Genomic DNA, 71,789 nt, shown 5'->3' with positions numbered 1-71,789 from the left:
CACACACACACACACCATTGGACCATTGGACGCCCATCGCCGGAGGTGATGATAGCGATGCTACAGCAGAAGCCATAGCAACTTGTGCTGGGATTGCACCATTCAACAGCTTGCAAGGCTGAAGAATTGGCCGCCACTATTCAGCCTGGTCTAGACCACACAGCTATGAAGTGGCTTTTTCTGGCCAGTGAATCCCTACTTTTGGTCTTTTTTTACACACACACACACGTGCACGCATACACACACACACACACACACACACACACACACACACGCACACACACACACACACACACACAAACACACACGCGTGCACGCATACACACACACACACACATGCACGCACACACGCACACACACACCTTGACCTCGACCTTGATCTTGCCCATTGCGTACGCAATGATAGCGAATGTCGGAAAGTTCAAGTGAGAACACGAGCGCAGAACTTGGCATGTCGTGTCAGGTCTCCTGGTCGACGAAACGGGCGTCCATAGACACATAGAAGAGGATCAGGAGCGGGCCGTGGCGGTGGAGTGCTACTCGCAACTCGTCTCCAGCCGGGACGACCTTGGCAACTCTCAAGCCAGGTGGTCACGCCGAGGTCCGCCAGGTCAGTCGACACCACATCTCGCCACCTCTTCTTCGGGCCGTGACGAGGACGGGGGGCAGGCAGCTCGCCGAACAGCAATTGCTTCGGTGCGCGCGAGTCGTCCATTCTGCCGACGTACAAACGCACACACACACACACACACACACCCTCCGCCCCTCCACGCACACACAGACTAATACAACCCCATCATGTCACTGAACTACTTTGCCAACCAGTATTCAAATCCATTTTCTTCTCACTTTCCTCACCCGTTCACCTTATCTTCTCCAGGTTGGAGTGAAACGTGACAACTTTGCACGACAGTGGTGGACAGTGGATTTGATACGGCGTTTCATCATCATCATCATCTACATGAACAACTTCAGCGAGTGGGTCAAACACTGCCTCATCGGCGTCGTGCTGCTCGCCTGCCTGCTCTTCCATATATGGGTGCAGCCGTATACGGCCGCGGACGGCGAGGACGCGGACACGACGGCGTTCGTCAGCATGCCGCCGCCGCTCCGCCGCAGACACTGGTGTAACTACCTGGAGGCGGCCGTGCTTACCAACATGCTGCTGATCACGTTCACCACCTGCGTCACCACCACCGAGGACAGCGTGTTGGACAGTCCTGAACGCAAGTACGTGCTCCGCGTCCTGATGACCTGGCCCACGCTGCTCTTCTACTGTCTTCTTCTCTGGAAGATCGTAGTACTCTTATACTACAAGCTTCGTCCGCGGCAGCAGATGGCCAGGCAAGGCGATAACCATGACGATGTGGTAGACGACACCAGCGACCTCATCCGCATGTTGGGGTCGGACGGCGACCGACTGGACGGCGTCAGCGAGCGGCGACGCCGTCAGATCCAGAACCACGAGGCCGTTCTGGAGCACGGTCACATGACCCCACCACCGCCTGACGAGCACAGCCGGCTGCTGGAGTCGTCAGTCGGTGCTGCCTAGAGTTTCCGAACTCGCCGTTCAATGCTGCCTGGATGCTTGGTCAGCCGGTGCAATCTGCCGCGTCCCATCCCAGGCTAGTGTTTCTAGCTGTGAACAGTGAACGGAGAGTGTTTGCTCGTGTCTTTGTACACCTAAATAAGTGCAGTAAAGCACCATCTTGATTCACTTGACCAAACCACACTCATGCTACACACATTATAATGACATGTGCAGTCAACATTGCGTATAACGACACTCGGCCGGGCATCAGCAAAGTGTCCTTATTCGCAAAGTGTTGTTATACCTAAAGCCTCATTGTATGTTTACAGATAGAATGGACTTTGCTCTGGGCATGGAAATTCTGTCGTTATTCGCGAATAGTCATTATACCGGCAGTAGTTATTAGCGAAGTTGACATGTATGAGGATTTTCACTTGAGGTTTCAATAGACTAGCACCTACTACCCGCAGGTATGCTCCCCGCTGCGATCCTTCCCCTTCCCCACCCCCTTCCTTCCCCTTCCCCACCCCCTTCCTTCCCCTTCCCCACCCCCTTCCTACCCCTTCCCCCCCCTTCCCCACCCCCTTCCCCACCCCCTTCCTACCCCTTCCCCCCACCCCCTTCCACACACCCTTCCCTCCCCCTTCCTACCCCTCCCCCCCCCCCCTCCACACCCCACCCGCTCTCGATAAGGTACCGATGCAAGCTGCAATGGATGTTTGACCTCCTTGTATTCCCTGCTCTTCTGAACGCCTGCTTCATTGTAATGTTAAACCTCTCGTAAGAGGCCCGGTTCTCTGTATACCATGGCGTGAGCTCAACAGCATTTGGAAATGTATTAGCTGACAGGGGTGTCGGAAGGCATTCTAGTGCGGTACGGTCAGCCATCTGAAGTGCAAGTTAGTACTCATGGGGGAGGTTTGGCTGAGACAAAAATTTTGAAAATTTAGAGCCGAGATAAATGCATTTTATTGATTCACGGGGTATCTAGGGCAACGAGTGGTACGGTCAATACCGTAGTAACCGTACCGTGTCCGATGCCCCTGGCTTATTCTATTGGCTCCAGGCCATCAGGTACCACAAACCACATAAGTGTAGGGACAGTGCAAGGGTGTGTGTTGTGAACATGACCATTTTAGTGCACATGCCACAGCGGAGCATGACCCGCTGCATTGAGCACATTTTGGGAACGTACATGTCGTAATGTAGAAAATTGTCGCTATCGTTATCACTGCCGTCGCTGCTGCTGCTGCTGCTCCTTCTGTTGCTTTTGTATGATTTTAATATAATATGCACGGTGCTATGTTATCTGAGCAAGGTCCGAAGAATGATGATTGTCTGCATGGGATTGTGTGTAAACTGGCCATCACTGTCGCTGCCTGTGCACCGCTAACATGCTAACTAACTTATTGAGGTCAGTCTGGCTGATTCCAGAACGAGCACTGATGTCAGTCTGGCTGATTCCGGGACGAGCACTGATGTCAGTATGGCTGATTCCGGGACGAGCACTGATGTCAGCTTGGCTGATTCCGGAACGAGTGACTGATGTCAGTCTGGCTGATTCCGGAAAGAGCACTGATGTTGCCACTGTACTCATACATACCAACCAGCCCGACTTCACCAAGACCGCCGCCCCGATATCGAGGGTGGTGAAAGGGCAGACAGGCACCCAAAAGTGCATAAAATATTGTAGCACGCATCACAGTTACATTTGTATAGTACTTCGAAGCTCATTTTAATACCGACCGTATGTCATTATCCCTATCTTCTCTACGGTATGTCATTATTCCTATCTTCTCTACCGTATGTCATTATTCCTATCTTCTCTACCGTATGTCATTATCATGTTACCCTTATCCCTATCTTCTCTACCGTATGTCATTATCCCTATCTTCTCTACCGTATGTCATTATCCCTATCTTCTCTACCGTATGTCATTATCCCTATCTTCTCTATCGTATGTCATTATCCCTATCTTCTCTACCGTATGTCATTATCCCTATCTTCTCTAAGTAGACCGTATGTCATTATCCCTATGTCATTATCCCTATCTTCTCTGGTTTGCAAAGGTTGGCAGGTACAGTCAAACCTGTCAAGGCGACCACTCGGATAAGGCGACCACCTGTCCTAGAAGACCACTGAAACCGGGTCCGGACCAAGGGATGCTGTTTCCAGTCAAATGACCCTGTATAAGGAGACCACCTGGTAACTAACAGAGACCACGTTTTGACCGGGTCCCATAAGCGGTCGTCTTAGACAGGTTCCACTTTATATGACTGTTTACTATCATGTAGTCTAGTTGCATGGCTATCACGTGATTGTTTTGTCTTGCCTCTTGGTAGGGTAGACACGAATAGGGAAGACATGGCATTACCTGAGCGGCTGGTCTCAGTGCTGAGGACAATCTCCAGACCAGCATGCATGGTCAAACTGGATGGAGTTATGTGACCAATACACGTAGTAGTCATGGTTACATGCAGAGCACACCTTTAACATACTCGGATGGAGAGCCAAGGAGGATTTATAAAAAGTAAAAATGTTGGTTTGCGTTGCGCAAACCGTAGTTAACCTATATGTCACAGAGCCGCATCTCCCGCATGGAGATGCCGTCCGCAGACACGCCAAAGCCGGCTAAGTCTCATACGAGCTCCGCTAAAGTCGTACGCACTGCCAGGCTCCCACGCGGGGCCCCACGCAAGCATTCGCAACCGCGATGCGCGTATGGCATGCCGTAAGCCACCTATCCGCCTTGGGTGCAAGCTCACCCAAGGCCACCCTCGCAAGGCAGGAACAAGTAAAGACATTCACCAGTTGTTTGTTGTGCCTGCCCGCCGCAGAAATTGTTTGAAATTGTCTCTTCTAAGCTTCCGCTCTCAGAGATAGTCTAGCACCCTCCATGGCTTTCTCGCAGGCACAAAGGGAGTCTATCCAGCAGATAGTGGCAGCCAGCGTGGCAGCAGCCCTCAGCGGCAACGCACCGGAGAACGCCACGGAGCAAGAAGACGGTATGTGTGCTGATGAATTCATGCACTGTACGCACATGGGTTACCCCTCCTGTATTTTGCACGTCTCGTTGGAGACAGTCGATCGGATAAGACGAATCGAGTACATAGATCTGGCAATACTGCTCCCGCCCAAACCTATTTCTGCCGGGGAGCCAGCCCCTAAGAGGTTCCGTATAGACGAGGAAGGGGCACTTTCTGTGACAAGCGCACCGAAAGGAAGAATTGTGAACCTTGCCACATGGACCGAGGCATGGTCTATTTTTAGCCTGATCGCCATCCGCGATCACCCTCGCTGCGCCGCTGCACTGATGCAGCATCAAATACGTATGGTACAGGCAGCCGGGAAGTACCGCTTCTCGGCAGTCGTGGACCATGACACGCGGGCACGCCAGGCCCTGTCAAAGGACCCAAGCCGATCCCTGGCAGAGGTCGACACGGAGCTTTTCGCGACGTGTTTCACGGGACAGGCCCTCCCCAATTGCAACATTTGCAAGAAGGTGGGGCACTTGGCCGGAGCGTGCACCTCGGCCTTTCGTGGCAAGCAGGCGAATGAGAGTGCAAGCACTAAATCAACCGAAATCTGCCGCCGCTACAATCACGGCGCCTGCAGCAGCCCATGTCGCTTTTGACACGCCTGCCTCTTCTGCTAAGGCTCGCACGCTGTGTCAGCCTGTCCAGCCAAGAAATAAGAGTGAACAGCAATCAGCCCCGGCACCACTTTCTTGCATTCACCCGCCCCCTAACACCCCTATGAACAATGCTGCATTACACCCCAGCACCCCTATCAATATTGATGCATTACACACTGAATTGCTGGCGCACCCTAATCCTGCATTCGTTCTTTCCCTTATTAGCAATTTACGTGCCGGCTGTCGTATCGGGTTCACTGGACCCCGTGACGTGTCCGTACGCAGCCCGAACTTGTCTTCAGCGGCAGCACACCCCGAGGTCGTCAACCAGTACCTGGCCACGGAATGCAGTCGCGGCCACACCGCTGGCCCCTTCAACGCGCCGCCACTCGTCCATCTGCGCACCCCTGCGTAGGTGTGGTCGCCAAGAAGTCGGGCGGCCACCGGCTCATCATGCACCTGTCCGCCCTCGAGGGGAACAGCGTCAATTCGTTCATTGACAAGCAGGCCTACCGTTTCTCTCTAATCACGATTGACACGATAGCAGACCATGTGCGCAAGACTGGACCTCTTGCACTGCGATAATTCAGCAGGGTGCACCGCCTGGGAGTCCGGCATTATGCCGACACGCCGGGGTCATGGTCCTGATACGCAGCACCATGCAACTTGCCGCTCGCCACAACTTCTGCCGGCTCGTCCGTCACATCGCCGGCGTCGGGCTTATCCAGCCCCTTAGAACCCCCTTTTTTTCTTTTTTGGGAGGAATGGTGGCCGACACCCCGCAGGCCCCGGACCGGCGACCGCTGTACTCGGGGGCGCTCCATATGTACGCGACATGCGTGGCCCGTATGGCGCAAACAAATAAGGGCCAGGCACCGCATTGCCGTGCTACCGAGGCAAATTGTAGAGGGCGTTAAGCCTACCTAGCAGGTTGTATGTTTGCACGTATACTAGGGGCACGGCTCTGCGAGCCTGACCTGCTCGCTGTCTTGTGCTCTGCGTGTATATCCAGGATCGCAAGCCGCATGCATAACATCCCGCCGGATGTCCACCTCCCGCCGGAGGATCGCCTGCAGACACCACCGCCGCAAGCAACGGCTCCGCGAGCCAACGCTTCGCCGCCCGCTGTCTATTGTTCTGTGTGTCTATCCAGGGTCGCTAGCCCCGCTCGCATAACATCCCGCCAGATGTCCACCTCCCGCCAGATGTCCACCTCCCGCCGGAGAATCGCTTACAGACACTACCGCTGCAAGCTACGGCTCCGCCCAGCCAAGGCTTCGCCGCCCGCTGTCTGTTGTTCTGTGTGTCTATCCAGGGTCGCTAGCCCCGCTCGCATAACATCCCGCCGGAGGTCCACCTCCCGCTGGAGAATCGCTTGCAGACACTACCGCTGCAAGCTACGGCTCCGCCGAGCCAATGCTTCGCCGCCCGCTGTCTATTGTTCTGTGTGTCTGTCCAGGGTCGCCAGCCCCGCTCGCATAACATCCCGCCGGATGTCCACCTCCTGCCGGAGGATCGCTTACAGACACTACCGCTGCAAGCTACGGCTCCGCCCAGCCAAGGCTTCGCCGCCCGCTGTCTATTGTTCTGTGTGTCTATCCAGGGTCGCTAGCCCCGCTCGCATAACATCCCGCCAGATGTCCACCTCCCGCTGGAGATTCGCTTACAGACACTACCGCTGCAAGCTTCGGCTCCGCCGAGCCAAGGCTTCGCCGCCCGCTGTCTATTGTTCTGTGTGTCTGTCCAGGGTCGCCAGCCCTGCTTGCATAACATCCCGCCGGATGTCCACCTCCCGCCGGAGGATCGCTTACCACCGCAAGCCACGGCTACGCAAGGCAACGCTTACGTGCCCCTCCATGCGTCCACCCGCAAGGCTAAGTATCTATGGATTAGGCCAATAGCAGAGGCTCCCAGCCCGCGGGGCTAGGGAGGAGGGGGCTCTCGGGTCGTATTTGCATTAGCCCCACGGGACAAGGGCGAACCTCGGCCAAACCCGTACAGGAACGCCCCGCTGAGGTCAGGGGGGAGATCTCCCACTAGCATAACCCACGGGTCCCCTGCTTACAATCCGCAGCCACGCCGCCGGGCCAGTGTGTTCCGGGAAGCGGGCCGCCGCTCGGCGACTCGACGCAGCATGCATACACCGCAGCTTGGCCGCTGTGCCATGCTGCCTGTTTAGGGAATGTGCACGTGTGTGCATTTGTGTTGCATGCGCTTGTGCCTGTGTCCTCCTAGGCTCGCTAGCCGCCGCTCTCTCAGCGCGAGCAGAGCACCTGATTGCCAACTCAGTAGCCACTGGCACACAGCGCACGTACGCCCCAGGCTGGCGTGCATTCCTGGAGTTCATGGGTCGCATGCGCCGCGACGCACATCACCCAGATCAGAACGACGTCATGCTGTTCGCTGCCGCAATGTCTCACTCAGTCAGCGCCAGCACTCTGAGAATCTACCTGGCCGCGGTCAAATACTACCTCCGCATGGGAGGCCCGGTCGGGGTTACATCCTCAAGCCACATCACAGCCCTGCTCAAGGGCTTAAAGAGGGAGAGACCGTCGCTCCCCAGGCATCCGTCAGCACGCCATCAGCGCCAAGCGATCACCGTCCACCAGCTGAAGGCCCTCCGCCAGTTCTTGGATCTGTCCTTGTACTCTCCGGCAGACAGACTAATGCTATGGGCTGCTCTGACGACAGCCTTCCACGGCCTGCTGCGTGCGAGTGAGTACACGTCGCTGTCACCACACGGTCTCGGCGGCTTCAAGACGCTGAGGCGCGAACACCTCCAACTAGCCCAGCAGGAGGCCTCTTTGCAGCTCCAGAGGACGAAGACGTCTCAATTAACAACAGGCGGGGAGGTAGCGCTGCATCGCTACGCTGACCCTGCACTATGTCCCGTCCAAGCCCTGCAGGCTTACATTCGGTCCAGCAAATGGAGCAATGACAAGCAACCCCTCTTCAAGTTTCAGGATGGTCGCCATCTCACGCCGAACGACATCAATGCTGTCCTACACAAAGTGCTAGGTCCAAGCATCAGCAGCCATTCCTTATGCGCCGGGGGAGCCACACACATGGCGGATCGAGGCGCCCCAGAGTATGCCTTGATGGCTGCAGGCCACTGGTCCAGCGGGGCATATCGTACGTACATTCGCAGGCCCGCAGGCATGCCACAGCACTACTAGAGCCTGCGTGTCGCAAGCCACTCGGTACCTTCATTGGAGGCACGGGTGCTGCCGATGGGCGCCGCATAGTGCACGCACATCGGCACCATTGAACTATTCATGTGTACTAAGATTTAGTGTTCCGCTGCCATAGCAACCTAGTAGTACACGTAGCTGTTCCGACGGCGCAGGACCCCGCGGGTCGCTTCTGCTGTCCTTGCCTCTCTGATGCGTGATATGTGTACATCATAATAATCATGACCTCATACTGAGCACATGTACGTCATACTTGATTACCGATCACAGGCTCATGATTATTCATGCTGGAATAAACGCTTGCGACACCCCACAGGCTCGTCTCTCTTGTGTGGCATGAGGGTTAAATGTTGGTTTGCGTTGCGCAAACCGTAGTTAACCTACATGTCACAGAGCCGCATCTCCCGCATGGAGATGCCGTCCGCGGACACGCCAAAACCGGCTAAGTCTCATACGAGCTCCGCTAAAGTCGTACGCACTGCCAGGCTCCCACGCGGGGCCCCACGCAAGCATTCGCAACCGCGATGCGCGTACGGCATGCCGTATAAGCCACCTATCCGCCTTGGGTGCAAGCTCACCCAAGGCCACCCTCGCAAGGCAGGAACAAGTAAAGACATTCACCAGTTGTTTGTTGTGCCTGCCCGCCGCAGAAATTGTTTCCCACCCTCCCACACCATTTAAAAGGCAGGAGGCACGGGTGCTGCCGATGGGCGCCGCATAGTGCACGCACATCGGCACCATTGAACTATTCATGTGTACTAAGATTTAGTGTTCCGCTGCCACAGCAACCTAGTAGTACACGTAGCCGTTCCGACGGCGCAGGACCCCGCGGGTCGCTTCTGCTGTCCTTGCCTCTCTGATGCGTGATATGTGTACATCATAATAATCATGACCTCATACTGAGTACATGTACGTCATACTTGATTACCGATCACAGGTTCATGATTATTCATGCTGGAATAAACGCTTGCGACGCCCCACAGGCTCGTCTCTCTTGTGTGGCATGAGGGTTAAAGGATTTAGCCCTATAAAGATCAGTCTATTCTTATTATTCTTTCATTAAACATCATATGCCTCCACTGATGAGCTCAGGAGGAACGAACCAGCTGTCTGGAGCTGTCTGGAGCTGTCTGGAGGGTCATTTTAAATATCAATCTACTGTAAACCGTGAAATTATTGCGATGGTCTAATTTCGGCGAAATTCGCGACCGCGTGGAAATCGCGAAATTTAGACAGCGCGAAAAGGAGATCCATGAAAGGTTTAGCAAGAATGCCACAGGTTTAGCAAGAATGCCATTCAGCAATTGCAAAATTAAAACCTCGCAAACCTGTCCGGATTCTGAAAACGCGAACTAAAAACGCCACGAAAATTTCACGCTTTACAGTATATCCCGGAGTTGTCCTTGCTGTGGTGATGGTGATGTGAGTGCAGAGTTGGATCGGCCAAGAGCGCAATGTGGTGGTGTGGTGTATATGACCAAGGAACTACATGTTACACTAAAGTAGAATGTCCACTAACACCATCAGCTACTAAACAATAAGCTCATGCGATAACTAGTTCCGTATGGAGCTACACCCTAAGTCCCTAACGATAGCCCAGCTCGCCGACCTTGATGTGCTCCAAGCCAGAGTCATTAGAAGATATCTACAAAAGAAAAGAATATCTTTTCCCCGGACTGAACACAAATCACAATTAAATGCCATGGCAATGCTGGAATCGCTACACTTTCGGAGACAATTCATGGGCTTCATCACTTTGTTTAATAAGTACATAGATAAATAATATCCCGAATATCTAACCCAGTTTAACTTAACGCTCAGCAGCAGCCCAAGACGTCCCAACAAGTCCTACATGATCATGGCGGACATAGTCCTAAACTCTTCCTGTATAAAATATGCATACTGAGGAACTGGCTCCCACCCGATAACTTCACTCACGTCTCTTCCTCTGTTCCGTCAAACTCTTCGCAAACCGTGACTTGCAAAAATATGCTTTTCATACTGCGGGAATCCCTCTTCCTTAACTTCTATAACTAATTCTTACAAGGAGGAAAACTTCCTTCTGCCAGCGGAGAGGTCTTGACACAATAATGTGGAGCACTATTACACACAAAGGCACAATGGAGGTTTACAGAGTTTTGGTGTTTCGTTCCTGCTGCAGTTGCTTACGGCTTGAGATATCCTGCACACTGTTGATGTCCATCCGAATTTTTTTCTGTAGCTTTGACAGTGCCTCCACCTCGCCAGTTGCATATGGCAGTCTGGACTTCGGTTTGTTGCCGAGTACAGTCCCGGCAACACCCCGCAGAGCATTGTTCAGGGAGTTAATGTTGAGGTTTGGCCCCGATCCACAGCAGAGCTCAGTTGCTGCTTCCTCCGTTTTCATTCCAAACTTGCGTCTTGTTTCACTGCTGGAAAACTTGACAAGATTTAGGGGTTTGGCTGATAGATGTTGACCATGGGCTTTCCATACGCAACTGCCAAGGCAGTATTTTTCGTGAGAAACGCATATGCATTACATACTATGATCACGCTGGCTCCATCCCTTATTTCCTAAGCTACGCCCCGGTGCGTCTGCCCAGTGTTGACTCCGAGACCCACGGTCGGACGAGCTGCCCAGTCCTCACCACCACTGCCGTTTCTGTGCTGCCTTCTCGATACATATGTATGTACAGTGACACACTGTATTATCATGTGCACATTCACATGTCTGAAGGTTTGTGGTTTTTCAATAAAAAAAATAAAATTAAAAAATTAAAATAAATGGTAAAGGGCTCTGAGGTCACGCAGACACTGAGACAGTGTTTTCAGTGAAAAGCAAGGTAGAGTACAATCATTATCGTATGCTCGAACTCATCTTCTTCAAAGTTCTTTCTCGCACTGATATGATGCAGTACTGTAGCAGGAGATGCGAGTGAATCAGCCTTTCTGAGGTATCCCAGGGTGGACGAGATAGTGACGGGTAGTCCGCAAACTGACTCTGCGTACATGTACATTATTCATCGATACGAAGTCGTGACCACTGGATTTTAGCAGCCGTGACTGTGCAGGCTATGGATAATTATTGCTCTATTATAAACAAAATTGAAGTATAGTTGATGATGGAAGGATAGGTGGAGCTAAGGGAGAGATAAGCTGTATTCGCACTGGGTGAAGTAATTAGTTGACCTATCCGTTGGACGAGTATGACGATTAGGAAGACAGGTGAACATTGTGGTATTATGATGTAATGCATTACGTAGCCATGCAAGAGCATGCGCGAGATACGCATCTCGCAGCTGCCTACTTTCATGCAGGATCCTTTAGATGTTGGCGTTCTTATGATTTGCCTACAATGGCCAAGTGAGAATATAATCCTATCGTAAATAACTAACTTGTTTACCCCGAAACATGGTGTCAGAAGTAAACTAAATAAACGCCCTAGAATTGTCGCAGTAGCGCCACCGGTGCAAGAGGTAAAATGGCAGAAGCAGCCGGATTTACCCCGCCGTCGATGGATTGGCAAGCCGCAGATTTACCTGACGAATTCGAGCGGTTCCAACAATACTGCGTTCTAGTTTTCCAAAGGCGCTTTTCCGACAAGTCCGACAAGGAAAAGGTCGCCTATGTCATTCTATGGATCGGGAGAACTGGTGTTGATGCTTTCAATAGTTTCGAGTGGGATAATGCAAGCGACAAATCCAAAGTAGCTGCCGTCTTCAAGAAATTTAATAAGCATTTGCAGCCACGGGTAAATGCACGACTGGCTCGATTTGAGCTTCAGAAATACCGCCAGCAACCCGACGAGTCTGTAGATGATTTCTTTGCGAGGTGTAAGAAGAAGACGTCCAAGTGCAAGTTCAGGGACGCTCGAAGACTAACGATCGCCTGATAAAACAGCTAATCGTGGGGACGAAGCACTCGAAAGTGCAAGAACGCCTGCTGGAGGGTGGTAGTGATTTTACTGTGGACGAAGCGCTTGACAAGTCCCGTACTTATGAAGCAACACAGCGCCACATGGAGCAGCTGCCCACCGCCACCAGCAGCAGCCGTCTACCTGAAACGGTTCACACCATTTCCAAATCTGTGGGACACGCAGACTGCGGCAAATGTGGACGAACCCACCACCCAAGCAAATGCCCAGCGCACGGCTCCACCTGCAACAAATGCAGGAAGGCGAATCACTGGGCAAACGTATGCCGTTCGCAGGGGAGAGACGAGGCACATGGAAGGGGCCAGCAACGCGGACGCTGGCACCAGAGGAGCCCCAGCCCGCGGGAGCGCTACCCCCAGAGGATACCAGCCCATGGAGACGCTTCGACGCACTGCATTTCGACGCCGTCATCATCGACAGTAGGGACCTTTCGCACCCCGCGTACGGATACGAAACGAATGCTGATTCGTCACCTGGGTTCGAGGATTCGTCAGAGTCCCTGCGGAGAACTCGTTTTCACGAATGGAAGCCTCTTCATTCGTAGCACGCTCCGAATCCGTCAGGTACACATTTATTTGGATAGGTACACATGTTTTGCAAGGTACACATTTTCCCTTGATTCCATGATCCATGCACGTGTGCGTGTAAAAACCCGTACGCCAAACTACCGGCGCCCGCGGCCGTATTCGTAGTTGCCATGCACATTTGCATGACGACTCGCGAAACCTGAAATCTGTTTTCAACGAAACGATTACGAGCCGAATCAAACTTTCGTTTCGCATTCGTTTCATAGCAAATGCGAAAGGTCCCTAGTGTCGAGCGTCACCAACCGCCACTAGAGCGAGAGGTGTTTGCGACCCTCAATGTCAGCCTGGACAACACCAACAGACCGGCCACCTTGAGAGCCAAGGTGGATACGGGCGCCCAGGGCAATATATTGCCGCTGAGAGTGTTCTGCCAAATGTTCCCCCAGCACGTCAGACCAAACGGATACCCAAAGCCGAAGTCCGTGAAGCCGTCAAGTACCACCCTCACAGCGTACGGCGGATCCAAGATAAAGCAATGCGGAACCCGTCCTATTCCGTGCTCTTACGATGGCAAGAGTCAACTCGCTGACTTCTACATCACGGACTGCCCTGGCACTGCTATCATCGGTCTCCCGACAGCGACAGCCCTGCAGTTAGTCACGCTGAACTGCGCTGTCCAGGAGAAGCCAGCGAGCATCCGAGACAAGGACGACCTGATGAAGCAATACCCGAAGTGCTTCGATGGCATTGGGAAATTCCCAGGCAAGTACCACATCACGGTGGACCCGAACGTCGTCCCAGTTGTACACCCTCCACGCCAGCTCCACGCCATCGCACTGAGAGACGAGGTCAAGACGGAGCTGGAGGACATGATCCAGAACGGCATCATCACCAAGATCCAGGAAGGCGAACCAACAGCGTGGGTGAACAGCCTCGTGTTCCGCCTCAAAGACAATGGCAAGCTACGCCTGTGCCTAGACCCCAAGGACCTCAATCACGCCATCCTGCGAGAGCACCACGTGGTCTCCACCATTGAGGAGATCACCCCGAAGTTGAGAGGTGCCAAAGTGTTCTCGATCGTCGACGTCAAATGTGGGTACTGGAATGTGGAGCTCGATGACGAATCCAGTTACCTCACCACCTTCAACACACCATTTGGGCGCTACAGATTCCTTCGCATGCCATTCGGCCTCAAGATGTCGCAAGATGTCTTCCAAGCAAGGATCGACCAGACGTTCGAAGGGTGCTCAGGCGTCACCGGCATCGCAGACGACATCGTCACATACGGGACGTCAGACGAGGACCATGATCTCAACATGCACCAGATGATGATTCGCTGCGAACAATCTGGTCTCAAGTTGAACCTAGACAAATGCCGCATCAAAGAGGACAAGATCAAGTTCTTCGGCATCATCTGCAGCGCTGACGGAATACAGCCCGACCCCAAGAAGGTCTCAACGCTGAAGCAGATGGAGCACCCCGAGAACGAGGACGAGCTCCAGACGTTCCTCGGGCTAGTCACGTACATGAGCCCGTTCATACCGAATGCCAGTACGCTGACCGCGCACCTGCGTGAGCTGACCAAGCCAGATACACCGTTCGCCTGGACAGACAGCCACCAGCGCACCTTCGACAAGGTCAAGGCCGCCATTTCGACAGAAGTAACGCTCAGTTACTTTGACCCAGGCAAGGCAACGACACTACAAGTCGACGCTTCCATGAAAGGTCTCGGCGCCACTCTGCTGCAGGACGACAAGCCTGTTGCATTCGTCAGCAAGAAGCTTACCGAGACGGAGTCTCGCTACGCCAATATTGAGCGTGAGCTCTTAGCTGTCATATACGGGTGTGAAAGATTCCACACCTACCTATTCGGTCAGTCATTCACAGTAGAATCCGACCACAAGCCACTGGAGTCAATCAAGCTCAAGCACCTCCGCGCAGCCCCGCCGCGTCTACAGCGCATGCTGCTGAAGCTGCAGCCGTACGACCGGACCATCAAGTACCGCCCCGGAAAGGACATTCCGATCGCAGACGCGCTATCCTGACTGTCGCCAGAGGAAACAGAGCCAATTGAGGACCTCAACGTCAGTGTACACGCCGTGTTCCCGCAATTCGGCGATGCGGCGATGACGAGGATCCGCGAGGAGTCGGCTAAAGACGCCGAGATGTCAGCACTGAAGGAGATGATCTTCAGTGGCTGGCCATCAGAGAGGAGCGTGGTGCCGGCAATTCTGCTCCCGTACTGGAATTTCCGCGACGAGATGAGCACCGAGGACGGTCTCATCCTGAAGAGCAGTCGCGTCCTGATTCCCCCACCAATGAGGGGGGAAATCCTCAGCAAGCTGCACGCCAGCCACCAAGGCATAGAGAAGACCAAGCTGCGAGCCAGAATGTCCGTCTTCTGGAAGGACATCAACAAGGATATCGAAGCAACTGTCTCATCTTGCACGAAGTGCCAGCGCCACCAGAGCAGTCAAGCCAAGGAACCACTGGTGCAGCCCGATATTCCGCCAAGGGCATGGCACACCTTAGGCACGGACCTGTTCTACCTCGGCAGGTCAGAATACCTCATTGCCGCCGACTACTACTCCAAGTACTTTATCACCCGGAAGCTGCCTGCCGGACAAGCGACCAGCAGGGCCATCATCCAGCACCTCAAGGAGATTTTCGGCGAGCACGGCATCCCAGCCGTGCTGAAGTCGGACAACGGCCCGCAATACAGCAGCCATCTGTTCGCGGAGTTTGCTGCCGAATATGGATTCCGCCACAGTACGTCGTCGCCACATCACCCGCAGAGTAACGGGTTTATCGAATCACAAGTCAAGATCGCTAAGAGAGCTCTCGAGAAGGCAAGGGAGAGCGGGACCGACCCGCACTTAGCACTGCTGTGCATTCGCGCCACCCCAGTGTGCCAGGGCTTACCGTCGCCGGCCGAGATGCTGTTCGGTCGTCAGGTACAGGACAACCTGCCTCGCAAACACCAGCGCGACACTCGGGACGAGGCCATCCGACAGAAGCTCGAGGAACGGCAGGACCAGCAGAAAGTACACCATGACCAGCGAGCGCTGTCTCTCCGCCCCCTAGTTCCTGGTCAGCACGTCGGCATCCGCAGCCCGACCACGCACCTATGGGAACCTGGTATTGTAACCCGGTCTGCCAACGGGCCACGGTCATACATGGTGCAGCCTGACCATGGGACAGAAGTGCGGCGCAACCGTACCCACCTCAGAGAGAGGCGGGTCCACTTCCCGCCGGATGCCAGTCCCGCAGGCCCTCAGCCGTCGACGCGCAGCGACATTGGCGAGCCCCAGCCGCCGAGTGACGTGCCGTCGCCGTGGAGCGACGTTAGCCAGTCTCAGCCGCCGTCACCGTGTGACGTCAGCCAGCCTGCTGAACCTGCCACCCAGCTGTATCGAACACGGTCTGGCCGCGCAGTCGCACCCAGGTCAATCCTGGATGTGTAGGGCCAGAGAGGCCTCATGGACCTGTTCGCTTATGTCACAGTAGCTGAGGTGCCATTGTTATATTGTACATAGAGCTATTGTTGGATACTATGTCTCTGTATTGTTAGCACGCCGTCGTGTGCCATTCATGATTGTTACCTTGTACTTAGAGCTATTGTTGGATGTTATGTTCTATATTGTGAACACGCCGTCGTGTACGTACGGTATGTTATGTAGGTTGTTTAACTCCTTATGACGAAGGGGATGTTGTATTATGATGTAATGCATTACGTAGCCATGCAAGAGCATGCGCGAGATACGCTTCTCGCAGCTGCCTACTTTCATGCAGGATCCTTTAGATGTTGGCGTTCTTATGATTTGCCTACAATGGCCAAGTGAGAATATAATCCTATCGTAAACAACTAACTTGTTTGCCCCGAAACAAACATGATAATTTTCAAAGGTACAGTTAGACCTCGCATAACCGCACACATCCGTTTTCCACAAAATATCCTGATAGGCGAGGGAACCGGATAATCGAACACACATACTGTATGTATGCATGGCATATGCTGTAAATCGGTAACTAACGATTTTCTACCGGATGGCGAGGGATCCGGATAAACGAGGACCGGATAAGCGAGGTCTGACTGTAACTCAAACTAATTTGGCAATGAAAACTTGTTTTACGAAAGAAGTCAACTGATGAGAAGAAGTAGTGTTTTCTCTTTTCTAAGTTGATCTATAGCATGCATGGACACCGTCTCTAGCTTGTTTTGGGGATACAGTACTCATGTATTTTGTTGCACTTATGCCGTATGGCCAATTGCACCTGGAGGTACAGTTACACCTCGCATAACCGCACACATCCGTTTTCCACAAAATATCCTGATAGGCGAGGGAACCGGATAATCGAACACACATACTGTATGTATGCATGGCATATGCTGTAAATCGGTAACTAACGATTTTCTACCGGATGGTAGGCTCCGGCGGATTATGCTCGGAAATCATGGAATTGTGCTTTCATGGATTCTCGCATTATGCTGGCACAATCCTCATAATGCTTTGGCACTTTTTGTACTTATGGAGCCTCAATGTTCGGGAAATTGTGCGTTTTTCGTACTTGCAATTGGCCATACGGCATAAGTGCAACAAAATACATGAGTACTGTATCCCCAAAACAAGCTAGAGACGGTGTCCATGCATGCTATAGATCAACTTAGAAAAGAGAAAACACTACTTCTTCTCATCAGTTGACTTCTTTCGTAAAACAAGTTTTCATTGCCAAATTAGTTTGAGTTACAGTCAGACCTCGCTTATCCGGTCCTCGTTTATCCGGATCCCTCGCCATCCGGTAGGCTCCGGCGGATTATGCTCGCGAAATCATGGAATTAAATTGTGCTTTCATGGATTCTCGCATTATGCTGGCACAATCCTCATATTATGCTTTTGCACTCAGTTTTGTACTTATGGAGCCTCAATGTTGGGGAAATTGTGCGTTTTTCGTACTTTAGTACAATACCGGGTATTGTACTACTCCCTGCTTGCAATTGGCTATAAGACATAGGTGCAACAAAAAACATGAGTAACCGTACCATCAAACACAGCTGGCCACAAACAGCTGCCCAGAATATTTGCTAGCTCCCGCATCTGTCCCGTACCGTACCGTACCATCAAACACAGCAGGCCACAAACAGCTGGGCACAATATTTTTTTTTTTATTCTTCGGAAAACACTGAATTGAGACAAATATATGACGCCATGCTAGACTATTGAAGGTAATACCGCAGTAATGAGAGTTCACATAATAATAGCAGCAATTCATCATGTATCGTGTTTCAAGACTGTGTTCGAAACTTCATAACAGTTTCTCCAACTGCAAGAATCGTGCAATATTGTAGGGAGAGTCGGCTACAGCTTGACTGACGGATGAAGACGACTGAAGAGCTGCAGAGTGGCGGCTTTGTGCTCTTCCTGGGCAGTCGAAAAGGAAGTGCATTGCATCCTCGACGACGAGGCGAGTCTGCAGCTCCAATGCGGTGGAGGTAGCCATTGAGAAGACTACAGTGGCCGGTCATCAGCTGGTTCAGCTTGCAGGACGCTTTCCGTGTCCGAAGGTCACCGAGCTTCTTGGTGTCGAGCAGTGGTGGCGGGTACCGTGTTGCCTTGCGGACTGCAGTCTTGGTGGCTTGCACTGGAAGACGGACGTGACCCCGGGGAACCTGGGTACCAGCCGCAGCCAGGCGATCTACTTTGTCATTGAGGAATAAGCCACAGTGACTGCTAACAATATTCGTCGTAACAAGAGTACATATTGGTATTATGTATACGACTCCCTGATGTAATAGTATAGGGAGATTTTGTGGAAAGAAATAGGGAGACGAGGAGGAAATGCATTATTACAAGTAGAATGGACGTTAGGTACCGAATAGGTGATAGGATACGTCAGCAAAAACATACTTTGGAAGAGAGATCCCGTCGTCTCCAAAATAAGCGTGAACGGGCGAGTCAGCGCCGCTCACAGGAAACGTCGGAAGAGAGATCCCGTCGACTCCAGAACGCCCGTGATCGGCAGTCAGCGCCGGTCCCAGGAAACGTCAGGACAGACATCCCGTCGACTCCAGAACGCCCGTGATCGGCAGAGTCAGCGCCGGTCCCAGGAAACGTCAGGACAGATATCCCGTCGACTCCAGAACGCCCGTGATCGGCAGAGTCAGCGCCGGTCCCGTAGCCATGCAGAAGACGTTACTTCAGTAACTCATTGAAACGTTTTTGCAATACAATGATGTAGCTAATCAAAGGAAAAAACATTTCCATCAGTTCTAACAACATGCACGATGAGCTAGGCAACAAAGCATAGCGTAGGGCCCTGAGTAGGGTCCAGCGGATAATGCCGGCATTATATTCGGCATTATACGACTATTCGAGCATCAGAGCATTATGGAGCATTAGAAAGGAACAAAACGAGCATTATGTGAGGTTTGAGCGGCATAACGAGTTTCATAGTGGATAATATCGGGAAATCCCAGGTTTTGGCAACAATCGGCTACAATAATGATCATGAGATGTCTGATGATTGGTTTTTGCCATGAAACTCTGAGTAATACTTTTCTTCTTTTCATCTTTTATTCACCATGGTTGGTTAACACCCACATCTCCCGTACTGGCTGATTTTCTTCTCATGCCATGAGGTGTTGTCTATAATAATAATAATAATTAGGGGTGAAAGGGGTGATCCGGGTAACCCGGGTACCCGTCTGTTTAGCTGCTGATCCGTGAGCAAACGAGTACCCGTTAGTCGTGCAGGATTGTAGGGTACAGTATTATAAGCTTGCTTGTACAGTTCAGTGCACAGTTTTGAGTGTGTTTTTCCTCGTTCAATCCTGCTACATGTCACGGTATCCATTGTAGCTACGACTATTTTGACTGTTTGCATGTAGCGCAGTGATTGTGCACGCTGTGCTTGTCGCGGTGTAGTGTACTTGCATGACTTCGCATATCCTCCTGGCGTGAAATCCGGAAGGCTACTGTAGCTAAATTGTTGCCCGAAAACCTCTCTCCTATGAGAATGCCTGTAAAAGACATGTTGCGCATACAATCCCAAGCAAATGCAATGTTTTTGGAAAAAGTATGGCGGATAAAGGGTACCCGATAACCCGCCCGTTAAGCCAGATACCCGTCTGTTACCTTAAAGGGTAACCGTTTCACCCCTAATAATAATAATAATAACAACGAAACACCCCTATTTTACTCCTTTTGTGTACCTCTTGCGTACTACGATCTGCCCATTCCGGGCATTTGAGCACTATGCATTGTACCGGCGCATGACTTTGTGATTGTGTAGACACATAACACCTTTAGCACTATTAAACGCTACATAACTATTGCTACATAAAAACGTTATGATTGTAGCGATGTGGTCAGGTAAATGTATACAAGCCATTTGTGAAGCATGCCCAACCGAGGCCGAGACAGTTCAAGTGACACAAATCCGGAGAAATTATTTACGAGGTTTCTTTTACAAGTAGTGAAGTACTTTTAGAATAATGGAGAGCTATGGAGGAGACATACGCGAAGTGAATATCAAACAGACGAAGAAGAGTTTTCTAGTTGTGCCAGAGGCTCTGGCGATAGCATCTCTAGCGATACTGAAGTAGACACTGATGCAATGCTAAATTTGGACCAGGATGGAGGAGCGGCTATAAACAGAAAGAGCTCGTTCCAAAAGAGCTGCCTTTGCTGAGTCCAGCTCCAGCTCAGGAGGCTCGAAAAGAACTAGAATTTCTCATGGACTCAGTACCAAGTCGATTGCTCAGCAGCGCCTGTCCTACTTTCCTGGTGAAGCACGTAAAGTTAGTTGTGGACGGTTGTAATGCCAGGCCTACAGTCAAATGCTATCAGAAAGGAAGAGTATTGTGGTGAGCCATACGTCTACACACCATCTCAAGGAGAAGATGAGAGCACAAGCAAAGGATGTGGAGTGGCAAAATAACTTCTGACCACGTGTTTTCAGGATTTCCGCAAATGGGAGGGCTCTCCATCTGAGTTCGGATCTCGGGAGCTGGCCAGGGGCGTACATAGGGCGGTTCCCGGGATGCCCGGGAACCAGTAAAATAATTTCGATGTGGGTAGATCTACGGAGAATGTTTTGATCAAGGCCCAGCGTGCATACAGTGCATGCATGCCTAGGCGGCGTAGTCGCCTGCAGTCCGCCTGACCGTCCGAGGACGGTGACAAGGCAAGGTGTAAAACTAAAAGTGCTGCTGAGGCATTTTTGTGACACAGCGTAGATCTACTGAACTAACTATTACTTACTGGGTGCAACGAAGTCTCTACATACAAGTTACAGCGATTCCTCGATCTCAGAGTCATTTCCTTTGCAGTTTGTTTCGACAAAGTTGGTTACGTTTTTGACGACGCTTTCGCTTTGTGGAAAAGAAAAATGAAGAGTCGACATCCAGAGGGCCAGCGCTCTATTCAGAGCTATTTTGAGCAGGAGGCAAAGCGTGTAGCCAGTGACGAAGGTCAAGCGATAGATGAGATTGCGGACGCACCTGACTTCCAAGTGGAGTCTGCAACGAGCAGCACAGAGGACGGAATCGTCGGCGAAGCTGTAGAGCGACCGTTGTTGGAAGCTGCTGGATCATCCAAGACTTACTTCAGTGACATTGGAGTGTGTTGGAAAGGATATTCTGAAAGTGTACCTCCACGGTGGAATCCCTGATTGACTCCGAAATTTGCCATACATGGAAAAGATTTCCGTCATTGACAATCATTGTGCGCCACTAGCTGCACTGAAGGCGAAGGATTTCGTTTCCTGTGCGTGTCCAGACGGGTGGCAAACAGCGCCGCTTTCAACTATCCTGGTTGGAGGAGTTTCCCTGGGTAGTCTTTTGACCGGCGTTCCATGGTGGCTTCTGCTTGCCCTGTGTAATGTTTGCTCCAGGTGATTCAAAGTTTGGGCAGCTTTACCGCAGTCCTCCCGAGAATATAACCCGACTCAAGACTGAGCGTGTGGATGTGCTTCAGCGACTCGTTTCACGGCATAACATGAAATCGTCCTGCTGAACAAAACATCCATAAAAAATGCCTTGGCAAAGTTCAGTCTTTTTGAATCAAATATGCGTAGCAGTGACATTATCCAGCAGTTTATGCAGAAACTCCATCGGATACGTATAAGAGCACTAGCCGTGTGGAATTATGTTGGCTGATCAGTTTGCATGGGAACCACTCCTAGAGGCGAGCGGTGTACGCCCCTGCTGGCCTCACGTCTGGTGTTTCAGATGAAGATATCATTCACAGAGTGGACGCAGTGACAGCTTGTCTGCAGGCAGGAATACTATTTGCCAAGGTTAACTTCATCCCAACAATGAATGACTACCTGCAATAATGGTTTCATCTCTCACTACATGAATAATTAGGAGAGGGATTTGATACACCGATTATTCTGCCACAAACCTGCATCAAAGTTGGAATGGAGAGCAATCAATGGAAAAGCGATCATGTCTTATAGTGCTAAGAAGTAGTGGAGCTCGTGAGAGATAAGGTGGAAACTTCAGATGCAGATCGATGATATGCATAATTTCCTGGAAGTTTGACAATGTGCAGACTTTCTTCCATTTTTGTCCCAAACCAAGAGCATTATATCCCTTGCTGAAGCATTATAATCAGCATTATAAGGCAGTTTTTGGAGCATTATGGTTAGCATTATACGAACATTTTCGGAGCATTATCCGCTGGACCCTAGCCCTGAGCTTCCAAGCTCTCTCGTTATAACATTGCACGACACTGACCGACAGTACTGACGTTCTACAACTAACTGTAACTGGCTAACAGCTCTAGCACGTCAATGATGCGCACTCCAACAGCCTTCCAACTTGGAAGGTTCTAAGTTATAGAAATAATATAAGGAGGGGAAGGTGAGCGCAACCAAGATAAGCACGAGCTGAAAGTCTCCGCTGTGAATTGAAGGACGTTGGCGGATGTTCATGCATGTCGATGACGATACCAGCATCGTCATCGACTTGCATGAATATCCGCCAACGTCCTTCACAGCTGATACTTTCAGCTCGTGCTTATCTTGGTTGCGCTCACCTTTCCCTCCTTATATTATTTCTATAACTTAGAACCTTCCAAGTTGAAAGGCTGTTGGAGTGCGCATCATTGACGTGCTAGAGCTGTTAGCCAGTTAGTTGTAGAACGTCAGTACCGTCGGTCAGTGTCGTGCAATGTTATCGCATGAGCTGATTGTTTAGTAACTGCTTGCCGTGGTTGGCTATCACCTGACCTCTCATGTTTATTGGCAGTCTTCGGACGGGCCAGGAGATGTTGAATAAATAAATAAATAAATAAATAAATAAACTGGTGGTGTCAGTGGACATTATAGTGTAATTGGTAGGTCCTTGGTCCTTTTTACTTTTTACTTATAACATAGAACGGTTTGCCAGGCAAACTGCCACACCGCCACGACCAGCCATATCAGATTCTGTCAGTGTGTGGCACTGGCAGGTTGTCAATAATCGTAACTGTGCATGGTATGAACAAAAGCATGGGTACTTTGATATGAGCTGTCACAATGCATGCCTAAGGACTTGTCATTGGCAGGTCAGGTGAAGATGATGTGGAATCAGCAAATGTAGATCTACCATGCATTGTTAACATGTAAGCGCGTAACTCGTCGGCTTGCTGCGCGCGTGCAATGCGTGGCTGTCGCGGTGCAGCGATCTTCAGGACGTTTTCTACAGACTCCGAGGAGAGTGCATGCTTGTAGAAGATTCGGTCCAATCTCGATGGGTGATTTTTTCTTTCATTTGTCACCCCGGCGAGACTGAAAAAGAAAAAGCTACGCGCCGCAAGGGTGGCAATACACGCTAGCGTGGATTACATGTATGTACCTCAGGCACATAGTACTGGCGACTATTGGGGCGAGTGGTTGTGCTTTTAAAGTTATAGCATTGCACGACATAATGATTATGTAATACTGCATTGTACTTTGTAGCCTTGGTCGCCGATGAGAATGACTGGGCGGATGCTCACGCATTAGCCGATGTGTACCGGGTGGCGATCGATTCCTCAGCGAGTTGAGCATCGATCAGGCTAAGTCTGCGTCGTAATCCCGACGGAGCTTATGCAGCGAGGCGAGACAACGGGGGCAGCAGCAGCATCAGCAGCGCCAGAGGTTACCACAGGCACCAGCCAGGAGAAGAGGAAGACGAACACCTCGGATGGCGTCCAACCGTCGTGTACGGCCCCAGGAAAGCGTAGGGTAGGTGCTAAGAACAAAGGCGTCATCCGTGATCGTCTCCTTTAGTTTATGCTTCAAATGAATGAACATTATTTCGCGTTTCATTCGGGGGCTTTCGAGTTGTTACTGCTTGACTGTTGGAGCACCGCTACCGCTACCGCTACCAACACCACATACATGTACTGGTACACGTAATTCTTGGTTTGTTTGTTTGTATACTGTATTTGAATTCGCAAATCCAAACGAGCACAAATGCTCAATGACAAGGCAGCGAGTATGTTATTATGACATAGGGAAGGAGGGTTGTGGAGAAAATAAGGAGGAAAAAAAGAGAGAATGGTAGATATCTCAATGAAGAGCGAAGCGTTATCAAACTACATGTACAAGTAAGCCGGCGAACGATAGTTCTGTAACCCGCCTAATAAACTAAGTACTTTTTTTCAGGCATGCAATGGACTGTCATTAAAACGGAAACAGAAAAATAATAATAGGTCTAAGGTGTTGCATGTTATTATTATTATTATTATTATTATTATTATCATCATGAGGTGTGTGGTTGTGTTTGAAGGAGGACTAATTGGCTGGATTTTGCCATTCAAAGACTCGCTCTAATTATGCATGACTGGGGTAAAGTACCCCCACCCCTCCACCACAACTTCAAATAACTCAACTGCAAGACCATGATTGATAGCACTGACTGTGCATTTGAAATCAGCGCACATTCACAGCAAAAGATACCCCCAATTGTTAATCATCACTGCACGCATCAAGCTGTACGAAGCCTTGGAAGGAAGCATGCCATGCAGCAGGTCCATCCGCATAGCACGGATGGGGAACGGAGAGGGGTGGAGGGTGGGGGAGGGGGCACCTGCACCCCCCAGAAATTCCAACCTAGGTTCACCATGCACATAATAATGAGAGGGAGGGAGAGACAGACAGAGAGACAGACAGACAGACAGACAGACAGACAGACAGACAGATAGACAGACAGATAGACAGACAGACAGACAAACAGACAGAGGTGGAAGAAGCTGGATCGAGAGCCGCCGGATCCCTACATCTTTACTTATAAAGAAGAGGCACCTGTGACGTGTGTCTGTGTGTCACGCTCAGGCCATCCTGCGGAGCAGCGCTGCCCTGAGCACGCGAAGCGTGCGAACAGTGTAGCTAGCGGCCGCAGAAGCACTGAGCACGCGAAGCGTGCGAATCGTGTAGCTAGCGGAAGCAGCCACAGAAGCACTGAGCACGCGAAGCGTGCGAATCGTGTGGCCACCACCACGTGCTGAGCATGCACGCGAAGCGTGCGAACAGTGTAGGTAGCAGACACGATCAGTACGCGTATACGAGTAGCAGTAGCAGCCGCGCGCAGAAGCACTGAGCACGCGAAGCGTGCGAATCATGTAGCCACCTGTACCTAGCCTAGGCCATAGCTATGGCATAGGTAGCACTAGCAGCCGCACAAGCGCTGCGGTCCGTTCTCTGCAAATAGAAACATCTGCAACAAAAGGATACAAAAGATCTGCACTGACTGCACTCTGCATCTGATCTGCAGTGAAGAGCGCATCGCACTTTTGTTCGTAAGTTTATGAATTTTTTGAGCCGCTTCATCCGCCACCATGTACCAGGTGATGGACAACCCTGACCAGCCTCCCGAAGGCGTAACAGACGTCCCTCCTTCTCCTTCCAACGATGAAGAACCTCCCGCACCAGGACTTCAGCGGTCAGGCCACCACCACGTGCTGAGCACGTGTGCTGTTCATGTACTTGCTTCACCCGCGGCCCGCATGCCACATTCGGCCAGGCAACGCTGGCCGCGGGTGCTGCTAGTGTATATATACATGGCAATCAATAGAGAGGTTGCGCACAACGAAAATTCGTTAGATTTCGACCGTCCGGGTTCGAGTAACGAAAGTTGCTCCGAAGATCCGTCCAAACGTGACCGAAACAGAGCAGATCTACGAAAATATTTTTCGTCACCTGGAGTACTAAAATATTGATATTTTACAACTCCTTGTCTTGACTCTTCGTACCCGCGCGGCCGCCGCGTCGACCCACTACGAAAACGTTCACGCGTTGTGCGCAACCTCACGGTTGACGAATATTCGTTAGCTTTTTTCGGTAAAAATATTCGTTACGGCGCTACGAATTATTTTCGTTGTGCGCAACCTCTCTAATAGGAGCAGTTTGGGAAGGCTGGACTGTACGTCACAAGACCTAAGGGGGTATTGCAATGGTTCACGCCCCGTGCGTTCATTTCGCCCCAAACCTGGCCATGCAGAGGAGGAAGACGAGCCAGCAGGCGCTAGGCCCGTAAATTACTGCCTGGAGGATATTATTTGGCCAAAGCTTGCTGTTGGCGTTTTTGATTTCTTGGATACGACAGCTCTTGGCTAAAACTGGACCTTGGACGGTCTTTCTTGGATATCAACCCAGGACGTGGTGGTCATGGACGTATCGCCATCGCTTTCAGCCAGATCCTTCTGCTGCCTGAAGCCAATGGCGAAAGTAAAAACTTTATCGCAGCAGCAGCTACTGCTCTGCTGAAAGTGCGAACACAAATTGCTTCGCCAATCCTCTTGTGCACTTGCAATTTTCAATGCGACCAAAACGATTCGCTTGCCAGTTCCTTTGTCCAGGCGTACTCCACAACGAGGAAAATAAAATTCGTGAAGGTAAGAGGCAAGATACGAATCTCGACCCGCTTGAGGCAAGCCGCCAGGAGAACGACAACTATAATAATTACTTTTGAGACGAAAGGCCTTCGTTGCGTTTGTTTTGAGTGCGACATGTTCATCTTCCTCGGACGCGAGTCACGTGTCACGATTACTATGGGAACAGCATAGTATGTATGCTGGGGCATGCTGGGTTCCGTGATGTCCTATCTAGGACATCACCAGGACTGGTGAACATGGTGAAGAAACATTCCAAAGGCAAAATATTCAAAATTAGAACCAATCGTTTCCAAAGAAGCGCCGCGTGGCTACGAGAAACCCCACATGAAATCCCCAAACGAAAACGGCCATTCGGTCGGGTATTCGATGGAGAATCGAATATACACTACCTCAATCCCCGCCGATGTCTGATATTCTCCGCCTTTTCCCTCAAACTTGACCAATTCGGAAAGAAATCCATCGCCATTACGATCCGACCGACGCTTCCATGACAACTCTGGGACAGGTAACCAATCAGACTCATTCAGAGTGCGATGTCCTAGATAGGACATCTCCCTGACTGGTATTGTGTGAGAAGCCAGTCAATAGCACTAAGGAATGACGTCAACCGAAACACAGTCAAGTGCTACAAAGAGACAGAGACAGAGGGTAAAAAAAAGGAAAAAAAGAGGTGTAAATTAAAAAAAGACCACGGTCATGTACATGTATATTGTACAAAGAACACAAACCCGGCTCGAGACAAAAATAAGAACAAGAAAGATAACAAAGTTGCATGTAGGAAGAACGAAGAAACGACTAGAACACAGAAGTTGTGGGTTGACAGAACAAACAACTATTCAGTCGGGACTGACTACTAGTATTCCCTAGCGCAGCTGTGTAGGTGGGGCGTTGTGGACTCCTCCGACCAGAGGTCTCGGTATCCTTGCACACAACGCGCACCAGCGGGGGGGGGGAAAGAAAGAAGAAAGAGTTAGGCCATCAGGTAGTATGCTACTCTGTGGTGTACACGTCGACAGCAGTCCCACAAGATTGCTTGAGGAGGTACTTGTACACTGCTACTTTGAAGCGTTGCAGCGCTGCCTTGGATGGGGAAGCGTTCAGGATGGCAGAGGGTAGAGCATTCCATGTTGTTAGTAGGCCGAACGGGAAGGATCGGTGTAGGATGTCAGGACTTGTCCCGGGGGGGGGGGGGGGGGGTTGCTGGGCTGGACCGGAAATGTAGTGCAGCTTGAACAAGTGCTGTGGGGTTGCACAATCCCGAGACTTGCCGACACTCTGACTCATAGAAAGGAAATGTACTATGAGAAGTGTTATCATGTCACCTAGCAATATGAATATGGTCAAATAACGTTCATCTCAGAGAGTCGTAAAATACCGGTATTTTACGACTCCCTAGTTCATCTAGGCTTCCATGTGACCTACATGTACCTATGTCAAACTGGTGTAGTACAGGGTTTTTTTAACAAACACAACACGTTTTATTGCGACAATCAACGCTATAGCCAGGGTCCACACAGCTTTAATTCCGCGTTTGTTTGTTTGTTTGTGCCATCGCATGCCTGGCGCTATCCCGTACCTGTCCCGTACCGTATCTTCGAATACATCAATACGGTGTTGTACGGTATAAGGATGTCATTATAGCATGTCGTACAGCAGTACGATGAAATTGTGGGAGAAACCAGCGACTGCTTGGGAACGATGAACATTACAACAGTCTTATTGACACGAATATTGTGAGCGAGAGCCAGGCCAAGTTTCTGAAGATCGGTAGCGAGTGCTATCCCGAGCATTATGTTAGCATTACAGAAGCATAGACAGGATGCGTATTATAAGAGACCCAAGTTGCTGAAGATCAGTAGTCATTGCTGATATAACGTGCAGAAAAACTAAATCAGAAAATCTAAATCCACAGCCTCTTTTGTCGTAGGACAGGATGCGTATTATAGGGGACAGTAAAGTTATGTAGTGTGCTCCACAACCAACCACGCATTCGGCCGTCAGCAACAGGTAAGCACATGTACACACTTTCAAGACAAGGACACTATTGTATCATTGTATTGTATCGTATTGTATGGAATATAATTTCATCTCGTTGGCTCAGCAGGTCAATGTACATGTATTACTGCAAAAAGGCCAGAAAATCCGAATATGAAGGGCAGTTCTGATATTTAAACATGCATGATGAAGTTAGTTGATTGCTCCAACGAGGTCATGACTAGTATTACCGCCGAAGTCGCAACTAGTTACTTCTAAGTATGCATGATGAGCTAGGCAAAAAAGCATAGCGTAGGGCCCTGAGCTTCCAAGCTCTCTGGTTATCCTGCACGTGCGTACACTGTTTTAAAACTGACTATTAGTATTATACATGTACCTTAGCCTTAGGTTAGCACTCTGACACGTCTCTTTATATACACGTCTGACAGGTTTCTTTATATACATTCGTCTGACACGTCTTACCACGCACCCACTAGCACGCCCACACATCACCAACTGCACTAAGGACAGTAAGGTAGTACCAAGAGTACATAACCCCCGGGGGGTTATGTACTCTTGGTAGTACGTATACCCTATACTGTATACAATTTACACTACTACATGTACAATATAGCTCATACATTGTACACTACCATACCAGTCGACTAGTCTCTCATATACTCGCTTTTCGCAACTCACCACCCTATTATCTATGTACCTCGCTCTTGGCCTGCATTCGTCTGTCTTCCGAGTAGATTCCACACACACACAATCATCATTCTGTCACTTTTCTTCTCGTGCACATTCAAAGGCAACTTCTTTCACCCACTCATGACACTGCCTACAAGTTGGATTCTTACTCCTCGTGACTTCTTAGACCTCTACGTTACTCGTTAGCTATAAAACCAGCGTCGTTTGTCTGCATTCACCATTGTTAACTGGGTCTTCTCCTCGGTCGTCTTGGTCTTCGGCTTTCCTGTCGTCTTGCTCCTTCTCTTGTTAGTCTTTTTCACTTCTATTACCGGTATTGCTAAAACTCAGTTCCAGTATTTAAAGTCATCGCCAGTCAATGCAGGAGTAAGTAAGTTCCAAACCATTGGCATTCATGATTGTTAGTGTTTAGTATTGTTAGAGAGAGGCAGGGCCTCCCAAGTCGGACTGTCTTGAGTCTGACCCTCGGCCACATACTGCACTGTGATTACTCGCGATTACATCCCTGGAAGCCACCATGGTCGCAGCCGAGTCGTGCGCCGTCGAGGGGAGGTTGATACGAGTGTCACCAGGGAAAGAGACAAGAAGCTGCGGCGCGGCGCTTCCAAGTAGTTCCATTGTTGTCAGCAGTGTGGCTTCTGAAAATCCATGGCCTGGTTTTATTTCAGGGATCGATCATCATCAAAGAAGCTCTAGCCGGCCCGTCTGGTCTAGAGCTATCGATACTGTAGCTACATGTAGCTAGCGCGCCCTACCGTATTGTCTAGACAGTTGTGCCTTGTGGCGCTCCGTGCAACAGGGCCCACAAGTTACACCGCAGCTGAGCTGGGCTCATTCGAGGCAAGGCAAGGCGAGATCGAGAGTAAAGCGGGATTCACAGAAGCTTTTTTGCGATGCGACACGCGATGCGACGCGATTTGCGACGGACGCGTGCGACGCGAACTCGCGAAATACCATTCACAGAAGAAGTCAGCGATACGACAAAGTCTTGCTGATTTGGTTACGTCACCATGATATTCGCGCGGTTTGGTACAAATTTATAAGCCACTCTTGAACCTTTGTACAACTTTGCTGTAGAAAAGGTCAAAATCGTACGCCAAATCGCTTGTCGCATCGCATCGCATCGCAAAAGTTGAGCCAAGCTCAACTTCTGCGATGGCCTGCGATGGCCCAGTTGCGGCAGTTGCGTGGGGTGCGATTTGGGGTTTTCCCGGTTTCGCGTCTGTCGCATCGCGTGTCGCATCGCAAAAAAGCTTCAGTGAATCCTTGAGTGTGGGAAAAGTCGTATCTTTACAAACCCATTACAAAAACAATAAAATAAAAAATCAATGACGTCATGCGCTTGGCCCTCGATTTTTAGTACTTTTAATAAAAAAATATTTTTTTAGTAATCCAGCTGACGTCATGACCCTGGCCTGATATGAGCACAGCTACACTAGTACAGTACAGGCGCGCTAGGCTGCATGCGCATGCAGGCCTGGCCGATACCACGCGTGCACGCCGTTGTAGTTGAAGCTGTACGTTTTGTAGACCAATCCACAAATCAAACCACTCTCCGATTTGTTGCTGCCTACATGATTGAAGTCTTTGTAGACTGTGCATAAAATTATTGTGTATACTCTGCGTGTACGTGTGCCGGCAGTTTCTGGTCTTTCATCAGTGTTTTTAGTTGATGTTTTTTTGAGTTGCATGACCTGCGAGCCCTGTTTCCGCTGTCCTTTCAGTGACAGCTGGCAGCTATCCGTGTTTTTGTCAACAGATCCTCCACAGTGTTTCCCTGCACCGGTGTTTACCTCAGCGGCCACACCGGACGTCCTCTGCTCAGCTGCGAGCAAATCGTAAGTCAAAATTCTGAATTTCCGTTCATGTGTGCACACGTCATCAGTGCGAGAAGCAGATGTACGTCCAGGCAACTAGAGGCCGAGTAACTGTCGCTCCGGCCTCGCTTGGGACCTTGAGGCTGGACGATGTCAGCTACAAGTACTTGTAGACTTTGACGCAGTTTGTCGGTCGTCCTGCACAAATGCGTGTGAAAGCAATCAATTTTGTTATCAATGACGCCTACAGTCATCATGTCAAGCAATAAAAAGAAATAGTGACCAGATTTTGAATTCACCGATTCTATAAAAATCGATGAAAGGCATTGGAGCTGACAAGCTCGTTCCCATAACCCTGCAAAAGCTCGAACTTGTCAGCTCCAATGCCTTTCATCTGAAACTGCAAGAAGCCTCACCCTTTATATTATTTAGTGTAAAATCAATCAAACTAATAAGTAAAATGGCAATAAATAAGATAAATTGTGCACTCATAACAACAGCAAAAATGAAGAAAGTCTAGTTCCATAACGTTTTCTTGTGACTGTCATCAGTGGAACGCCGTCACATAAAAATGTAATAACTAAAACACACACTTGAATATATACATGTAGCTAATATGGTTTCAGGTAGAAATACAGCAGCTAACAAGTACAAAAAGCGAAGTTTGCACCTTTGCAATGTGTGAATATAGTGTATGTGAGAAAGGTAGTGGCAGATGAATGTGATACTGTGTGAATGAATGTAATGGTGCGTGTGTATTACTTGACTTTCTTCATTTTTGCTGTTGTTATGAGTGCACAATTTATCTTATTTATTGCCATTTTACGACTATTGTCTCCTCGTCGATTGTTTAAACTAATAAGTATCTAATATTGACTGAGTACGAGGTCAATATCTTTACTTATAAAAGAGAGGCACCTGTGACGTGTGTCTGTGTGTGTGTGTGTGTGTGTGTGTGTGTGTGTGTGTCACGCTCCTTATAAAGAAGAGGCACCTGTGACGTGTGTTTTTGTGTCACGCTGAAGCGCTGCGGAGCAGCGCTGCCCTGAAGTCAAGTGTCAAGTGTAGCACAGTGTATCATGGTGTATAGCTAGCGGCCGCAGAAGCACTGAGCACGCGAAGCGTGCGAATCGTGTAGCTAGCGGAAGCAGCCACAGAAGCACTGAGCACGCGAAGCGTTCGAATCGTGTAGCCACCACCACGTGCTGAGCACGCGAAGCGTGCGAACAGTGTAGGTACGGTGGTAGCGCTTATACTTATACATAGCTGACACGATCAGTACGAGTAGCAGTAGCAGCCGCGCGCAGAAGCACTGAGCACGCGAAGCGTGCGAATCATGTAGCCACCTAGCCTAGGCCATGGCATAGGTAGCACTACTAGCAGCCGCACAAGCGCTGCGGACCACGTGAACCGTTCTCTGCAAATAGAAACATCTGCAACAAAAGGATACAAAAGATCTGCACTGACTGCACTCTGCATCTGATCTGCAGTGAAGAGCGCATCGCACTTTTGTTCGTAAGTTTATGAATTTTTTGAGCCGCTTCATCCGCCACCAGGTGATGGACAACCCTGACCAGCCTCCCGAAGGCGTAACAGACGTCCCTCCTTCTCCTTCCAACGAGGACTTCAGCGGTCTGGCCACCACCACGTGCTGAGCACGTGTGCTGTTCATGTACTTGCTTCACCCGCATGCCACATTCGGCCAGGCAACGCTGGCGGGGGTGCTGCTAGTAGGAAATAAAAGCCGAGTAAAAGACCGAGGCGAAGCCGAGGTCTTTTACGAGTTTTTTATTTCCTATACTGACCAGGTACGAAGTCAATATTAGATTTATCACGACAAACAGTCCGTATTTCATATTCCAGAACGATAACCTCATAAATCCCGGTTTTATGATTGCACAACCGTTGCGCCATCACCTACTCATACAGTGACCATGCTGCACTAGGCACCGTTCAACTGCACAACCCCTAAGCAGTCAAATATAAGCAGTCAATATAGTCACCACACCACCACATTGCGCTCTTGGCCGAACCAAACTCTGCACTTACATCACCATCCCCACAGCGAGGACAATTCCGGTATATAGATTGATATTGACAATGACTCTCCAGACAGCTGTTTCGCTCCTCCTGAGCTCATCAGCGGAGGCATATGATGTTGAATGAAAGAATAATAAGAATTGACTCATCTTTATAGGGCTAAATTGGTACAATTGCGCTCATTCTGCATAGAAACAAAGCATACCCTAAGTGACAAAAGTGATAACAAGGTCAGGTGATAACGACACGCGCTCATGGCTGGGACAGGAACATTTATCACAGTGTCTTTGTTTTTGTGGCACATGCAATAACTAACTTTTCTGGTGTTAGACTGACTGCTTTTTGTTGCACTTTCCTTTTCACTCGTGCTACATGTTCCTGTCCCAGCCATGAGCGCGTGTCGTTATCACCTGACCTTGTTATCACTTTTGTCACTGCGGACAGATCTATCTATCCATTCATCCATCTCTCTCTCTCTCTCTCTCTCTCTCTCTCTCTCTCTCTCTCTCTCTCTCTCTCTCTCTCTCTCTCTCTCTCTCTCTCTCTCTCTCTCTCTCTCTCCCGACAATAGATGACTGTAGCGAGAGTTTGCACACCTGTTAATTCTGGATAAAAAGAAAGGGCTAAATGTTACGAGTTATGACTAACTGTCCGCCAACGTAACCAGATCGCCGTACAGTCAGCGTGTGCGACAACTCTCTTTTTATCCGTGATTAATTTGACTCAACGTCCGAGTTCAAACCTGTTAATTCGTTAAATTGTTCATCTCCTTGACTTGTTGTTGTTGTTGTTGTTGTTTTTTGAATTCTTTTTCTGTTGTTGTTGTTGTTGTTGTTGTTGTTGTTGTTGTTGTTGTTGTTGTTGTTGTTGTTGTTGTTGTTGTTTGCAGGTGGTGTCAGTGACGTGTTTCGCCGCCTGCTGTTACGTTCTCCCTGTGCGCACAGTGGTCCCGGTAGCCCGGCATGCCCTAGGTGGGTCAGCACTTGCACGTGTACCACCACCAGCAGCAACAGCAGCAGCAGCAATCCTGGCACCAATCCACAAACCGGTGGGCGCGCATCTCTGCTCACGTTCCGTGATCGTCGACGCCGACAATCTCATCAGTCTCCTCTTCGTCGTTGTCGTCGTCGTCATCTTCACCACCATCGTCCGGATCGCCGTCGACAGCAGCCGATCATTAGCAATCCTGACAGTCTCCGCTGTACATCACCCGTTCGCTACATCAGACGGGATACCGTACGCGGCCGCACTCTGCTAATCCGACTCGCGTCACCAGTGCACGGCGACGTCGGGCGTGGTGCGGAAGCTGTCTTGTCCGCCCACACACATGCCAAGGCTCGTGCCTCGGCACCCTTCCGTCGTCAGCGTTCAGTAGACAGTGTGTCCCAGCAGGCACCAGCAGAAGGCGCTAAGCCAGCGGGAGCTAGTTCTTATGCTTGTCCGCTGCCGCTGGTCGATCCCTGCTCTGATTATGTCGTGAGCGTTGCAACTGTACTCCCTGAGTCATCCCGTCAGTCTACTCGCTTGACCGAATCGGGGCAAGCGAGCAAAGAGTCGATGGAGCAACGATCACTGTTCGATCGCTTCACGACGGCGCCTGGAGATGCCAGCGCTAACCCCACTCCTGTCGCATCGGGGAAGACCGGAGCAGAGCGATCAGCTGGTGTCCGCAGCGCAGCCAGGAATTGCGCCGGCTCATCTGCCGCCGATCACGCAACAGCGGCGTCGGCTGGTGAAGCAGCTAGGCAGCTTGTCGACGTTGATCAAGCAAAGGTCTTCAAGCTACGAGAGCGCCTACGCCTCGGCGTGAAAACCACTGGCATACCATTGCATACGCCTGCAGGGACAGCCGTCAATTCCTACCCTCCTCCATCCGCCCAGCGGCCTGGTAGCAGCACGACAACAGCCAACAGCCACTCCGCCGGTGGATTCAGTACGTCTTGCTCAAGCGTTGGCGATGGCAGTACCACTGCAGCAGCAGCAGCTGTTGGAGGTAATGAGAGTTCCAGGTCCACCGGGACAGCGTGTCCGCGGCACACCGGTAGTACTGCTCTTTCTAGATCGTCCAACACTGCCCTAAGTACGAAGTCCAACACTGCTAGCCCGAGTACCGCTCTCTCTAAGTCCACCACTGGCCCAAGTACTGCTCTAAGTACGAAGTCCAACACTGCTAGCCCGAGTACCGCTCTCTCTAAGTCCACCACTGGCCCAAGTACTGCTCTAAGTACGAAGTCCAACACTGCTAGCCCGAGTACTACTCTCTCTAAGTCCACCACTGGCCCAAGTACGGCTCTCTCTAAGTCCACCACTGGCCTAAGTACGGCTCTCTCTAAGTCCACCACTGGCCCAAGTACTACTCTCTCTAAGTCCACCACTGGCCCGATTACTTCTCTCTCAAAGTCCCGCACTGCTAGCCCAAGTACTGCTCTCTCTAAGTCCAGCAATGCTAACCCGATTACTTCTCTGTCTCGGTCCAACACTGCTAGCCCACACCCAGCATCACCGGTGGAACGCAGCTCTAGACCGGCGCTGACGCCAGCGCTCGGCGGCAATCGCAAGCCGGTTGCCTCTTGCCTGACGCGGAATAACAGGGGTACAGCGCAAGCACCACACCAGCCCGTGCTTCGGCCCGTGCTAGCCGCTTCAGCACGGCCGAAAGCTGCTCAGGAGAAGGACAACAACAGTGGCGTGGATTCTTCCTCTGCCTGGTCGACGACGAGTAAGAGCACCAACTCAACAGCAGCAGTGGCAGCAGCAGCAGCTCGGTCCACTTTGAATGCCGCCCTCAAGCCTTTGCCCGGGTTTGATCAGGCAAGCACTGCGGACAACGGTTGTGAATGGTCAACGTCCGGCACTGGTTCTCGGTCCGGCACGACCTCTCCTGCACTGAACGGCATGGTTGTCTCCAGGCCAGCACCGGAGCAGGCAGGGCCTCCCCTTGCAGGCAAAGCGAAAGCGCCGGTGAATGCCATGCAGGCGCAGGCGAATCCTGTTCGCGCGGCGGCACCTCCCCTTGCAGGCAAAGCGAAAACGCCGGTGAATGCCTCGCAGGCGCAGGCGAATCCTGTTCGCGCGGCGGCACCTCCCCTTGCAGGCAAAGCGAAAGCGCCGGTGAATGCCACGCAGGCGCAGGCGAATCATGTTCGCGCGGCGGCAGCAGCAGCAGGCACGGTGTCGTCTTCACCCCACAGCGGCGGTGGCGCACCCTTGTCTCGTAGCAACACACCCGTGTCGGCGACGAGCTCGCGCAATCGACTACCACCGTATTCGCCCAGCGGTAAGCCGACCGGCAAGAGTTCCACAGGACTGCGCTGTCCCGTACAGACCGCTGTGAGCAGCAGCAACAACAGCAACAGTCACACCACCAGCAGCAAACAGGAGTCGGCCGGTGAAGCAACCCACAGATCCACTGCGCCAGTCACCAAAGCAGGTCTCTGCAGTGATGCTTCAGCCCTTGCACGCGATGGCAGCAGCAGTGGCAGTAATGACAAAAGCGGCAATAGCAACAGCGGCGGTCTCAGCAATATTCTCGTGAGAGATTATAACCACGGCAGCCTGTCCAAGCCAAGCCAGTCTGCAAGCCAGCAAGGCGTGAAACTGCGCAATGCTTCGCCTCTATCCAGGGACGCTACCACTGCTGGAAGGGTGCGTGGAACCGTTGAGGCAGGTAATAGAGTCGTCGCCGAGTCCAAGGGAGCGAGCACCGCCAGCCTGAGCACGGCCGACTTTCGTCGCAATAACAACCTGCAGGCCAGCAGTGATGACGCGCCGCTAAAACTGGTTGTCACCGACCATGCACACGGGAGAGCAGGCCAGGGAGGACTACGTGCTACGAACGGGGACAGAACGATCAATAGCAGCGGCAGCAGCGTAAGAAGCGATGCCAGTAGCAAAGATTCGTATCGCGACGAGTGGTCGTCTTCACCTATACCACCTGCAGCTGCACCAAGTCTGGATGGTCGCTCGTCACTGCCAAGTGGTAGACCAGCGGAGCGCAGACCTGATGACACTGCACCCGATCCCCATTCTAGATCTCTGGAGCACATAGCTGATGACCGCAGACCCAATGATCATAGACCAGACGATGACCACAGGTCGCATGATCGCAGGGCCGAAGATCGCAGATCGGATGCGTATTACGGTTCTTCCCGGCACCGGGAACGCGAGGCCGATCACCATCATCAACGCCACGACTCGCGTCGGCACGACGACCATACGGATTCCAAATACGGCAGTCAGTCGGCGCGAGAGCGCTCGTATCGGAACGGCGACGACAGCGAACGTGATCGCGACTCCAGGTACCGGCGAGACGCGAGGCCAGCTAACAGCGGCTTTGACAGAGCAAAAGAAAGGGAGCACGATTGGAAGCGCGGGCGGGAACGCTTTGACCGGCGCAAAGGCACCGCATCCAGCTCTTCGTCACCATCCTCTCCTCGCTTGTCATCCTCTGCGGCTCAAATCTCGCCTTCTAACTCACGTTCAAAGTCTTCTCCAGAGATGGGTAGACGTAGTCGAGATCGATCTCCCGTCGGAAAGAAACTGTCTCCAGTGTCATCTAAGAATAGTTCTCCTGTCCGACTTGAGCACTCGTCATCCACGAATAGTTCCGGTGCGAAATCAAAGTCGCAGGCCACACAGAACTCTGCTCCTGACAAGTCTGGCACGTCTTCGCCCTCGGCTGGAAAGGGAGGACAGCTATCGGATACAAGCGGAGCAGCCGCGGACAAAACTGCTGTCAACCGCAGAGCCTCGGCAACCTCGTTGCCTGATGCACAGCCTAAGTCGCTAGAGAAGCCGCACGGAGGAAAGCAGCAGGTGGCTGCTGCCTCGAGAGACTCAAGCGTCCGGGCTTCTCCACTCGTGGCAGTCACGGCAAAGACGAAACCGGCAGCAGTGAGTGAGAAGTCGGCGTCAGCTCCGAAAGACCGGCCAATATCCCCGTCACGCCACCGATCCCTACTCTCCTCCGGCAATGGAGGTGGAAGCACCACCCCAGCTGCCAAAGCAGCCGTCGCCAAGAGAACTCAATCAGATCTGCAGACCGGGAATGCGCCGAAGAGAAGCAGACCAAGTTCGCCTTCCGGTACAGCCTCTTCTGATGACTGTACCGGCAAGGCAGCAGAAAGTGTTCACACTTTCAAAGAACGTGCGTCTATATCTAAGACCCCAACGTCCAAAAGCACTGCCGTTGCCAAAGCTTCAAACCAGGCAGCAGATGTGTCCGGTACGAGTGCAGTCGTTTCGAAACGACCGTCTCGTTTCACGGACTCACAAAGCAAAATCGTGAAAAGCAAGACATCGCCGCCACGGACATCAAGTCTTCTGCATGTAAGCCGGCCGAGCTCACCAGCGACTGGCACCGCCAGTGATCAGAATCCAACTCCGGTGGTGATGGCTACAACTAATGGTGACAATGCAACAGTGCTCGGGTCTTCAGGCGAGGAACCTGCCAGCCAAGGGCCCACTGCCCTTGCGTCTGATGGTCGCACTGCCAACGAATCTGTAACCGGGGCGACGAGTGGCCCGACCGCCGTAACTGCTGTGCGTGCGAAGAGGCCTTCTCGCTTTGGCGACGCGCAGCCTTCCATCAAGAAACCCGCCGCAGCGGCGCCAGTAACAGTGCAACAGTTGTCAGCACCTGCTCGTGTGAGAGCTGTACCCCGTATTGCTAGCAGCACTTCGGAGTCAGAAGACGACGCTCTCAAGATCGACGAGCACTTTGTATCCAGCGATGAGTCCCGGGTGATTGATGACTCAGTGACCATGGAAACCGTCTCCCCGTCCGGGACGATTGATGACTCCGTATCCATGGAGATCAGCTCCCAGTCGGGGACGATTGATGACTCCGTTTCCATGGAAACCGTCCCGCAGTCAGCTGAGTCGCGCATGCCGCCGGAAGCAGTGGAGCGTCCTTCCTCAGTTGCCATGCTGTCCGAAGAACCCATGTCAATGGACGACTCGGTTTCCATGGAAATAATGGAGGAGTCTCCGTCACCTAGCGGGGATATAGTTCCGCTGCAGACAAGCTCACCGGCCCCAGTGGATCAGCCACCATTGGACTCTTCTGATTCCGACCTTTCTCTTTCGAGCAGCAGTGGTGGCTTGGTTATCGTGCAAGAGCAAGATGGTATACATGATTCTAGTGACGAGCTCAGCAATGCCATTTGTCCTGTACATGACGACCAGTCCCCCTCGGCTTCGCAGTCAGGTGCTGTCGGTGTCAACCTGACCGGATCCGCTGCTGGGCGAGTGCGAGAGACTGACTCCTATGTCAAGAGTGCTGCAGGAGCTGATACTCGTGCCGCGTCGTCCCCAGTAAACAATTCCTGTGCTGCTGCTGACGCAAGCCCATCGGGCGCCGAGGATTCTTCTCCACCGTCGCCGCAACCGAGCAGCCAGGTCGACGCCACTGTTCACGCGTCACCTGCTCCGGTTGAAGACCCTGCTCCGGTCGAAGACCCTGCTCCGGTTGAAGATGCTGCTCCAGTTGAAGACCCTGCTCTGGTTGAAGACCCTGCTCCAGTTGAAGATGCTGCTCCGGTTGAGGACCCTGATCCTGTTGAAGATGCTGCTCCGGTTGAGGACCCTGATCCGGTTGAGGACCCTGACCCTGTTGAAGATGCTGCTCCGGTTGAGGACCCTGCTTCGGTTGAGGACCCTGCTCCGGTTGAGGACCCTGCGCCGGTTGAAGATGCTGCTATCACTCTACGATCACCAGATTGCACGGACGAGTCGGTCGCAGAGGACATGGAAGCCGGCGAAGACGCTGCTTCGGCATCGACAGCCACCACCCCGCCACCATTGCATGCGCTGGTGTTGGTAGGTCGCGGTGATTCTGCAAAGGACACCGCCACAGTGTCTAGCGCCGACTCCGCGCTAGAACCAGCGCAGTGTAGCACACCGTCGCAAGCACCCAGGAGCGCCCTATTGCTGGCGAGCCAAGCGCTCACCAAGGCGATATCAAGCCCGCCTGACTGGTCACTCGCCTCCACTGCTATGTCCGACCGCACGCTACCATCGGTAAGAGGCGACGATCCACGGCGACACACTGATGCTAACTCGCTGGAACGAAACAATGACAACGGCTCTATTTCGTCACTGAGCTCGAGCAGCGAATCGGATCAAATGGCGGAGGATCTCGTCAATTGTCTGAGCGTGCCGCCATCTCATCTCGACTGTCCGTTAGTGGCTGCAAGTGATTTGGAGCAAGTGGATAATGCTGATCTACGTGTAGCACCCAGTCCCGGTGTCCAGGTGACAATAGCATCAGTTGGCACACAGACGCATTCGCTTTTGAGCGACCTTCAGGAAGGGGTGAGTGCGCTTGCCGGCCTTATGTTATGTCAAACATGGCGCGTGCGTGTGTATGCGTGTGTGTGTGTGTGTGCGTGCGTGCACGTGTGTCTGTGTGTCTGTGTTGTGCATGGTAAAATCGTGTGTTTATTTCTAAAGGACAATTGTTAGCCCGTTATAGTCGATACACACTACAGGCACTTGCACGTTTCACAGCAAGTGAGTCGCGAGGAAAGTGATTGTGTGGATTCACACGGCTGCACTCGACGACAGGCACGTTTGCATTTTTGAATGATTCACCCACCAGTTGCCATGGTTATTTCGATTTTTTCAAATTTTCTGCACAACTAAACGAGTAAAGAGGAGCTGCGTGAAAATCAAATCTTGTTTCGCACCTTTTGGTGTACATGCACTCATACACACCATGATTATCTTGAAAGTGGGTCCCCAGGTCGCTTGTTCTTTTCATCCACTTTCGGGCACTTTTCTCGTTCGTAGGTGAAATACGATAGCAACAGTCCGGTGCACGTGGATTCGCCTGTCGTGTGAATTGCGTATTAGCGTTCACCGACTAAATTGCCTGCTTATGCAGTATTACGTCTGCTAATGAACAATGAACTGGCAAAAGAGATAGTGTAAACTGGCAGAAATGTTTTGACTACCGTAAAGTTTTGTATAAAAGCCGCGGCTTCTATGACTTTCTTGGTGAAATTTTGCAGGCTTCTATACAAGACTTTACGGTATTAGGTTTGGTGTCATCCCAGTAAAGTATGCTCTATTGCGTGTGTGGTATGGGCATTTGAGTGACTAAAAATACATTAAGTTGTTCACTATGAAATAAAAGGGAAGTCCAGGGACTGAAACACCACTTATTTGTTTTCTCTTGATTGTTGCGTGCTTTCTGCCTTGCCTGTAGGAGTTGACACGACTTGTCAAAGCTGCAACGAATAAGATTTTGGAGGCGCCAATGGGCAACGATACACCGCTGGGCCGTGTCAATGCGAGCCTAACAGAGGTTAGTTACAGTCAACTTTGCGAATAACGACATTCGGCGGGGCATCAGAAAAGTGTCCTTATTCGCGAAGTGTCCTTATAACCGAAGTCCCATTTGAATGTATGTAAACCCATATTTTGTATAGTATGACATGCATATCAAAATCAAGCTCTTTTTTGCTCTATGTCAAGGTGTACTTTGTTTTCATATTGCAGTTGAAAGGATCCATAAAGTCAATATGCAAGGAAATAAATTGTAAAATATGCCCTTTTGAGCCATCTTAGCCCATTTACAGGGCCAGGGACATGTCATGTACATGTATGGTGATTACTGTACAGTCTACAGTCATGTATAACTACATGAAGGTGTGCTGGTAAATCCAACAATTTTGAAGCAAAAAAGAAAAAGCCCCCCCCCCCCCCCCCCCCCCCCCCCTGGCTGCATGTTCTTGCATATGTGCCTTTATCCATCACCGTGGGTTCTGGTACTTCTGCATGACAGGTACATATACATGTACATGTACTTGACTGACGGGTACTTGAAATAGCTGTCAAAAGCCCAGAAAGTCGTTATTCAAGCGGTGAATATGACCTCGGGGCACTAAAAGCATGTTGCTATTCGTGAATTGTCGTTATTCAGATAGTCGTTATATCCGAAGTTAAATGTATGCAGTTAGATGGGACTTTGCTCAGGGCATGGAAATTCGGTCGTTATTCGCGAATTGTCGTTATATCCGCAGTCGTATTCGCGAAGTTGGCTGAACACATTCTATCTGAAACATGTATATTCCCGCATGTTTTGATCATTTTTCATTCTCGTAGGCAGTACAACAGGAACTAGGGCGCACTTCTGGGAGATCCTTTAAATAATAAAGATTATAAAAACTTCAGCTCCTACAAATTATCACCAGCGTTTTGACTCCAACCTGTTGTAATACATCTTGTGTACTGAGGGTTTGGCACTCAGGTGGACCTGGGCAAAGGGTCGTTATGATGATGAATTTTATATACTAACGAATTATGTGTAACCGGACCTGTAAACAATTGGATAGCACCACGTTTCGCCAGTGGATTTCAGATTTTACTAACGGGGTTTATGGCTCTCTCTCTCTCTCTCTCTCTCTCTCTCTCTCTCTCCTCTCTCTCTCTCTCTCTCTCTCTCTCTCTCTCTCTCTCTCTCTCTCTCTCTCTCTCTCTCTCTCTCTCTCTCTCTCTCTCTCTCTCCTCTCTCTCTCTCTCTCTCTCTCTCTCTCTCTCTCTCTCTCTCTCTCTCTCTCTCTCTCTCTCTCTCTCTCTCTCTCTCTCTCTCTCTCTCTCTCTCTCTCTCTCTCTCTCTCTCTCTCTCTCTCTCTCTCTCTCTCTCTGCAGCTATCTGCAGTTACAGCGCAACATCAAGCACGATACGACCACCTCACTAGGTATGATAGACGATGTACTCAACTGGAGGCACAGCTCTCAGATGCAATGAGTACTAATGCCCAGTTGGAGCAGGTGGGTACTGCTTGCGATGTGTCATCAACTGTCTGTCTCTCTCTGTCTCTTTGTGTGTGTGTGTGTGTGTGTGTGTGTGTGTGTGTGTGTGTGTGTGTGTGTGTGTGTGAGAAAATCTATGGGTGCACATCCAGTGCATTTGCAGATTTGCGTGCTTCTCTTGCGACGGGCGTATACATGGTACATGGTACATGGTGTGCGTGTGTGTGTGGGTGTCTCTCTCTCTCTCTCTCTCTCTCTCTCTCTCTCTCTCTCTCTCTCTCTCTCTCTCTCCTCTCTCTCTCTCTCTCTCTCTCTCTCTCTCTCTCTCTCTCTCTCTCTCTCTCTCTCTCTCTCTCTCTCTCTCTCTCTCTCTCTCTCTTTCTTGCTTTTAGGTCTGTTTTGCACTGTATGAAACGCAATGTGGCAGCTTTTGTGTGACCCTGTGTGGTGTTCTTCATTTCTTTTGGTTTTCGGCCAGTATCCCTCCGAAATCGTGTCATATTTTCTTGGAAATTGTACTTTTGGAGTTTTTGATCCGGTTTTGTTTGAGCATATTTGGCGTTCTTCCTGACGTTAGTTTATTTCCTTTTTTTGTTCTGTTTGTGTTGCTCTGCATGCGCTTTTGTGCGCGCGTGTGTGTGTATATATGTTTGTGTGTGTGTGTGTGTGTGTGTGTGAGTGTGTGTGTGTGTGTGTGTGTGTGTGTATGTGTGTGTGTGTAGGATATAACGCAGCTGAGGGAATGCACAGTAAGTACTAGTGATATTATTGTTCTGTGTCAGTGTCCACAGTATGATGGGGAGCCGAACAACGCGGTACTCTCGCATGATTAACTTACACTAGTTCATGTTGCATGCAGAACTTCTCATCATTTACAAGTTACAACCACTGGCGAATGAGCAAATTTGAAGAAAATATGCTTGAGAGTTTGCATTCCTTTACTGTGCTCTTTGACAGTCCTAAAGAGATCAAGTTTGGAGCAGGGCATATATACACTATGAATGCTACAACTTGCGTTCGAATATTCTTTCTGGGGGCATTTTTTCTCTCTTTTATTCAACTATTCGAATACTACTTGCATCGCTATTGTGTAGCGTGCTTTAGGCTTTTGGCCAGCTTCTGCGTGCACTTGCTCTTGTTGCTGATTTCTGCTGTTCTTGCGGTATATGTGTGTGGTGTGGTGGTGGTGTGTGTGTGTGTGTGCATGTGTGTGCATGTGTGTGTGCATGTATGTGCATGTGTGTGCATGTGTGTGTGTGTGCATGTGTGTGTGTGTGCATGCGTGGGTGTATGTGCATGCATGGACCGTCTGCACACGCGCCCGCGCGTGTGTGTGTGGACCCGTGTTTGCTACCTTTCCATTCCAGAATCGGCAAATCTTCAGCATTCGTGATCAGTACATGCAGTTAACAAGCACGACGCTTGCCAAATTGCACGTTGTAGCAGACGAAAAGAACGTTCTTGCTGATGAGCTCAAGCAGGCTAAAGAAAGCTTAGCTGCAGCACAGTCTGAAATACAAGATATCACCCGACAATTCCAAGGTGAGTTTCAACTCTTTCATCGGTTCTCCATGTCGTGGTGCCCCCGGGCTCCTGCATAAGCACCGAAACGGCTATATTCTCTCTCTCTCTCTCTCTCTCTCTCTCTCTCTCTCTCTCTCTCTCTCTCTCTCTCTCTCTCTCTCTCTCTCTCTCTCCCTCTCTCTCTATCTCTATCTCTGTATCTCTGTATCTCTTTCAGAAATGTCCCTTGTAGGCTGCGAAAGTCCGGCACAATACTGCCCTTGACGGCAGAGTGACAGAAACAGACAGACAGACCAGTATGGTCGAAATGTCAACTCAGTCGTGATCTAGTCTGTCCTGCTGTCCTGCTGCGGTCAATTTTTTAATATTATCGACGGACAAACCTACAAATACATAGGGAGGGAGGGAAGGAAGGAGAGCGAGACAGAGAGAGAGAGACAGAGAGAGAGAGACAGAGAGAGAAGAGAGAGAGAGAGAGAGAGAGAGAGAGAGAGAGAGAGAGAGAGAGAGAGAGAGAGAGAGAGAGAGAGAGAGAGAGAGAGAGAGAGAGAGAGAGAGAGAGAGAGAGATAAGCAATAGCCTAATAGCCTGTAGTGGCTAATGAGAAGTATTTCATGATCTCCACCCTTGCACTGGTGTCCCATAGAAGCATAGAGTACGTTGACACAGGGGTACAGGGCATTAGTTAGGCTCTGCTCTACGTGAAACGTAGAGAAATCATTTTGGGACCAGGTGTCTTGAATAGTTGATTAGCATCTAGGGGTTCGTGTGTTTTGGGTTCCGGATTTCTACGCGGGGATGAGGCTCCCTACTTTTGCGCTCACGCAGAGAAAATGAGTACGGATCTGCATGGTGTCATTGAAATCAATTAAAAAACTGCCAAATTTGGAACGGGAAAATCCCGGTATACATCCCACGTGATTTCCTTGCGTGAACGTGGAGCAGAACCGGCTTCCTTTACGTTGGGGGAACATGACGCGTCGCTTGTCCCGTAGCGCAGAGCAGAACAGCACTATTGTACTATTGATACTACCGTATTTTTCGGAGTATAGTGCGCACCCCCAATCTTCATTGAAGTACATGCATTTCATATTCGGAGCATAATGCGCACCTGCGATTTAGGGCCTAAAATAGCACATCTAAAGTGCGCACTATACTCCGGAAAATACGGTACACTATTGGGGGTCGTCGCCGAAGTTTTTCGTCCCTTGAACGAGAGTCGTTCGTTTTTTTAAACTCTGACCCCTCTCCACCCTTCAAAAAGAACACTGCTCGCTATGCTGAACGACGAAAATCGCACTCCTGTACATGTTCATGAACGGTGTCGCTCGACTTGGGATTTTGGCTCACCCCCCCCCCCCCCCCCAAATGAGCGATATTCGTTTCAGGGCCAAAAAATCCAAAAAGAATGTGCGGGTAGAAATGCACACCGTGGCATTCCGTGGACTGTTTTGTACTACGAGGTGAATTGCTATTTCTGGACATTGGACATTTCCGGACATTTCGAGTAAAATAATTTTTCGTCGCGTGTAGAGTCAAGTCAGTCAGGTTGATGAAGTTTTTTCTTGTTGTAGTTGACAGCTGGGTTGTTGTAGTTTCTCCTCATGTCGGTGCCTTGTTGATAGCCTTTTCCTCGGAGGCATTTCAACGAGTTTTGTGGTACTATGTCGCATGAGAATTTTGAATTTTGAGTAAAATAAGAAGTAATGGACGAATCGTTGGCTTCCCCATGTGCACTGCACTTCAGACGCTGTATAGTCTTGGACCTGTTGGCTGGAAGTGTGAAGAGGCCAACTGCAGTCCACCAATAGAAAAAATTACAAAAATGGTGCAGTATTGGATGCCTATTGACGCTATTTTACTTTCATGTCCAGAATTCCATACACTGAAATTTAGGCCCAAAAATTGGCCTGTCGAAAACATCCCGCTATAAAGTGTCTGGGATCACAGCATGAGCAATTGTCACATATTTCGAAAGATGAAGGATTAGGCCATACAATAGATACAAAAAGATATGAAAAATGTAAAACACACAGCCAGTGGGCCTCTATTTTATTTTCATGTCCAGAAATTGCTATTCACCTCGTACAGGTACTGTACGTGCATCCTGCCGTGTGAATCGATTTTCGTTTTTCCCGTATCACGGCAAGCTCTCGGGATCACGTGCTTCTCTTCCCGGCGGGATGCACTGCCGTCGTGTAAATCGCCTCTTACCGAACTCATCATCAGTGTTGGGAAAAATTGCAAAAGTCAGAAAATTCTCAGTCTGAGTCTCAGACCCGTGATTTTCTGCGCTATGTATGCGTGTGTGTGTGTGTGTGTGTGTGTGTGTGTGTGTGTGTGTGTGTGTGTGTGTGTGTGTGTGTGTGTGTGCAGTGGTATGTGCAGCGATTTCCAATCGATAGGTTGCGGGTTCGATTCCCGACGATTATGGTCACACACGTCTTTCTTCTCTTTCCCAGACTCTTCCTGACTTTTCTTTCATTCTCCTGGGTGCATGCCGGAGTGTGTGGTGTGATGGTGTGTGCGGGAAAAAAAATAAGACCAAAAATAGGGATTCACTGGCCAGAAAAAGTCACTTCAAATAGCTGTATGGTGTAGACCAGGCTGAATAGTGACGGTCAATTCTTTAGCCTTGCAATCTGTTGAATGGTGCAATCCCTGCACAAGTTGCTATGGCTTCTGCCGTAGCATTGTTTGTTTGTATACTTTATTTGAATTCGCAATTCCAAACGAGCACAAATGCTCAATGACAAGGCAGCGAATATGGCATTGCTATCATCGCCTCCGACGATGGGCGTCAAAAGGTGTGTTTCTATAAACGAGGGTCCGGGGCAAAGGCCCCAGGTCAGATGATGCATTTTGTATCCTGCTGATTTTTGGCTAAAATGATGTGTCAACACGGATTTCTTGTGCTGTCGTCCCGCCGTCCACTGTGTAGAGTCGCAGAAGGAGCTGGCGGTCACCGAAGAACGTCTGATCGCCGACCTGGGCGAGAGCCATAACCGAGAGCGAGCTCTCATGTCTCTCATGGCCGGCTTCAAGGCTCAGACGACAGCCGCCGCTGCTGCCGCCGCCGCCAATGTTTGCACTCCCACCAAGGTGAAGCCCTCTCCCCCTGCGTCAGCGCCCGGATCTCCCTTACTGCGCAGTGCTAATGCCACGCCAGTGCCACAGCAGCTGCAACACGTGCCGCAGTATCATCAGCTCCAGCAACAACAGCAGCAGCAGCAACTGCGGCAACAGCACCTGCAGCAGCAGCAGCAACAGCAAGCTCACCAGCACCCGTTCCATCAGCAACCTCAGCTACCTGGGCTGCTGACTGCCCTTCCGTCGTCTCACAATGCGGCCGTGGCAGTGGCGGGAACCCCGCCGAACGGCACAAACCACGGCTTGCTAACCGCCAGCGCAGCTAGTAGTGTGCAGGCAGCACCGAGCAGTGCGCCCAGTCCCGACTCGGCCGCCTCTCAGGTGCACATGAACTTGTCACAGCACCAGGCACATTTGCAAGCCCACGGCTCGCTTAATCAGCCACAGCTGCGGCACCAGCAGCAGCTGCTCATGCTACAGCAGCAGCAGCAGCAGCAACAGCTGCACAACATGCACCGGCTACGTGCATCGTTGCCTGAACACCTGCTTGCAAACGTTCAGCCGTCAAAGCCGCACTTTTGGCAACAGCAACATCACTTACAACAACAACAGCAGCATCAGGAGGCGCTACAGCAGCAGCAGCAGCATAAACAACAACAACAACAACAACAACAACAACAACAACAACAACAACAACAACAGCAGCAGCAGCAGCAACAGCAACAACAACAGCAACAGCAGCAGCCACAACAGCATCAGGAGGCGCTACAGCAGCAGCAGAAACAACAACAGCAACAACAACAACGTCAACAACAACAGCAGCTGCAGCCCCAACAGCATCAGGAGGCGCTACAGCAGCAGCAGAAACAACAACAACAACAACTTCTCTTCTTGCCCACTGGCTATCGTGAGGATAGAGATAGAGATTTGAAACAACAACAGCAGGAGGCGCTAAAGCAGCAGCAGGAGAAACAACAACAACAGCAGCAGCAACAACAACAACAACAACAGCAACAACAACAACAACAACAACAACAGCGACTACAACAGCAACAGCAGCTGCTGCAGCAGGAGCAGCCAAAGCAGCAAGAACAGTACATTGCCGATATTGGAGAACAACAACAGCAGCAGCAGCAGCAGGCATCAGCCGTGTCGCTCACGGCAAGTGTAGTACCATTGTCAGTGGCGACATCGTCATCCAACGCCCTCATGGTTACGACAGCAGCAGCAGCAGCAGCGGAGCGCAGGCCTGAGCAACCGGTGCCAGAAGAAAGCAAGCACCAGCAACAACGAGTTGAGGAGTACCAGCAACAGGAACAACATCAGAGGCTTCAACAACGGCAAGAGCAGCCGCATCAGCAGCAGCAGCCGCAGGAGTCACACCAGCGGCAGCAGGAGTCACACCAACGGCAGCAGGAGTCACACCAGCGGCAGCAGGAGCCACAGGAGCCACAGCAGCACCAGCAACCGGGTATGTACAGTATAGTAACTTGAACCAGCCCCCACGCACACTCCCCGTCGTCGTCGTTGTTGTTGTTGTTTCAAATCTTTATTCTCACGATAGCCAGTGGCCAATAAGAGATGTTGTTGTTGTTGTTGTCGTCGTCGTCGTCGTTGTTGTGGTTGTTGTTGCTGCTGCTGCTGCGCGCTTGTCCATTCTAGCTCTTCGCTTGTGTGTGGGCATATGTGCATGCGTGCTCGTATGAATGCGTACTCGTATGCATGTGTGTGTGTGTGTCCCATATGGTGCAGTGGTATGTGCAGCGATTTCCAATCGATAGGTTGCGGGTTCGATTCCCGACGATTATGGTCACACACGTCTTTCTTCTCTTTCATTCTCCTACGTGGTTACCAACAGCCAGTGCATGCCGGAGTATGTAGTGTGATGTGTGTGCGGGAAAAAAATGAAAAAGACCAAGAAGTAGGGATTCATTGGCCGGAAAAGCCACTTCATAGCTGTGTGGTGTAGACCAGGCTGAATAGTGGCAGTCAATTCTTCAGCCTTGCAAGCTGTCGAATGGTGCTATCCCAGCACAAGTTGCTATGGCTTCTGCTGTAGCATCGCTATCATCGCCTCCGGCGATGGGCGTCAAATGGTCTAATGGTGTGTGTGCGTGCGTATGTGTGTGGGTGGGTGTGCCCGTGTCTTCGTGCGTGCATGCGTAGATACTCTTTTGCAACTAGTGTGTATGCAGTAGTATGCATGTAGGCATCTTGTTGAGTTAGCATCTTGTTGAGTTAGACAGAAAATAGAAAGGTCAGTTGCTGATCTGTGTTTCACGCTGAGCAACCATCAGAACATTTGTCATGTTCGGATTCTTTTTCTTACCTGTCATTCCTGCGGTCTTCAAGAGGAGGGTGCTGGACCGATCCACGACATGAAGGCCGACCTGCCATTCCGTAGGGTCATTTGACTGGAAATAACATCCCTTGGTCCTAGTGGCAATTGTCTTCTGGGACAGGTGGTTGCCTTGACATGTTTTGCTGTATGTTTGTAATCAGTTTTGGTCCCTCAAGGAACAGCCCAATTACTTTCCTCTTGTGTGATATTGAACGGTTTTTTTGGGGGGGATTTACGACTTTGCATCATGTTGATAAACAACCAACTTCTCTCTGTCCATATGTGTGCGTGTGTATGTGTGTGCATGTGTGTGTCTGTCCGTGTGTGTGTGCACGCATATGTCCGTGCATGCGTGCACATGCGTGATTCCTTGTTGTGTGTTCGCAGCAGCGTTGGTCCAGTCTCCCCCGCCACCAATTACATCAGCAGCACCTGTCGCCGTTACTGCCACCAAACGCAAGATGCCGCCGGCACTGCGTCCGTTACCAGCCAGCAAGCGTACCTACACCCCTCCACCGCACGCCATGCAGCATCAGCCGTTGAAAGTGCAGCAGCGATCGTCTTTGGGCTCCGCCTCGCAGGAACCTCAGATGCAATCTCAGTTCGCCTCGGTCGGTGCTGGTGCGGTGGTGAATGCTACGCCAATGGATACGTGTGGTATGTCAAGTGGAGCTGTGGGTAGTGCTGATGAGCCACTAGTTACAAACACCACGTACACTAACTCGACGAGTCTCTCCGGGACGGCGACTGGTTCTACGGCATTAGCATCTTCTGTGCCCCCGCCACTAGTGAGTGGCACATCAGTATCTTCTATCCCCCCGCCACTCGTTACTGGAACATCAGCGTCTTCCGTTCTCCTGGCACTTGCGACTGGAGCATCAGTATCTTCCGTTTCTCCGCCACCGACCGCTGAAGCATCAGTATCTTCTGTTCCCCCGTCACCGGTGAATGAGGCCAATGCACTGTCTGAGATGCTACCGGCTGCGGTGACAAAATTCAAGGCGACAGCTACCACAGCAGCTCCATCTGGCTCTTTAGAAGGCGGGACGCCGAGCACACGTGATCGTGGGGAACGGACTGCCGTGTCGCTTGATCCTTGCACTGAGTATACACGATCATCCGGAGTGTCGGGCGTCTCTGGCGGCTCTGCATTGCCAGAGTCGCACGTTGCTCATGTGTCGGACAGCGGTCTCGAGCAGTCTTCTTCTTGTGATGATTCTGCTGCTGCTGATGCGTCTATGTCCGTGCTGAGTGTTGGTGCTGTCCAGCAGCGCCCTAGCTCACTCTTGCAGGCATCTAGTCCGACAGGAAATCACGATCGCACCGCTGCGCGCTCCCAAGGCAGCACACCGGTCGATGGAGCAGTGTCTTCAAAGCTGACGCGACTCGACTTGCCAGCTGATACCGGTGTGAGTCCGGTGGCTAGCGGAGACGGCGGCAGCGGTGGTGGCGTGAGTAGTGCTGATAGTCCGATGGCACTGCGACTGCCGCCACGACTTCACCAGCTACGGCCGTCAGTCACCTGCGCCTCCGTCGTCAGCGCAGCCTCGTGTGCATCTACCGGTACTGTTGCTGCTGCTGCTGGTGATGCTGCTGCTGGTGATGCTGACCTAGAATCTACGGCAAGCCAGTGTTTGTCAGCTGTGACTGGTCGTCAGTCTGTTTTGCCAACCATGTCCCCGGTATCTACCTCTGAGCCGTCGCTGTCCCTCTCCGACCAAGCTTGCTCGGCTGTCAGTGTTGCCGCACACGCTACCGGTAGTAATGTCCAGTCTGTCTGTCATAGTCACTCGGCCGGTGGTGTCACACAGGCAGAACGCTCGTTGCGCGGTACGACCGATGTCGCTCTCACACCTTTGCAGGCGTCTTCGGGCTTGCTGCCGCCCAGCACTAAGCGAGTAGACTGTAATACGCAGGCATCTCACAACACTTCGACTCCAACGGGTACGACAGGCTGTGCGTCTCCAGCTGTCAGCACAGCTGAAGTTCAATCTGGGCAGAGTGTCGTCAGCAGAGAGGGTGCTTCAGCGGACGAGCCGCTTTCTGTTCGAGTTGACACTGCTGGTGGCGCAGCGGCTGCAGGCAAGGATCTTTCACTTGGCTGTGTATCGGCGCCGTCACCAGCACCAACATCATCACCAGTGCTTTCCTCGGCTGCAGCAACAGCAGCGGTAGTCACAGCAATGCCAACACGGCCGTCACCAGCAACTGATGTACAGCAGTCGTCACCATCTGTGGCATCTGCAGCAGCAGCAGCAGTCACATCAATGCAAGCACGGCCGTCAGCAGCAACTGATGTACAGCAGTCGTCACCATCTGTGACATCTGCAGCAGCAGCAGCAGTCACATCAATGCAAACGCGGCCGTCAGCAGCAACGGATGTACAGCAGTCCTCACCATCTGTGGCATCTGCAGCAGCAGCAGCAGATACAGCTTTGAACACGGGACCAGTGGCCGGTGACTTCACGTCGCTCAGCGCCCTTTCTGAGTCGCACCATCTGTCCATTGTGAAGAGACAGGACGAGAATAAATTCCGCATCGTCCATCTGCGCTGGCTGCCTAGCTCTGGCGGCGAGCAACAGCACGAGGCTAGAGGTGACGGTCCCAGCGCTCGTGCCAAACAGTTTGAGCTCGTCTTTCAGATCTACTCCCCCGACTCCGTTGGCAAATTGACAGACAGTGGCTGGAAACTGGCCCAGGACCTGCCTGCACACAAGCTGCGGTGTAAGTGCCGGCTGCCCAAGTCTCACAAGTACATACTGGCCATGCGAGTGCCATCGCAGGCCGACACCAGCGCCGGCCCTCGCTGCTCCAACATTGTTATCGTGTGATTCGGCCGCCGCCCCCGCCCCTGCACGCGTGCGTGTGTGTGCGTGCGTGCACGTGTGTGCCACTTTTCATTTGTTGTTTTCCAAACTATTTATTGTGAAGCTCCTCTGCACATCTTACTCAACTTGTTTCCTGCAACTTCGTGCAGCTCGATGTGCTCTCGATGCTTCTGGTATTCCCGTATTAAGCTGAGTTGTAATTATAATATATGTGTGGTCAGGGGCGGTATAAACTCTAAACATGTTCCATCCTTCCGTTGAGACCGGCCAGGAAGCTGCTATTCTCTGCGGCGTTGAACTTGACGGCTGACTCGGACGGAGTCGTTTATTCCACTTGACCGCCGTCACGTGCAGGGGTGCGCATATGTCCGTTCTCTATAATTATTACGTCTAGTGGGCTGAGATCACTGCCTCGGCATCTACCTAGCTGCCTCCCTGAATTGAGTTGTCGAGGTCTTGCTGCCTTTTTATTTTATTTTTACTATTAAAATCTTGTCCAGCTCCTAGGTGGAACCATCTCGATCGTTGCTCTGCTCTCTAATGAGTGTTTATCGCCTCATCTTCGTCAATGTCCTGTCAAGTCGTTCTTGTTTTGTTTGTTCATTCTGCGCGCTGTTTCTTATTCACCGCGCGCAGTTCTTTCTTGGGGGGCTCTCGGCCTCCCCCCCCCCCCCCTGCCGTCTTCGCCGCCGCTGTTTGCTTTTGAGATCCTTGACTACAAGGTACCAATTTACCCCGTCAAAAGTAGCAGCTAGCAAATGTTGTGGTAGCACTACTCTACTCTACTTTCCTCTACTCTACTCTCCTCTACTCTACTCTCGCACTACTCTACTCTACTTTCCTCTACTCTACTCTCCTCTACTCTACTCTCCTCTACTCTCCTCCACTCTACTCTACTCTACTCTACTCTCCTCCACTCTACTCTCCTCTACTCTCCACTCTCCTCAACTCCACTCTACTTGATCTTTAATAGCATGTTATTTTGAGGTCCTTCTTTTGGTGCGTTGTTTTCCAAATCCTGCGCTTGGTCAAGAAATACGTTTTCTATGTTCATACAAGTAATATTACTGTACTTTTAAAACAGTACTAGTTACACTGTGGATAGAATGCGTGTATACAGAGCCAAGGACTTCTGGAGACCGTGTGTGATCTATTTCAGTACGTTTTGGTAGAAGGTGCGGCCCTCGTGTGCATAGAGTGGTGTTCACATCTTTGCCAATTGATTAAATTGTATGGACAGTGACCATGCCTGGCTTGGCATGCCGACTAGACATAGCCCGGCTTTGCTAGCAGTTCTCCTAGCAAAAATAATATTTATTGAAGAATTTTGAAAGGGAATTTGCTGGCAAAACGGAGCAAAATATCGGTATATTCGCTGGAAATTGGGAAATTTTACCGTTTTACGGTGCACATGACTCATTTTCGCACATTTTGCCAACACGTGACCCACTTTCTATCAGTTTTCCCACACGTGACACAAATTTGGCCTCGAATCGGGCGGATTAATATCGAGTGACCTTGCAAAATGAAAGCAAAATATCGACGATGAGCCGGCAAAAATATCAAAGGTTCACCGGCAAAATCGGGCTTTGCCTCCTAATACGGGCAGAGTGGGAAGGAGCATGGCCACTATCATTATCATGTGACCCATAGATGCAGGGGTTGACTGGAGTTGTGAGTGCACTACAGACTACAAACTTGTTTATACAATACAGTAACTGGGAATTCCATCAGGACCAGAAAGAGTCCGCATTGGAATTCTGGTTACATGAGGAGGTGAAGGCGAAGAATAGAGAGGTTCCGGGGTACGGTCTTCCATGCAAAAATCCGTATGGGCGCTACGGATATTTCCAGGCGTGCTCCATACGATTTTTCGGCACGGAGAATCCGTGTGGACTGGCTTTCATACGAACCATGTTTCGTATGGAGATTTTGCGTCATCGAGTGCACAAAGATTTTTCGCGTACAAATTTGGTACGAGAAACATCGATTTTCCGCAGGAAGTTTTGATTTCGGTACAAATTTTCAAAATAAACCGTAAGTCTAGCTTTGCCATCCACCAATGGCGTTCCACTATGTCTGGTAGCAGGGAGAGTGTCTCCATCTTGAAGTGCTGAGGTTCTATCCACTCGTTCAGAGCCTTGAGGTTGAAGACGAGGCGCCACCTGTCTCTGCTCTTGGGGACGAGGATGAATTCTGCATTGTCTAACGACGACTGCTCCATCCCAACAGTAGAAATCTGGAAATACAGGTCGAAACCCATCTCCACCGTCTCCAACACCCACTTGTCGTTGGTGATGACTTGCCAATTCTGCAGCGCATGTGAGGTTCGATCTGCCGAGGGTGGAGAGTGGTTGGATGTCCATCGCCACGGAAAAGGCAGTTGCAGCTTCAATGGTGGTGTTGGCGACGGCTGAAGCTGCTGCCTGGGGCCCACTACTGGGCTTGAGCAATGGGCCGGGAATCCGGATGCCCTCTGCTGGTCCAGCCGTGAGGTGCCCGAAAGTGCGGGCGGTTGGTTGGCCGAAAGGGTGGCCGGCGGAACTCTGGCCGGTGAGAGGAGCCAGTGTTGGGTCGACTGTATGGGTTGAACTTTCCATATGGGGGCCGGCCGCAGGCTGCGTCGGACCCCCTAGGCCGAAAAGGCTGCCGATGGTGGAAAGGTCTTCGAGGCGTGTCCCATGACACCTGTCTGTCCATGTCCGCCAAAGCCTTCGAGTCCTTGGCTTTATTAGCGATGGCTTCCGTGAAGGAGCTGCCAAACAAAACTCGGCCCTCTTGTGGCAGGTCGTCATTGGCAAACTCCTTGTCCATTGAGTCAAGGATGTTGCTCCTCCTGGCTTGAAGAATCAAGCCATTAACGTTGCCGAGAAGGACAATGGTCCGTTGCACCAGTTCGGCCACGTCCTCAGCCGGCACAGTTCTGAGCTCTTTGTCCTCAAGAATTGAGGACCAGGCGAAGGCTGCCGGACCCACAGCCGCAAGGACTGCTGCCTGGATGGTGGCAAACTCACGGACTTGGGCAGCTTTTTGCCGACCCAAGATATGATGTGATCATCCACTTTAGGTGGGTGCAGGACATCAATGTCAGGGCGCGGGTAATAAGACATCATCTCACGCCGCTCCTCCTCTGTCAACATTCTACGGAAATGCTTTTCGACATATTTGTTCACGTCGTCTTTGGCCGTGAAAACGTACTTGGAGGCAGTGGTTGTGCGCCTTGGGTCGAAATAACCCTCGGACTGAGGCGGCTCTGTGGGGTCAGCCATGCCAAAGTCTGGTTGTCCTGGTCTGAAACCACTTTGCTGGAGGTCGAAAGTCGATGCAACCTGTCCACCACCTGTGGGGTACCAGGGTTGAGGCACATAACTCTGGGTGCACGATGGCATGCCCATCCTGTTCGCCCCTGGGGTTCTCGATGACATCCCCATGATAGGCCCAGCAGCATCACCTGCAATACTCGATAGGAACGAGAAATTCGTTTGCACTCGAGGTGCCAAAACTCGTTGTCCCGACAGTACTGGCTGCTTATCATGCACCTGAACCAACGTGCCACTCGATGGTGGTCGCTGTGCATGCTTCGGACTACCCCCCGCAGGTGGGATGTCGGGTTCAATGTTCCTGTCTACAAATACTTGCCTGTTCGGTCCAGAATCGGCATTCCCTTGCAGCAATACCTGTTCCGGGTTATCCACCAATCTCGAGACATCACGGTGACCAGAAGAAAGAGACGAAGCAGCAGCGTTGCCAGTCTCCACCGGGAACTGTCCAAAGCCAAAGGGTTCGACATAATAGCAAGATAACTCAGAGAGAAATTCTACAATCTTCTTTTCTTGAGAGCGAAAGAAAAGACCAAAGGAGAAAGGAAGAACATGGGATCATAAAGGGTAAACCAGGCAGGAATGTGCAAATCGACACTAACATCTTTAAATTGCTATCTATTTGGGAGAATCCGGAGTGAATCTAGGCACCGCACTGTTGACATCTGTAGACATCTGGCTGGTTTTATCAGCATGAACAAGAGAATTTCATGTTGCTTCTAGAGCAAAGAATATTGTCCTCACCCTCTGGCAACTGCTCTCTTATCCGACTTCTCCCACACATGAACCGAAAAGACAAAATCTTCTCTCCCAATCACTTTCAAAGCCGCAAATCAATTTCACTGCGCTTGAAAGTACATGATTGCACTCGTATTCACTATCGGATTGAATGCAAGGGATAGAATACTCCCACTGATATGCATGCATAAAAAATCGTTAGCCCTCGTTTTAAACACTAAGTTAACGATTATCGATTGCACTCTTAACGGTCGATATGCAAGTTATCGGTATAATTGTTTCAGCCCTACTTATTGAAGTACACTGTACTGACCAAATCACCTGGTCACTGCGCCAGCAGGCGACAACTTTCACACCAAGGTTCATCTCAAGTTCAACTCGAGTGACAGGACTGCACCCAAAAAAGGTCAAACAGGCTAGTAAGTTGTACCCTGCAGGCACGGTGACCAGGTGACTGATGTACGCAGGAGCACGTGACCGCTTGTTCAACCATGTTCGATTGGAAATAAAGGGGGAACGCTGCATCGCAGCCTTTTCGGACCAAAACCAGTCGACTCAGCGTCCAAAAGACTACAACATATGGGCCAATCGCGGTCATTCGTGCTTTTATAAGAACGAAATGGAGCTTTTAGTGACATTTTGCATACAAATCCCCATCTCGTAGGGTGCAGTCACCCAGTTTCGGTGGAAGTGCGCGAGTTCGATTGGGAAAAAAGAAGGAAGGGAGCATCTCAGCTTCCTCGGACCAAGACCATTCGACTCAGCACCTCAAAGACTACAACTGGTGAAAAATTTGATTTTAGGCTTAATAATAATAATAATAATAATAATTCTCGTCTACGTTCCAAAGGGAACTCACGACAATGGAGTAACAAAAAGCACCGCGGCAGAGAGAGAAAAGAGAAGATATGATATTTGACGAAAACAATCACGGTGTAGATTTCACATGAGTTCCAATACACCACATCAGCAAAGCTCTTTCTTAGAAAAAATAAAATAAAAATAAAATAAAAATAAGATAAATGAAATGAAATCATTGGTCATCACAGTTAGTCATGTGCGTCCACACCAAAATCACAGCCGGTCATGTGTGTTCACACCACCGCAGAACAAATGTTACTCCACTTCTGCCGGTCAACTGCACAACTTCTTAGGGTTTCGAGGTGCCAGCTCGTCTTCAATGCGACGGCGGTGAACTTGACGTCTTGCTGGAGGGTGGTGACTAAACAGGACCTTGGACCTCCCCTCCTGTGCCTCACAGCGTCCTCCATTGATGCGTATGCAATCATTGCTTGATTGCCTGGTGTCGATGATGGCTGGTGTAGGATGTGTCCAAGCAGACGCCATCTCGCTCGCTTTGCCATAGCGGATATTGGCTCAGTATGAGCAAGCTCATACAGGTCATCATTCGACACGACACGAGGGTAGAAGATACCAAGCATATGCCGAAGTTGCTTGCGATGGATCTTATCCAGGGAGTCTTCCAGTGCCTTAGAGAGGCCTGCGCAGCCCATATTGTACGTGAGGATAGGAAGAACGTATGCGTTGTAGAGTCATACCATGGTGTTAGTTTGTAGATGTTGCCGCCGAAACCAGATCGTCTTCATTCGACCAAATGCCACAGCAGAAAGACCAATTGTAGGCTGACTTCGAGCTGACAACTTGAAGTTCTTCGAGCTCTTGGAGCGAGAAGCAATGGCCTATTGATAGATTTGTCTTTCAATGGAGTGAAACGTTATTATTTATGAGAAAGGAGGAATGGAGGTTTGGTACTCTGAACGCACGAGGACTTTCCTCTGTCGCGAAGCGGAGAGCGCTTGTTCGCGACGTCGAAAAATTCAATCTTGACATTATCGCGCTGCAGGAAACGAAGTTGCAGGAGAACCTGAACGAGAGGATAGACGAACACCAGCTATTCAAACCAGACACGCCTGCTCGCGGCTTGGGGTTTCTTGTCGGGCCGACCCTGACAAGCTCCCTGCACAGCGCATGGTCTGCCCGAGATACGGAGCACATCGCTGTAGCACAATTTCATGTGCCATACAGAACCGGAAATCGCTGGCTGCTGCTCAGCGTCGTCAATGCTCATGGTCCTACATCAGCTATAACTGGAAAAGCGCCCGAGGAGTTAGAGAAGTTCTACGACTCGCTTACAAACGTCATCCACGACCTGCGGAACAGCGCGCTGGTGTTCGTACTTGGCGACTTCAACTCCAAAGTCGGACCACGCAGAGATGGGGAGGCATGTATTGGTAGACATACGAAAGGACAGCGTAACAGAAACGGCGACGCACTGGTGCACTTTGCAGACATGAACGGATTTCTCCTTGCCAATACGTGCTTTCAGCACCCCAGTCGTCACCTTACGACATGGGAGGGTAGGTGCCCAGGTGGAACCCCAATTTATAATGAAATAGACTTCGTTCTATGTAAGCACAACACCAAGTCATTGCTACAGGATGCCAGAAGTTACGCTGGCATTGAGACATCGTCGGACCATCGCCTTGTCATATGCCGATTCTCACGGAAATTGCTGCCTAGTGTATGGAAGCCGAAGGGCCGTCGTGCATCGGTCAAGCCATTAAACTTGGGAAAGTTCTCCTGTGGAGATGCAAGATGCAAGTTCACAGAGGAAATGGAGAAAGAAACAACCAAATTTTGCTGTAAACCGGATCCGAACTCAAACATGCATTCTCTGAATAAAGCTCTTCGGGGCGTCGCTGCGACTGTCCTTGGGTACAGACCTAAGTCCAGCCTGCCATACGCAACTGTTGAGGTGGAGGCCTTATCCATACGACAGAAAAAGCTACGAATGGACATCAATAGCACGCGGGATATTGCTAAGCGTAAGAAGCTACAGCAAGAGCGGAACAAAATTCAAAACCAAATAAAGAGGAAGTTACGTCAACTGGCATCAGACTATCTGGACGGGCAAGTGAAGAGAATTGAAGACCTCAAGGACAATGCACAGATGTTTGCAGCAGTCAAGCAATTGCAACCGAAGCGTGATGGCGCTGTTACTGTCGCGGATATGAATGGCAAGCGAATTCTAACTAATGAAGGGAAAGCCAAAGTAGTAGCTAAGCACTTTCAACAGCAGCTTGGACCAGCCACCTGCAGGGTCATTGAGCCTTTTGAAGGCATTCCAAGGCCCCTAGACTGCCCTATCACACAGCATGAGGCCGCGCATTCTTTTAGGCGCCTCAAGAATGGACGTGCATGTGGCCCTGACGAGCTACCAGCAGAGCTCCTGAAGTATAGCAGACCCGCGACAGCCAAGCTAATATCATCAATTCTCAACAACGTTTTTGAAACACACCAAGGCATCGAAGTCGGCAAAGGCACCCTCATCCCGTTGCAGAAGCCGGGAAAGCCCTAGGGCCCTACTGCTAATCTCCGTCCGATCATCCTGCTCCCATCACTCAGGAAAAGCCTTTCTCTCGTTATCTTGAACAGAATCCGTCCGGGAGTGGAGAAGTACCTTTCACCCGGGCAGTCCGGCTTTCGCCGCAACAGGTCGACGGCGGATGTAGTCTGGTGCAAGAGGTGGCTTTCGTCGATTGTGGAGAGATTCAGTGCAGAAATTCATGTCCTCGGCCTTGATTTCAGCAAGGCATTTGACACTGTGAACAGAGAGAAGCTTCTGCAAGTACTCCGCAGTGAGCAGATTGCTAATGACGATGAGGTACGCATCATTCGATACCTCATGGCCAACACGACACTTGAGGTGAAGATAGAATCATCTAAGTCACCTGCATTTCCAACCACAAAGGGAATACCACAAGGAGACGGACTTTCACCTGTACTGTTTACAGTATAGCTCGAAGCTGCACTACGTGATCTTCGATCAGCACTACCACCAAGCCCGACTGCAGATGCGCAGATACCACCGGAAACAGCATATGCCGACGACGCTGACTTCATATCAACGTCCCACACATACCTCCGTCAGCTTCTGGCACTTGCAGAGGACATCTTCGACAAGTGGGACCTGAAAGTCAATGTTTCTAAAACGGAATGGGTCAGGATGTACCTTGAACCAGTTTCAGAAACAACAGTGCACCGTGGTCAAGAGCAATGGAGAAGCATCAGGACTCTGGGCTCTCTGTTTGGCACTGCACAAGACGTGACACGCAGGATTGGTCTTTCTGCTGTGGCATTTTAGGCTTAACTTCCCCTTAAAACCTGGTTTTACTGTACTGTGCAAATAACGATTCTAACGATGCAACAAATTTCCTGATTTGGCCCAAATCCACAATTTTCTGTAAATAATTCCGCGAATTCCTGGCAAGTTCCGCATCTTTCTGCACTTTTCGCCCCAGTTGTTGTTTTCTGCCCCAATTTCTTGTGCAAGTTCTCGAGAATGTTTCCGCAAATTCCAGCAGGGATAGACCTTTGTAGTAAACCTGCAAATTTGGAACGAACCTACACATCTGTAGCAAAGATTGTAAAGTCACTACTGTCATCCTGATCATAGTGTCGAATGCGGACCTCACACTTGAAGTGAGCCAGAGGAGAGGGGATGAGTCTCTCAAACAGGCATTGGCGGATAATGCTCGAAAAGGTGGCAGATTCTGCTCGAAAAGCAGTGAAATTGGCAGAACCATACAAATTGTATGGCGGGCAATTCCTCGAATTCTGCTCCATTTCTTTATCCACATACCAAACATGCATGAAACTGACCAGAAAAAGTACCGAATTCTGCCAATTTTTCTGCCGGCATTATCCGCGTATGCCTAATCTCAAACATACGGCGTGGCGTGTAACAGCCCTATAAGCCCATATTCTTCTCCGAAAGCATGTACATTGGTTATTTGAACCTGCGCAATCCTTGCCTTGCGCGCATGTCCACATATCCCACGTCCCACTTGAAAAGGAGCTTCATGTACATTCATTTTAACTTGCTTTTTACTCGATCTGGACGTCCATAGTGTCTCCAGCCCAGCACACTCCCAGCCGTTTGCGGATCACATCCTTCTCGACAGCGCACGCAGATCCGTAGCAACCCTAAATCAAGTCTTATCAGTTGCCGTGTCAAACTCAGCTGACTACTTGCACGGGAAAGGCATGGTTTTAAACCCTGACAAGACACAGGTCTTAGCCATTGAGGCATCAAGCCGTAGTACCCTGGAACTCAACGTTAAAGGGGAAGTTAAGGCAAAAATTAAAATTTCACCAGTTGTAGTCTTCGGGGTGCTGAGTCGAATGGCCTTGGTCCGAGGAAGCTGAGACGCTCCCTTCCTACTTGAATCCCAATCGAACTCGCGCACTTCCACCGAAACTGGGTGACTGCGCCCTACGAGATGGGGATTTGTATGCAAAATGTCACTAAAAGCGCCATTTCGTTCTTATAAAAGCACGGATGACTGCGATTGGCCCATATGTTGTAGTCTTTTGGACGCTGAGTCGACTGGTTTAGGTCCGAAAAGGCTGCGATGTAGCGTTCCTCCTTTATTCCCAATCGAACATGGTTGAACAAGCGGTCACGTGCTCCTGCGTACACCAGTCACCTGGTCACCGTGCCTGCAGGGTATAACTTACTAGCCTGTTTGACCTTTTTTGGGTGCACTCCTGTCACTCGAGTTGAACTCGAGTTGAACCTTGGTGTGAAATTTGTCGCCTGCTGGCGTGGTGACCAGGTGATTTGGGCACCCAGGAGCACGGGACGCCTCTCACTCAGACCACCACTGCTCGCTTTCTGGGCCTACAGATCGATTCCTGTCTTCGGTGGGACGCGCAGGTCTCCAGCATATTACGTAAAACTTCCCAGAAGCTAACCACCCTGAGAACCATCCGCCCGTCGCTATCTGAACGCCAGTCACTCCTTTTCTATTCTGCCCTTATACTTCCTGACATGCTTCAAGGATCAAACGCGTTCTTCCCTGCACTCACGGCTCAGCAGCGGCACCAGCTCACTGCCCTCGACAAGCGATGTGTTCGCTGCGTAGCCAATCTGCCCTTTCCGTCCCATACCACTCCTATATACACTCGCCTTTCCCTGACCCCTGTAATTGAAAGTGCCAAGTGCAAACTCCGTTTCCTTATGCACTGTGTCCACACCAGCAGCATCAGCCCTCTTCTGAAAGATAGAGTAGCCCTCCAACCTCCCAGTTACACCCGTGGCAATAACAATTGCAAATATGTTGTTCCGCTAACTCGGTGAACATCTGGCAACAGCCGACCATTGGTTTCCGCCGTGAAGCTTTGGAACACCCTGCCACAGGAACTCACGTCCACTCGTCGTCCAACCCCGTTTAAAAGATTGCTGAAAGTGTTTTTCTACTGTTAATATGGCCGAATAGCACCTCCCTCTGGCATAGGTCCTCATCTTCCTATTTCTCTCTGATTGTTACTTCGTTCGAACTTGACTTGTAATCACCGGTACAAATACTTCCTATGGACCAGGGAGTCGTACTCAAACTAGGGAGGTGACACGGCACAGAAATCTGTGTCACAGGGGTTGACTCGCACCCGTAACCCCTCGTTGTTATTTTTGGAATAGTTCAGTCCAGTCCAGTCCGAAAGGTCATACTCGGATCGACTCGCCTTCTGTACTTCACCTCCAAGCGTGCCACGCAAGACCCGCAAAGTATGATTTTTCTGTGGGGAACGATTTTGCCATTGATCAAGTTTTTATTGGTGTGCTCTTGCATACTACGATTGCTGAGACGTCCCGAGCACGCTTGTTCAGGTTCTCTATTTTTGACGAGCCGGTCCGACAGCCCCCTACTTTGTATCTAACGACGTAGGAGCTGACAATGTAAGAGGATTTCCCTGGAAATAATGATGATGGTGGTGTGACTGCTGCAGGAAAAATGCTGGCTGTTTATGACAGTATGACTAGATGTACAATGTAGCTCTCTTGTATGGCACTTAACCCCTGGTATAAATGTGTTATTTAGGCAGACTGGACCATTGTGCAAGTCATAAAGAAGAAATGGGGCAGATACACGACTTACATTTTTCAAAAACCAGCTTCGTGTTATGTGCAATTTGGGTCAATTTTCAGTATTCGGATTAACCTAGGATACGACTCTGAACAGTTCTGAACAGTTACCGCAACACTACACGCCGTCTCATAACTGCTGCTGTTGCCATCACTGCTATCAAGTAGTTCGGACATGGCAGGAGCTAACAAATTGCTGGTAGTCTTTCAAAGAATACTGGCGAGTGGTGGGCTGTAAACGAAATGTGCTGCCTCAAAAATTTCAAAAACTAGACACCCATGTGGCACGCTTGGAGGTGAAGTACAGAAGGCGAGTCGATCCGAGTATGACCTTTCGGACTGGACTGGACTGAACCATTCCAAAAATAACAACGAGGGGTTACGGGTGCGAGTCAACTCCTGTGACACAGATTTCTGTGCCGTGTTACCTCCCTAGTTTGAGTAGATCTACGACTGCCTGCTATGGACTGTTTTCTCATTTTCTCAAGTGCAGCTTTATCGAGCCACACTTTTCATTCTATCGCCATCATAATATTGGGCATCAATGCCCGTTTGGTTTGCGATGTAAAATAAAACTTCAAACAAACAAAATCTGTAGCTCTTGTAAGGGCCATAGCCAACGATCTACAGCGTAGCCTGCAGGGCAACAGTATTTGTTCGTCTTTACCATGTAGTCATTGCATCCTGGCCTGTTATACTTCGTAATAATCACTTACCTCTGAAAACCATGCTCATTTGGGGTTCCAGTGGCCGGCGGCGATTTTTGGAAGTTGGCTAATTGTTTACTGGTAGATCTACTCAAACAAGTCACTGAGATGTATGTAGTTCAGGACAGTAGATCTACATGGTTTGCTATCGGTGGAAGTAGCGACCCAAAGCCGCAAATGGCAGACAAATCGCCTTTGATGACTTTTGTTTTCTAACTAAACCTGATCTGATGTTTGCTGCTCTTCCCGAGGCCAGGGGGACTGCTTCACAGTTCACGAATCATGATCGTCAACACGAGCACGGTGCACGACCTTTGAACCCCATATCGGACTGATCGAAGAGGCACATGTACTGTCTGCAACAGTGTAATTAAATATTTGTAAAGGGCAAAGACGGCTTTCCAGAAATTATGCTCAAATAGCTCGCTCCAAGGACTTGGACAAGTTAGTTACATTGTTGTACTGTAGTTGGGATGGATAAAACCGTTGAAAGGTCGATTTGCAAAGCTCTCTACGTAATTCTACATCATTCAGTGGTCGAGTCACCGTTGTTCTCTGCTGGCTAGGAGAACGTTGGTCCAAGAAAAATCTACCATGGAAGCGGAGCACGTAAGATTGAATCTACAACAGCGTGTTGGTCTTGAGTTGCTGGAGTTAGTACACCTGTTCGCCAAGCGTCCAGGAAAGTGCACGGCACTTTCCCGTTCATCGTCGCCTTGTTCCTTGGAGGATTGCCTGCTCATGCTATACGATGTTTACGGAAATGTGCTGCTGAGCGCGTTGAACATCATGGAGCGAGGTCTAGTGTCCTGCGCCAGAAGTCCGAGTGGAGGGTCGGTGTACAGTGTGCGTGGTTCGACGCAACAGGAATATCGTGTGTTGCTGGCTGCTGCTGGCTGCGGGGATGTTGAGGCAGAACATGATCACGGTGATCACTGCTCTTGCTTCTTCTACAGCCATCGCGTGATGCCGCGTGCAGAGTCAGTCGCCTGCAAGCACGTCTTGGCCGCTCGTTTAGCACAGGGCTTCAACAGGCTGACTGTGTTTGAGGTGGACGAGCGCGACATTCGGCTCATGGTCTCGGACATGGGCTAATTCAAAAACCCAACTTTAGTTCGTGAGTTATCCAGCTTGTCGACATGTGCCTATCCTGATGTCAGCATATTTCTTTTGCTCATGCTCCAAAGCACTATGAGATGCACTACCGTGTACTTAGTAAGTCTTATTTATTTGCACACGAAGCACAGAAGCCATAATTATAGTTTCGAGTAGGCCTTTCGTGCCATTACTTTTCAAGTCGACTAGAATGGTTATAAGGACTTGATTGCTACCTTGTTAATCACCATTGTATTCGACTTGAAAAGTAATAGTACGAAGGCCATAGTCGAAACTAGGGGCTCCCAGTAGTACATTGGGTACTACACTTGTCTGCGACATGAGAGGTCCTGGGTTCGAGACCCGCAGTCGCACATCTGACTGCTGCTGATATCTACCATTCTCTCTTTTTTCTCCTTATTTTCTCCCCAACCCTCCTTCCCTGTAACATAATAACATATTCGCTGCCTTGTCATTGAGCATTTGTGCTCGTTTGGATTTGCGAATTCAAATAAAGTATACACACAAACAAACTGCAAAATCCCCACTGCGCAGCTCACCAGATCAATGTGTGGGTCCTCTGCACTCAGTAGAGTCAAGTCGAGCGAGCTGCAACTCCCAGTGCTGAAAGGCGGGCCCGCGCCCCGACATGGCTAATTCCCCTTGTCTAGCCCCCAAGACGAAATGATAGTAGCCGACTGGCCGAAATTAAAAAAAAAAGTCGAAACTATATGTCGAATAGTCGAAACTATAATGATGGCTTCTGATTTGCTTTCCTCCAACCAAGAATCAATATATTCCCGCAGCTATGCAAAAGACATTACTATGTCTTCAATAATGTCTGGCGCTAGCCAGGGTCCACATAGCTAGCTTTAATTCCCGTAGCTATGCAGAAGACGTTACTTTAGTAACGTCTGGCGCTAGCCAGGGCCAACACAGCTTTAATTTGGTGTTTGTTTGTTTGTGTGTTTGTGTCACGCCTGGCGCTATCCCGTATCTGTCCCGTACCTTACCCTACCATCAAACACAGCTGGCCACATACAGCTGGCCGCACTATTCAAATAGGGCTTTTAAACCCAAGATCACAACGTGAAGCAACTTGGAAGAATGAGTATGAATGTGAAATGTATGGGGGAATCCATGTAGGGCGATAGTTCGGGTTCGAATCCCAGGTAAATGCCTTAAAAAAATAGGAAAATTGAAAAATTCATAACATCCCTATTCTTTTTTTGCCGTCATCAAGGCGGTAGATGGTGTCGTGATACCCTCGACCGTACCTGTCCCGTACCTGACCCGTACCTGTCCCGTACCTGTCCCGTACCGTACAATCAAAGACGGCTGGCCACAATGCATTTTAATAGGGCTTTAGGGTGGCAGACTACCCAAAAATTCGCTGAAAAATCGAATTTGTAAATTCATATTAGAGAGGTTTTGCATTCCGAATTTCGGAATGATTTTCGACTGTGCTTTTCCGAAAAAAGCGCGTTCCGAAAAACGGTATTTTCAGTGTTTTGCATTCCGAAAATCTGATTCGACTTCGTTTCCAAGGGTTGCCATGCAAAACAAAATGGAGAGCGTCGAAGGGGTTGAGCAGGATCAAATCCATGCGCGCAGGTCAAACTGAATTTGGGTGCGGTTCGAAGACGAGGACGGACTGATGGTGGACCAAGTGATCCAACAGCTGAAGACGAGGTTGGCGAACTACTGTCTTGTACTGTTAGTAGGCTCCGGGGCAAAGGAAGATAGAGTGTGATGAAGTGTGAGAAGATTAGTCAACATGGCGAGATCAGCGAGAGCAGCAAAACCAGCAAACATCAAAACTACATACGTGGAAATTTTTTCAAATAATCGAGAGCAGCAGAAAGCAAAAATACAAACATGAAAAATACACTTTTTTGTATTCAAATATGCACTCCCAAACATGAAAGAGCCGAAAATCTATTTTCGGAAAACCATGCACTTTCGCCACCACACTTCCGAAAGTTCGACTACTTTTTCGACTGCTGCCGCCACATTCCGAAAATAATTCCGAAATTCGGAATGCAAAACCTCTCTATTGAGTGCTACGTCAGTTGAAAGAGCATGAATAGCTGCAAATTCTCTGAAAATTGTGTCCCGATCTGACCGGCCGTTCAAGAGTTATGGCCGAAAATGTGCCCTTGCAAGGAAAGATTTTTTGTTGCACGCTGTCATTTGTTGGCAGCACTGTATTTGAATGTGAGCAGACCGTGCGCAACTTGTCGTATCATGGAAACACGTGAAAGTGTGCAGAATTTTGCTCAAAGTCCAAAAAATCAGGTTTCTGAGCCACGTATTGGGCTGCACGGCGGCGGGCTTTGCCCACCGCCGTGCAGCAGGACTTTTGCCAGCACCCTCGTGACGTTGCAGATATGTGGCTTGATTATTGTAGTTGACGTTGATTTAGTGACTTTGGCAAGTTTGAGTCGTGTCAAGAAGTCAGGTAGGATTCAGTACTAGGCAGTAGTGAAACGTGAGTGGTAGTCTTTGCCGGTTTCTGAGGGTATCCTAGATTTGGTGTGCAGCGCTGTGGAAATGGCTTGCTGTGGAGGTCCCAGCACTGGATGTTGTATCAAAGGTACGACCTCGTAGCACGTGCTAAACCTAAAAAAATTCAAAAATTGACTTGGGTCTGTGGGAGTGTGTGAGAGAACGCCCACTCGTTCCGTTGTGACAGATTCCAGGGCCTCGTTGAGGGGCCCTACCCCATCACCCATGGCTGCTTCTGGACTTGTTCTAGGTTTGAGTCCCGCGCACGAACAGAATGAGCACGAAAATGTGAAAAAATTGTAAATGCATTTGTTTGGCTCCTGGGTGGCTCGCACACCGTTGCACTATGCCGGAAATTTGAGTTTTTCCGGCCTGGAAAGCCTGTCAGTGAGGCGCAAGAACTTGTAAATCATGTCCTGAGGGCCAGCATAGTGGCAGGAGTGTGTGGTCACAATTTCACTCAAATCCATTGAGAAACACCAAAGTTACGGTCAATTGAATGCCATATGAAATTTATGGGTAGGCTGCCCCTTAAAATAGAATTAGTATGTACTTGTAGTATGCGAAGTGTATCGGGGGATGCATGCAGGGCGATAGTGCGGGTTCGAATCCCAGGTTATGTCTAAAAACAAAAAAATAGAAATTTATAAGAATTTATAACATCCCTATGCTTTTTTGTCTAGGTCATCAAGGCAAAAAAGCATAGCGTAGGGACCTGAGCTTCCAAGCTCTCTCGTTCCGTTCGTTTGTTTGTGCCTGATGACGTCAGCATGCCTGCCGCTATCCCGTACATGTCCCTTACCATACCAACAAACGCATCCCATATGTGTTATGTGATGTAATGCAAATTGTATTGTATGCGAGTTGTTTGTTTTGTCAGTGCCTGACGACGTCGTCATGCCTGACGCTGTCCCGTGCATGCCCTGTACTGTACCATCAAAGACAGCTGGCCACATTATTCAAATAGGGCTTTCAACTGCAAGATCATAACGTGAAGCAACTTGGCAGAATGTGTATGTATGCGAAGTGTATCGGGGGAATGCATGCAGGGTGAGAGTGCGGCTTCGAATCCCATAAGTATTGTGCCTTCAGCAAATTGGGGAAATGAACAAAAATAGAACATCGCTATGCCTTTTTGCCTAGGTCATCAAGGTAACATTGTCGCATTATCGTTGGAATATTTTTGAGTGTGCTGCTAATGGGCCGGGAATGAAAGGATCGGGTATATTGCAGCGTTTTAACGGCCGAGTTTGTTGTATAAATGGAGTGCTGAGATCATTAACAGAGAACTACGAGGAAGAGCGAAATGACAGGGGAGGTAGTGTTGAAGCTCTGAGCAGATGGCGTCGGCAGGAGTGCCTACACAAAGAGTAGAATATGGGAGAAGAGAGGTCTCGCCGCCTCGACAGTCGCCGTGCTTGCGAAAGGCTATGTCGACAACAAGAAACAATGGAGCAAACATCCCTTTGTTTTGAGACTCGCCGACTTCGTGAAAAGATTCTTCGACAGCAAGAGACTGCTGAACAGGCATCCAGTCGGCAGGAGAAAAGACATGATCCTGCCCGAACTTGTTCTGTATGCGGTGACTGTGGTTGGTAGGCATAGGGCCGTCATCTATGCAATCTGTGCCGCAGTGCAAAAGCCGTTACTTTATCGGCTGCATTATTGTATTGCAAAAGCGTTTCCATCAGTTGGAATAAAATTCATACTGACCTAGGCAAAAAAAAGCATAGCGCAGGGCCCTGAGCTTTAAAGTTCTCTCGTTTATTGGCAACCTCCACAGACTACACTACGAGTCGTTTCACATAATACTACCTTTTACAATAGTGATGATTGGAATAGCACTGTTACACTGAGTGCGTTCGATTATGCACGCGAATCGATTCACGAATCGATTCGCGCTATTCACATCACCCCATGTGAATAGAGTGAATGGATTCCGAATCGATTCCAGGGCTCAGGACATGAAATCGAACGACTTGAATGCATGCGAATGGATTCATGAATCGATTCAAGTGTGTAATCGAACGCACTCACTGGGCACTCTGTTGAGATGCAGAGGCAGATGAGTGGATATCAGAGGCCCCTGCCTTCTCACCAAATATGATTTCTTTTCAACGGTTTTGAGTGCGCAGTATGTGCTAGTAGCTAGGCAGACTGCACAAGTCAAGATCATAGTACTCGTACCAGTATGCAATTTGTTTCGAATCTGGGTTTGAAAGTTTTACTTTGAAGTATTAATACAGAGATGTTGCAGGCTGTCCAAGAAAGTGCACAATACCGAGAGGCAGAGCTAGTAAATTTACTCATTACTGTCTTCTGATGATCACCTAGTGCGTGAAACTGCGACATGGAGACAATAACGTTATTTTGGAAATCAGCGCTGCAGAATCAGTGAAGTGGAGAAATTGGACGCAGTTGAAGTAGTAATGAACACAAATAAAAGATGGATAATAAAGCTGTTTGGCTGGGGAAAGTTATGTTTCTCCTCTCTTCCTTCTTGTGAGGAAGAGCTTAGTATTTATTGAATGGACTCGGGATAATGAGCGACGATAAATGGCAAGACGTCCGACGGACCGGGAGCGGCACACGCCGGCCCAGTCGTCGGAGCGAGGAACAGCTAAGACAGTCGGCTCAGGAAAATTCAAAAAATATTCTTCAAACCTCAACATTGCCACGTTCAACGTCCTCGGCCTGAAGTCGTCACTGAAGAGAACTACTCTGACCAGAGACTTGGCGAGGTGCGCAGTGGACGTGTGCTCTCTACAGGAAACAAAACTTACAGACGGACTAGACGAATCCATCCTTGGACACCGTCTCATCTGTTTTCCAACGAAAAACTATCACTATGGCTTCGGATTCGCTGTCTCGAGTCGCCTTGAAATTCATCGGTACTGGGCAGTATCGGACCGTGTCGCAGTCCTTACGCTCTCCAGTAGCCCCTCAGCTCTAGTGTCTGTACACCAGGGACAGAACGCCGCCTCGAGAAGGCCATTCCTGGCTATTATCAACGCATACGCACCAACATCGACGAGATGTGCGTCAAATGTCGCTGAGCTGGATAGATTCTACGACGACTTGGCTACGGCGTACTCAGAGGTCAGCAGCAGTGCCCTACTGTACATTTGTGGCGATTTCAACGCAAAAGTTGGCAGTGGCCGCAGAAATGCGAACTGTTTGGGATCCCATGGTAGAGGCAGACGAAATTTCACTGGGGACACATTGGTCAACTTCTGTGAAACTAGTCACCTCTACCTGGCCAATACTACGTTCAAGCATCCTGCCAGGAATATTACGACCTGGACTGGCTGGAGGAGAGACAAAGCAGCAGACCAAAAAGTCCCTGTGTACAATCAGATTGATTATATTATTTGCCGTGAGTCACAGAAACGTCTCTTGAAGAACTGCAGGAGCTACGGCGGGATGGAGACTTACTCAGATCATAGAATTGTAATCGCAAACCTAGAGATACCGAGAGTGTATGGTGTCTTGGGCAGCCAGACGCGCAAACGGAGCATAAGCAGACAGCCCAGTGTCAATACACTACGCCTGGCATCAGAGAAAGAAGTACAGCTCGCCTATGCAAAGAAGCTATCAGATTCACTTGCAGAGCCTACTGGGGAGGCAGGAGACGACGTGCAGGAGAACTGGAACGCTATTCAAAAACACATTCACAGTGCAGCAGCAACAACTGTGGGATACGCCAAGAGAAAAAAACACCAAAAATACGATG

General features: G+C 50.2%; 3 protein-coding genes across 6 annotated transcripts in view; all 3 read left to right on the top strand.

Moving 5' to 3' along the window:
- LOC135824717 (uncharacterized) overlaps positions 1–2,398 on the top strand; it is a 35,530-nt gene extending 33,132 nt beyond the window's left edge. The window contains exon 17 of the mRNA XM_065337424.1: positions 881–2,398. Coding sequence (XP_065193496.1) covers positions 881–1,552 — 672 coding nt within the window. The 3' untranslated portion in view covers positions 1,553–2,398. The remainder of the gene's footprint in view (positions 1–880) is intronic.
- A 21,358-nt stretch (positions 2,399–23,756) lies between these two features.
- Positions 23,757–53,868, top strand: LOC135824776 (uncharacterized). Of its 4 annotated transcripts, none has more exons than XM_065337481.1 (9): positions 23,757–24,007; positions 31,103–31,181; positions 34,090–40,514; positions 41,410–41,508; positions 42,855–42,977; positions 43,682–43,708; positions 44,327–44,501; positions 47,425–49,044; positions 50,305–53,868. In XM_065337481.1, exons 1-9 carry the CDS (start codon positions 23,870–23,872, stop codon positions 52,743–52,745), a joined length of 11,127 nt encoding a protein of 3,708 aa, XP_065193553.1. In that variant the 5' UTR covers positions 23,757–23,869; the 3' UTR covers positions 52,746–53,868. The 4 variants fall into 4 exon arrangements, with proteins under 4 accessions (XP_065193553.1, XP_065193552.1, XP_065193554.1 ...); XM_065337480.1 differs by having other exon boundaries at positions 50,302–53,868; XM_065337482.1 differs by lacking the exon at positions 23,757–24,007 and adding an exon at positions 29,556–29,709 and having other exon boundaries at positions 50,302–53,868.
- Positions 53,869–58,544: 4,676 nt separating this feature from the next.
- On the top strand, positions 58,545–60,179 carry LOC135824388 (uncharacterized). The gene has a single exon (XM_065337120.1). The coding sequence runs from the start codon at positions 58,545–58,547 to the stop codon at positions 60,177–60,179; it is 1,635 nt and encodes a 544-aa protein (XP_065193192.1).
- Positions 60,180–71,789: the final 11,610 nt, after the last annotated feature.

Source organism: Sycon ciliatum, chromosome 9 (genome assembly GCF_964019385.1).
Source record: "Sycon ciliatum chromosome 9, ocSycCili1.1, whole genome shotgun sequence".
NCBI lineage: Eukaryota > Metazoa > Porifera > Calcarea > Leucosolenida > Sycettidae > Sycon > Sycon ciliatum.
This window is presented reverse-complemented; position numbering and strand designations above follow the sequence as displayed.

What these genes read in the sequence shown, in the direction of transcription:
- LOC135824776 (XM_065337480.1), top strand. Translation starts at nt 23,870, where the DNA reads ATGCAGCGAGGCGAGACAACGGGGGCAGCAGCAGCATCAGCAGCGCCA. An exon ending in TGCTCAGCTGCGAGCAAATC is followed by an intron (nt 31,182 to 34,089) that starts GTAAGTCAAAAT and finishes TGTTGTTTGCAG; the next exon opens with GTGGTGTCAGTGACGTGTTT. An exon ending in CTAATGCCCAGTTGGAGCAG is followed by an intron (nt 42,978 to 43,681) that starts GTGGGTACTGCT and finishes GTGTGTGTGTAG; the next exon opens with GATATAACGCAGCTGAGGGA.
- LOC135824388 (XM_065337120.1), top strand. Translation starts at nt 58,545, where the DNA reads ATGAGAAAGGAGGAATGGAGGTTTGGTACTCTGAACGCACGAGGACTT.